A 72,089-nucleotide genomic window follows, 5' to 3' on the forward strand; every position below is an offset into this window, starting at 1 on the left:
TTAGGAAAGAGAAAAGTGATATGCAAAGTCACCTGCCTCCTGAAAGAATTATCTTTAAGGTACCTTCTAAAGAAAGAGCAAGCAATGTGGAAGGACATGCAGTACAAGCAACCTCCTTAATTGTGCCCAAACCATTGGTCCTTGTTTTATATACTCAATAAGATGCTGCCCATGCAAAAGAAAAATCCTAGTTAGACAGAAACAATAAGATCTGGTAACTGATAGTATAACATTGTGTACGTGATAGCCAAAATGATTTATTTTGTAAGGCAAATGTTATCATATAAATTCTCTTATTAAAACTCTACCAGTGTTTTGTTTTGCTGTAATGCATAGCAATTATTTCTACCAACATTAGACTAATAGCAAGAGAAGGGGGAGAGATTTTTCACATAAAAGATTGCTGCTGCTCTTAGAATAAAAGAAATAGCTTGTAAACAGAATACCGAGACTTATGTGGTCTGCCAGGTCTCTCTAGACTCAGGCTACCATGCTGTCCACACTGGCTAATTGTAGTCCTTCCCAACATTGACGGAAAGATCTATAGTTGTTTTGGATAACTGAATTTTATATATCTATTTAGTATCCATGTAAAGACACCAATAAAACCAGCTTGAATATATAAGTCAGAGTTTCAAAAGAGAGGTCACTATATGGAGCCAGAATTTGGCAGTAGTTGACAGAAACATAATATTTAAAGCCATGAAACCAAATGAGATAACCAAGGAAGAGAATATAGAAAAAGAGAAGAGGACCAAGGATCAAGCTCTGAGGTTTTATTATGAGAAGAGATTGGAAAGAAGAGGAGTTGGCAAAGGAAACTGAAAGTGAGTCAGTAGCTGAACCAAGAGAGTGGTGCTCTGTGTATTAATGGAACAAACTGTAACTAGGAGGAGAGACCAAGAGTGGTAGCTCAGTTCTGCTGAAAAGTCATAAGTGAAATGAGGTCTGAGAATAGGTTATACTATTTAACAATGGAGAATGAGGATTCATGAATGGCATTATAAAAAGTGGAATGTTGGAGCAAAAATTGGAGTGGAATGTTTTTAAGAAATAATATATTTAACAAACAATGAGATAGTGAATAGAAACCCATAATTTTAACATTAAGCTATCATCAAAAATTAGATTTTGTTGCAATTTATTACTAAGAGCAATAAACAGATAAATCAAAGGGCAATAAATGGATATGTTTTTATAATTGCCTGATTATTTTCTGAAAATGATTATTTCCAGAGGCGAAGTTACTGCGTGAAAAAGTCAAAATATTTTTTTAAAAAATGTTTCTTATTGCCCATTCTTATGGTGCTGGAAAAAAAATTGTTACCTCATCTTTTTGACTGTTAGATTATTCCTATTTTCTGTATTATTTGGATAGAACTTACCCAATATTTTAATTAATAATAGTAACAAGTCATATTTTATATATAAAAATGTGTCTTCTGTTTTACTATTAGATATGGAACTAGCTACTAGATTGCCCATGATTTTTATCATGAAATCAATAACGTGTTCATCATAAACAATGTGACAATTGTAAAAAAAAAAGGGCAAAAAATAAAAGTCCCCATTTACTGAGGCTCTTTTATATATTTTTATAAATTGTTGCAGTTTTCATCATAACAATTGTAGATTCCAGATAGTTCTTTTGAAGAACGTGTGCTCTAAATGTGTGGTGTTTTGTTGCTTAGTGTTTTGTTAGTACTTATTTTGTCCATGGCCTATCTAGTGAGAGAGCCATTATTTGATTTTCATTTTATAATTAGCACTTTTCCATATGCTGCCTCACAAAATGAGTGGGTCAGACACAGGACAAGATTTCAAGCAGTTCTTCACACATATCTGCTGAAAACTAACTAAATCAGAATGAAATACCTCTGTCTTTTATCATTTGTCAGGATTTCTTCAACCTAATTTTATCAGTAAGTCTTTCTTATTGTTCTATAGAGCATAATAACTTCCTGGGTTTTTTTAAAGAACAGTTTTAATTATCCCTATATTTATTATGAAGTCCTATTATTCAGAGCAAGAATTGGCAAACTATGGCCTGTTGGTCAATTCTGCAGTCACTTGTTTACAAAAAGTTTGCGGAAAGGGTTTTATTGGAATTAAGCCATGCTTATGCAATTAAATATTGTCTGTGGCTGCTTTTGCACAACAGTAGAACTGCAACGTTGCAACAGTTTTTATGGCCGAGGAAGCCTAAAATATGTACTATCTGTCACTTTACATGAAAAAAAAAATAGTTACAATCTCATTTAGAGCAGTAGTTCTCAATTATTTTCCTTTGCTGTCTTAAAAATAATTGAAGATATCAAAGATCTCTTTTTTATGAGTTGTGCCTACAAATATTTGCTGTATTCGAAATTAAATTTGAGAAATTTAAAATAACATATTAATTTCTTTAAAATAACGCATTTACTCATGACATGTTAACATAAATTATACTTCCTCTGAATCATAATTATATCTTCCAAAATGAATTGATGTAGTGACATGAGTGTTTTACATTCTTTACAAATCTCCTTAATGACTGGCATAATAAAATACAATATTCTCATATCTGCTTCTGCATTCAATTTGTTGTTATTTGATGTTTTGTTTGAAGCAGATAAAGAGAATACAGCCTCACATGGATATGTATTTGGAAAATGAGGAGTATCATAATGGCATTTCAGCTAACTGAGGATACTAAACAAGTTGTAGTTTCATAAACGTTAGTTGCACTGAAGGCTCTGAGACACTATCAATCAACTTTTCTCAAACTCTGTTACATTCCACTTACACTTTGAATAGATACTCTACTTATGCACGATTTTGTAATATCTTTTCAGTATATAATGCCAAAAATACACAGTTTTTAAAACCACCAATCTCATCAGAAAGACTACATGCATTGAAACACCAGTTAACTCAAAATAAAGAATATAAGATTTCCATTATTCTAATACTTAAAAGCTCATGTTGTGTTATTGTCAGAAATGCTGTGAGATGTTTTTTGTTGTTGTTGTTGCTGGGTTTTTGTTGTTGTTGTTGTTTTGTTTTGTTTTGTTTTTCCAATGACTGACTTCACTGATTTGGGGAAAAAATGTCTACTTATTACCCAAGTCACAATAACCATGGTTTAGCTATCAATTGTTCTTTCAAGTAAAAATGTTGCTCCATTTATAAATGCCGTTAGTTCAGCCAACAACAGGAACAATTGCACAACTGTTTTTTCCTAGTGTCAACCACATACTTTCATATGCAAGAAAAGTCCTTGCATTTTGTTACACAGGACATTAAAAAGACACTCAGGAGTTTGTGAACCACACTATGAGAATTGATCATCTAGTTAATTGTTTATTTTGTTCCTTGTCACTTTCGCCATTTATGAGTTCTAAGGATGACTTTGGCACCTTTTAAATTCAGGTAGAAAAAACTCATCACATACACGAGATATCACAGAGAAATTTTTCTCATTCTTGGTGCACAGGTGCCTTGTGTGTCATGGTCCTGCAAGTTCTGACTCCCAGCAATCTGGAAACCTCTCTATAAAATCTATATTTCTTCCAGATATTTTGGTAGATTTCTCTGGTCACTTGTTTGGAAGTAAGAAGAAAGGTTAGCTAGTACATAACATTGGAGCAACCCAGACAAACTGCTTGAAGCTTCATTGCCTCCTCGGTAAACTAGAGGTATGATTGTGCTGTGCTTGTCTCACAAAATACTGAGATAACAGTTTAGATTATCTATCTCCTCCTCCCCAGCTTTATTTGTGTTTAATTGACAAATAAACTCTTTATTATTATTGTTCATTTTTGTAGAAACAGGGTCTTTCTATGTTGTCTCAGCCTCCCAAAGTGCTAGGATTACAAGCGTGAGCCACCGCACTCAGCCAATACTGTACTTTTGGTCCACGGTTTGTTGAATCCACAGATACGGAACCTGAGGACATGAAGGGTCGAGGGTACTGACTGATCTCACATATAAGTTCCTGATGTCAGTGAGAAAACTTCACTTTTCTCATCATTAAGTGGATGTTTGTTGTAGGTTTTAGTAAATATTATTGATCACATTGTGGATGTCCCCTCTCTTCCTAGGTAACTGAGAGTTTTTATACTGAATGGATCTTGATGTTGTCAAATGCTTTTTCTACATTTAATAATACAATCATATGACTATTCTTTTCTAGCTTATTGATATAACTTAATTAGTTAATTGATATTTATTTACAGTATTTTAATTGACAAATCATAAAGGTATAAACTGATGGGGGATAGTGTTTTTTTGTTTTTATACAATTTGGCTTTTCATTATTAGAAATAAACATCACCCATTTTAATATATATATATATATATATATATATCTCCTTACAGTCTTCTTGATAAGCTGACAACAGAGTCAAATGAGGCACAAATGTATATTAACTTCAGTGAAATGCTTACAAACAATAGCCTAAAACTTTTTATCTTGTCTCATTATTTTATAGTTAAATATAAAATTTATTGCAGGTTGATTATTTTTGTCCAAAATGCAAGATACTCAAATGTTAGTTAATACAAATAACTTTTATCTATTTTGATATCATGACTTATTAATTGTAGCTTGCAACTTCTATAAGTTGTCCCCAAATGAAGTCTGTACCAATTTGCTATTTCACAAATTTCTGCACGTCATATATTTTATTACATAATAAATTTAAGGTAAATTAAACAGCACATTATTAACTAAATAGAAAAAGAAGTCAAAATGACATTATTCAAGTTTGTATTTAAATGAAATCAATAATTTTTCATGATTTACCTAAAATCAAGCAATTTAACTTTCCATTCCTTATATACTATAAAATTTTTAAATAACTAAATACCATGATAGTTTGCAAAAATTTTACTATACAAGTCAAAACAGGTGAAACCTTTAAAGAACCAGGAAAAAAAAAAATGTGTCAGTCATCATTTGTATCCATTTTAAAGGGAATGTTGCCATTCTTGAATGGATGACTGGTAAACTGGATAATATGAGGTCTTCTCAGTCGCAGAACGGAGATTAAAGGCCAATGGGATAGTATGTTGATTAGAATAAAATCTTTTTTTTTTTTTTTTTTTTTTTTTTTGAGGCGGAGTCTCGCTCTGTCGCCCAGGCTGGAGTGCAGTGGCGCGATCTCGGCTCACTGCAAGCTCCGCCTCCCGGGTTCCCGCCATTCTCCTGCCTCAGCCTCCCGAGTAGCTGGGACTACAGGCGCCGCCACCACGCCCGGCTAATTTTTTTGTATTTTTAGTGGAGACGGGGTTTCATTGTGTTAGCCAGGATGGTCTCGATCTCCTGACCTCGTGATCCGCCCGTCTCGGCCTCCCAAAGTGCTGGGATTACAGGCTTGAGCCACCGCGCCCGGCCTAGAATAAAATCTTATGAAACCATTCTTGCCATGCCTTGTCCTGTCTACATCATAGAAGCATCTTTTATAATTTCCTGTTCTAGTTCTCAGTGAAAATCAGTGATCCCCTCAAATAAATGCAAACTTAAATATGCTACATAAATCCCTATATTACTTATGTTTTCTTTGCTCTTTGAAGATATACATAGATATTTATATTATTTTGAAATACTAATCATAAATCAGTAGCTGTTGCCCAATAATATATGGGCATTATTTGAATCATCTTGTTTGGTGTGTTTATTCATGTTAAAGTTCTAACTTTATTATTAATTTATTTTGATTACAGTAAATATATTTTATATCTACTATTACATCCAAATGCAGCTAACAAGATTCAAAATGACTTAGATCAGCACCATTATTTTCCAACAATATTGATGTTGCTTGACTATTCCAACTGTTAATTACTTAATTCAATTATTATTGTAAATTTATGTTTGTTACATGGATACTTAGTGTAATGAAGTTTGGGCTTCTAGTGTACCCATCACCCAAATAGTGAACATTGTACCCAGTAGATAATTTATAAATATCTATTAATAGATAATAGATAATTTTTCAACCCTCATCCCCTTTCCCAACGTCTCCTCTTTTGTAGCCCTCAGTATCTATTATTTCCATCATGATGTCCATATGTACCCGTTGTTTAGCTCCCAACTCTAAGTGAGAATATGTAGTATTTTATTTTCAGTTTCTGAGTTATTTCACTTAGGACAATAGCCTCTAGCTCCATCCATGTTTCTGCAAAGGACAGGAATTCATTATTTGTATGGCTGCATTGCATTCTATAATGTACATGTATTGCATTTTCTTTATCCAGTCAACCACTGATGGATGGTTAGGTTGATTCCATGACTTTGCTATTATGAATAGTGCTGTGATAAACATTGTAATGGAGGTCTCTCTTTTATATAATGATTCCCTTTCAATTGGGTAGATATTTAGTAGTGTGATTGCTGGATTGACTGGTACTTCTATTTTTAGTTCTTAAAGAAATCTCCATACTTTTTTCCATATATGATATATTAATTTACAATCCCAACAACACTGTATAAGTATTTCATTTTCTCTGCATCCAGAGTGATATTTTGATACATGTGTACAGTGTAGGATGATTAAATGAAACTAAATATCAACTAGTTATCATTAATAGGTTTTTCAAGTCAGTCAAATTTAGCATTTGGGGGTTGTTCTTAATTAATTTTTTAATGTGGAACCAGCTTTGCCTACTGCAATTTATAATTCTTTTTACATGTTGTTGGATTCAATTTGCTAAGATTTCATTGACAATTTTTGCACCTATATTTATGGATGATATTGGTCTTTAGTTTTATTTTCTTGTGTCTTTGTCTGGTTTTGGTTTTAGGGTTACGTTGGTCCTATAAAATGGGTTGGCAAGTATTCCTTCTGCCTCAATTTTCTGCAAGAGGTTATAGAGAACTGGCATAATTTCTTCCCAGATTGTTTGGTAGAATCCATCAGTGAATGCCTGTGGGTCTGGTGCTTTCTATTTTGTAACACTATTAATTATTGATATAATTCCTGTAATAGATATAGAGCTATTCAGATTATCTATTTATTTTGTGTGAGTTTTGGAAGGTTGTGCTTTTCCAGGAGTTAGTCAATCCAGGTTATCAAACTTGTGGGCATAAAGTTGTACATAATAGTCTTTTATTACACTTCTAATGTCTCTGAGGTTTGAAGTGATATCTATCTTTTATCTCTGACATGAGGAATTTATGTCCTCTCCACTTTTTTTCATAGTTAGCCTGGACAGAGGCTAACTTTAGTGAGCTCAGAAATCCAGGTTTGGGGTCTGTTTTCTCTATTGATTTCCTGGTTTCAGTTTCGGTGATTTCTTCTAAGGCAGATCTACTGGCAATGCATTTTCTCAATATTTGTTTGTCTGAGAAAATCTTTATTTTTCCTTCTCTTTGCAAGGATAATTTTGCAGGGTACAGAATTCTAGGTTGGTGAGGTTTTTCCCTTGATGTTTTAAATATTTCATTCCACTCTTTTCTTAATGCAAAGTTTTTGGGAGAAGTTGAATAGAATTCTTAATTTTGCTCCTCTTTAGGAAAGGTGTTTCTTTCCTCTGGCTTTTTCAGAATTGAAAAAAAATTATTTATTTTATTATTTATTTATTTATTTATTTATTTATTGTAGTTTGAAAATGATATGTATAGGTGTAGTTTTATTGACATTTATCCTGTTTTGCGTTCTCTGAGCTTCCTGGGTCTGTGGTTTGGCATTTGACATTAAATTGGAAAAATTCTCAGTCATTATTGTTTGAAGTATTTCTTCTGTTTATTTCTTACTTTCTTCTTCTCCTGCTATTTCCTTTAGAGTTAGGTTATACCTTATGCGACTATCCCACAGTTCTTAGATATTGTGGTCTGTTTTATTCTGTTTTATTTTTCCTGCCTTTTTGTTTTCCTGTTTCCTTTTAAACTTTTGGATGTTTCTACTGAGGTATCCTCAGGTTCAGAGATTCCTCATCCCTGTGTCATCTACTTACAAGCCTGTCAAAGGCATCTCTGTTTCTGTTATAACATTTTTTATCTCCAGCCTTTTTGTTGTTCTTTCTTAAAAGGTTCATCTCTTTACTTTTTTTCCTGTTTGTGAAAGCTGCCTACTTTATCCGTTAGAGCTCTTTTCTTATAAATTTGTATGATATATTTGCTGCCTTACCATCCATTTTTAAGCCTGACATTAATTTTTCTGAAACCCAGTCATAGTTTTTCACCTTTGAATTAGTTAAAACTTCCCCTCACTTAGTGGTTGTGGATAATATAGTCCACTTGTTTCTTATCTAACAGATCCAAAACTCAACACACTTCATAGCTGCTGACCATGGTCAAACATAATGGTTGACACCAGAGTCTTGTAAATAGGTCCATTCCTTCACATGTGTTTCTTTAAACTAAGCAATCTACAAATCCCATGACGAAGCCTAAGGGATGTCCATAAACCCACATGCCTATAAATAAAGGCATAGACTTACAGGTTCTATTTCTTTCTCACTTCCCACCTGCTGGTTGAACTCCTTGTCACCTCCAGCGTTCCTTTTCCCTTTGGATGGAACTTCTAACCTCTCAGGAATCTGTAATCTTTTTTTTTCTGTTGCAAGCATTTCTGTTTCACTTCTACATTGTGTCTCACCTCACCAACACATCCAAAACTTACTTTCCTCTGGAAAGTGAATATTTTGCCTTATGAGCACTCTCAAGAGTGAGATTTTAAGATCAAATTAGAAAGAAACCATAACAATAACCTCAGCATATTAATCAAAATTGTTTTAAATTGCCAGTCTGATAATTCCAACATCCCTGCCATATATGAGTCTGGTTCTGATGCTTGGTCTATCTCTTCAAACTGTCTTTTAGTATGCCTTGTAATTTTTTTCCCTGATGGTCAGAAATGATGTACTGGGTAAAAATTAAGTTTATTAGTAGGTCTTTAGTAATGTGGTGGTAAGGTGTAGGTGGCAGGAATGGGTTCTATAGTCTTTGACTAGGTCTCAGTTTTATAGTGAGCCTGTGCTTCTCAGCTGTGAAATTCACATGTGCTGCTTTATTCCCCTTTTCTCCCCTTCTTGGGACAGGATAGTTCGACTTGGCTGAAGTTGGTCTTTCCCTTCCTCCACATGGAAGACTAGAGCTTGATGAAGTTGGGTCTCCTCATTTCTCCGGGTAAGTTAGGCTCTGAGAAAACTCCAGCAGGTTAAGCTCTTATTAAATAGTCCCTCCTTGTGCAAGCTTTATTACAGAAAACAGAATGCTCTGGAGTATTTCAAAATGGTTCCTTTTCCCCTCTTCCTGCTGGGAAAAAAGAGCTGATTTTTTTTCAATATTCACCATGAGGACCTGGTAGAATTCTTGGAGGTAAAATTTATGAGTGTGTGGACAGCATGAGGTGATTGTTTTTTTCCGTATTCACTATGAGGATCTGGTAGAATTCTTGGAGGTAAAATTTATGAGTATGTGAACTCAATCTCCATGACTGTGTTACTATGGAATTTTTAACTTTCAAACTTGTGCTTACTGGACCTCTAGCAGTTCATCAATTACAGTTCAGGTTTCTCCACCCTTGCACTGGTTTCCACAGAGGTTTCAGCTGGTGAGTGTCTACTCATGTAAATTTTATTTCTCTGTATTTATCTGTCAGTCTCTCCAATTTGGGGGGACAGTGGTTTGCCTCCAAACCACTTGTGTCCTTTGAAAATAAGAAGAGTTGTTGATTTTTCAGTTTCCTCAGCTTTTTACTTTAGATAGAGTGACAATTTGCAAGCTTCTTACATCACAGACCAGAAATCCGAACAAATTACTATTATCGTATTCTTCTAAAATTTTAAGATGAACCTCCAAAATATCTCATTATCACTTTAGTTTTCTCAAAGATATTTAAGACTCACTTCCACAAACAAAAATCATGAATATTGTGACTATGGTCTTAGATAAATTGAAATCCTATTTGCCGATACAACCTACTTATCTAAGCCTGTATTAATGATTAAAAATTGTAAGTTAATAAAGACTTCCTGAGGTTCTATAAAGATAAGTTAGGCAGGTTATTTTTCCAAAGAGAAATGACACTCTTTTCCCCATAGGCAATCTGTACATTCCAACACATCAGATGATCACACTAATAATAAGAAACTGACAAAACTACTGATTAGCTTTCCCTAGTCCATCTTTTTGAGGACTCATGGGAAATAATAGCTCAATAATCACAGACCATTTCCTTTTGCTAAAAATGATCATGATGTTACTGTGTAAAGAGCCTGCCTAATACCACAGGGTATTAGTTATTCCTTGGGAGAAAGTAAGACTTTCTAGAATCTGTGTTAAGCATCTGAAATCAACAGGGAATAATTTAAAGCAACTTTTCTCCCCTCAAATAACCTACTTTAAGTTCCTATAAAAAGTTTGGGCTTTGGAAAAACAATGGGAGGAATGGAAAAAATCTAGGAGATATCCAAATATGTAAAGTAAACCTTCGAACTCAGAGGTATTCCATACTCTATCTTTCTTCCAAAAATAAAATAAATGAGAATTTCCTTATTTTTTACCTCCACACCATAAAGCAAAGGTGAAAACAGTCTTCATTGTTCATCTTAAAATGTGTTAGGAAAAGATCTACCTCATTATCTATTTCTAAAGTCTTGGAGCAAATAATATTTTAGAGTTTGTTACTAATATATATGTGATATTCAGGAAAAAATTTATTTAACAGTGATAGAATGCAGAATCAAATAATAAAGAAAAACAGACAAACAATTGGCTCATGCATGCACAAATCTGAGTTTAGTTTGACTTCTGGTACAACTCTATCTAGGGAGACAATTAGCATTACCAGGACTCTGTTTTCCATCTCTTGGCAAGGACCTCTCCATGAGATAGTTATACGGGTGGCCAGAAGCCAAGGATTCCAAAGTTCCTGCTTTGAAACGCTATCAAGAAGAAACCACGTTTTCCCAAAACCTTGGCAAAAATCTAAAATAAAAAGAAATATTGCAATAAGTTCTCTGATATGTTCATCTTAGGCTCTCAGTTCACATCTCATCCATAAACAAGTTATTACAGTAAGATATATAGAACACTTTGCTTGGCTAAACATAAGTCTGATGCAGAGGGGTGCTAGTAAAGTTTGACAGCCAGCTTTCTGGGGTTGGGAGTGGGAGGTAGACTTTAATTTGTGACATTTTAAATTTTCTGTGATGTAAATACTCCCACTATGACCAATTCCAAACTGCTGATATAAAGTAACGAGTGCATAATCAGGAAGAACTGCACAGTGGCTTAAAATTCCCACCAATTATAGACAAGTGTATAGAAAACTCTGGCTAAAACTAAGTCTAATGCAATATTGTGCTGGTTAAGTTTAAAAATCAGCTCTATTGTAGCCTTATACAAAATTATCTTATCTACCCAAAAAAGTGTTCATTTGCGTTCAATGATTTCATATTTTCACCACTAATTTATTTAGCTTGTCTAATTCCATTATTTTGAATAATCTAAAATAATATTAGACTGAAGTCATGAGAGTGGTAATACTTATAATGTTCCTTATATTAATAAGAATTTTTCTAACACTTCATCATTAGGAGTTTTGGTGGACTTCATTTTAATTATAAAATTGATAAGGGAGTCCTAGGAAGGGAAGAGCGTGGTCCCTTTAAATGAAGAGGGGAAGGGAAGTGCTGGGGAGAGGAGAGCCTGGTCACTGGCTAGGGTTCCAACCCCCAGGGACCTAGGTGAGGACAGGCACAAATGCTTTCCCGCCCAAATGTCGCATTTTCCAAGACCACCCTGGCTCTCCACGCTCCCATTCTGGGCCTATAAAAACCTGGGACCCTTGCAGGCAGATACACAAGTGGCTGGATGTCCTGATGAGCAACACATCAGGGGAAGAAGACAAAGGACTGGTCGTCCATAGGAGCAGGCCAGTAGAAGAACACGTTGGCAGAAGCCGGAAGCCAGAAGGCAGTGGACCAGCGGGAGGAGGCGGAGGTTGGCCTGGGCAGTCAGAGGACAGTCCGGCCTGCAGAGCATCCCAACTCCGGGGGAAAACCATCTCCCTTCTGGCTGCCCCACAGGCGGAGAGCTACTTCCACTGAATAAAACTTTGCACTCATTCTCCAAGCCCATGTGTGATCCGATTCTTCAGGTACACCAAGGCAAGAGCCCCGAATACAGAAAGCCCTCTGTTCTTGCCAGAAGGTCGAGGGCCTAACTGAGCTAGTTAACACGAGCTGCCTGTAGATGGCAGACTAGCGAGTATCCTGTAACACATGCCCAGTGGGGCTTCAGGAGCTGTAAACATTCACCCCTAGACCCTGCCCTGGGGTAGGAGCTCCATAGCCTGCCTATCTGTGTGCTCCCTAGAGGTCTCAGCAGCGGGGCACTGAAGAAAACAGTCACTCCCCCATCACGTGCCCTGAGAGGGGACGAGGGAGCCTTTCCCTTTTCAGCTGGGGACCTCGACCGGGATCCTGGAAGGTGAGTGTGTATGAATTGCGAAACTGTCCGGTCTTCCTCTCTTCTGAAACCCTGCCACCTCTCTCTTTCCTGTGAGTAAGAGGCTCTGTTTCCCTTCAGGGAGTTTTAAACTGCCCTAACCGGCCGTCAAAACCCCCAGACTTTAATTATAAAATAAGTAATGAACAATTCTTATCAGTTACAATAACAATTATAAATTATGTGTTATTTATATATTAAGTTACAAATATAGGCTACAAACAATGAGTGCGTATTTCTGTAAGCAAATATGCTATAAGATTTTAAAATAAATTACCTAATTTAATTATTGGATAAACTTTATTAACTATTATTATAACTATTTCTTAGATGAAAGCATAGAGGCTCTGAAAGTTTAAATTATTTGCTCTACTAACCATCATACATTTTCAATTATGAATTGGAAAATTCTAAGGAACTCAGTACTAAATTTTTTTTTCATGTATCAAGTGAATTTTTAGTATATAAGGAGAATATGCAGTATATGTTGGCAGGAAAATGTTGGAATAAATCAGGAATTATTTTTTATGGCTCCTGATCTAGATATACTTTATATGTATTGCTACTTTTTTTTATCCTGACAATAAAGCCTGTGAATATGAAAACCATTAACCATCAGAGAAAAATGCCATTCACAGGTATATAGTAATCTATTTTAATTAAGCATATTATATTTAATTAAATATAGCCAATAGAGTTAGTTTTCTAAATTGCACCTTTTGTTTTCAATTTAGAGACCACCAAGGAAACAATGAAATAAAATTTACAGATTTTTGCCAATTATTTGTTAGAAATGCCACATTGGAAATGAAAGCCGCGAATATCAGTAATAACATGTATGCATGTCAATGTCTAAGAAGCATCTGAACTCTCTTTTTCATATTTTACTTGAAGTGTCTGTGAGAATACCTTTAACAAAGTTGATGGAAAAAGTTCTCTTGCGTATTGATTAGACATACATAAATAGGAATCTCATGATTGGAGAATAGAGGATACTAATGTGTAAGCTATTTCCCATCTTTCTGCTCAAGTTAATCACAACTTTTTTTCTTTATTTAACTCCTCCTTTGGATTCAGAACTCAGTTCAGTCATCTCCTAAATCTTTTCTCTTGACTCCTTGACTTGTTCAACTACCTTTATGCCGTCATAGGAATATTCACTTCTCCTTCAAGGCTTTTTCTTAGTTATAATATTACATGCATTTTTTTGAGTCTTTATGTTTGTCTCATCTACTACATGGTGAATTTGAGGAGAACAAAGATCATGCATCTTTTTTGTGGTTGATATTTTAACATACTCTAGCTCCAGGACAGTGCCTGGCACATAGTACATATGTAATAAATATCCAGGAAATGAATGACAAGATCTATTTCCTTAAACAGAAAAGTATTTGTGAAATATTACTCTTTACTTGGCAAATAAGAGCCATGAAAACACAACATTTTCTCTCAATTGGGCAAGGATCTGTGATGGATTGATGGAAGGAGTAAAGAAAGGAATAAAAATAATTGAGGCCAAAAATCTATTTACCATATATTACAAATTCTATACTTTGAACTTCTCTTACTTTTTTTTCAAATATGTGTAAGTAGCTATGGAATGAATAAACCTTTTCACTTTGAATTATCTAGTGATTCTAAACACAAAGGACCCTGTTAGGATTCAGAAAATGTAAGTTGCATTCAGAATTAGTCATTGAACATATGTTATTGTGGTAAGTAGTGAGCAGTAGAATTAGAGTTTTGATTGAAAGTATTTTTTCAAAACTCCTATAAGACTCTTAAAGCCTTTTAGTTTCTGTGTGGGTCTTAAACTGCAAAATCTACCAGAAAGTTTTACTTTTTTAGTTTGCTATGCCTGGGAAATGGTTTAAATAATTTAAAATTTTGGAATACAACATGTATTTTCAACACATCAATAAGTCACGCACACACATAAATATGATTTATAATTAGCACTAGCAGATTATAAAGTTGAATTGTTAATAATCTATTTGGTAAGAGATTGTCACAAAATATACTGAAATAGAGAAATAATAAATAAAAATCGTATATCAATTTGACTGTTAATTTATGCTGAGGTATATAAATGATGCTACCCCTTCCACATCTGGGTCACTCTTGTTGAGAAATGCATAAAGGAGGAAACAAAGCATATAGAACACATGCTAGAAGAAAATGCTTTTTCAACAGAAAAGAGGTTTGCTTGTTAAAAGACAATTTAAAAAAAAATTGGATCAGCAGTTGCCACCTTACACAAGTCAGATGGATATTTATAGCTGAATATTCAGCCTGTAGCTTTCCATAAAAGTTTTAAATATACATTGAAAATCTGAAGGATCATCTTCGAAATGAACCCTATCCATTAGTAATTTACAATCTATTTTACTCTTATTCAATTCTAAGTATGTCTGTGGGATTTTAAAATATATTCAGTGTTTCCCATTATACTTGGAGCTTTAGGGTATTTTTTCACTCTCTATTTGTGTATGTGAGTGGCTGTAGGAGTCTTTCCTTGGAAGTTGTAGGTGGGTTTTTAGGACTGTTATCTATGAACACGCATGGCTATAAACACATTAGGTAAAGGGTATTCATGATAACAGGACAGCTCTGACATTGTTTTTGTCTTGTAGGATTTGCTCTTTATTTGGTGATATAAAATTTATCTTGCTTGCATTTTGTTAATGTTAATATATTCTTCAAGCATTCACTTTACTAAGATTGATCAGAATAACTGTAACTACTAAAGAAATGATATCATGAGGAAAAATTATTTAAATACCAAACTATCATTAGTATTAAATAAATAAACCTTCAAATGCTACAGCATGTTATGGCTTCCACATTTTTTTATATTCTACCTCAGTGCAACTATAAAACAGAACATATTATACAGTTTAACATGCTTAGATCAAAGGACTGGGGTTATTCAAGCACTTTAACTACGAATACTGCCACATTTTGTTTAGTCCAATTTAGCCTTCTATGTCATGGTTACATCATTTTAAAAATGAAGATGATTTTTAGAAGAAGATGGTTTATGTGATTACAAGTTTTTAATTAATTTTGAAATTTTACAAGTCTCTGAGGAGCAGAGCAAAGCTCAGAGAATAAATGATTCACTGAATGAACTAGCTAAGTAGTGGAATCTGGAGTATTCCTAAGTCATCTGACTAGTTTTTTGTAAAAATCAGCAGAACACTGACAATCGAAGGACTAAAGTGTATATATATATATACACACACATATGTATATATGAATATACATGTATTTATTTGTGATCCTTTGATATAAATAATAATAAAGTTATTTCCCAAGTACAAATCTTACTAAATCTAATTCACGTCCAGATGCCAGATAAGATAACCAGAATAATAATGTCTAACATTTGTATGGTCCATTTATAGTTTATAAAATATATATATATTTTTTAATTTATTTATTATTATTATACTTTAAGTTGTAGGGTACATGTGCATAACGTGCAGGTTTGTTACATATGTATACTTGTGCCATGTTGCTGTGCTGCACCCATCAACTCGTCATTTACATCAGGTATAACTCCCAATGCAATCCCTCCCCCCTCCCCCCTCCCCATGATAGGCCCCAGTGTGTGATGTTCCCCTTCCTGAGTCCGAGTGATCTCATTGTTCAGTTCCCACCTATGAGTGAGAACATGCGGTGTTTGGTTTTCTGTTCTTGTGATAGTTTGCTAAGAATGATGGATTCCAGCTGCATCCAAGTCCCTACAAAGGACTCAAACTCATCCTTTTTTATGGCTGCATAGTATTCCATGGTGTATATGTGCCACATTTTCTTAATCCAATCTGTCACTGATGGACATTTGGGTTGATTCCAAGTCTTTGCTATTGTGAATAGTGCCGCAATAAACATACGTGTGCATGTGTCTTTATAGCAGCATAATTTATAATCCTTTGGGTATATACCCAGTAATGGGATGGCTGGCTCATATGGTACATCTAGTTCTAGATCCTTGAGGAATCGCCATACTGTTTTCCATAATGGTTGAACTAGTTTACAATCCCACCAACAGTGTAAAAGTGTTCCTATTTCTCCACATCCTCTCCAGCACCTGTTGTTTCCTGACTTTTTAATGATTGCCATTCTAACTGGTGTGAGATGGTATCTCATTGTGGTTTTGATTTGCATTTCTCTGATGGCCAGTGATGATGAGCATTTTTTCATGTGTCTGTTGGCTGTATGAATGTCTTCTTTTGAGAAATGTCTGTTCATATCCTTTGCCCACTTTTTGATGGGGTTGTTTGTTTTTTTCTTGTAAATTTGTTTGAGTTCTTTGTAGGTTCTGGATATTAGCCCTTTGTCAGAGGAGTAGATTGCAAAAATTTTCTCCCATTCTGTAGGTTGCCTGTTCACTCTGATGGTAGTTTCTTTTGCTGTGCAGAAGCTCTTTAGTTTAATGAGATCCCATTTGTCAATTTTGGCTTTTGCTGCCGTTGCTTTTGGTGTTTTAGACATGAAGTCTTTGCCCATGCCTATGTCCTGAATGGTACTACCTAGGTTTTCCTCTAGGATTTTTATGGTATTAGGTCTAACATTTAAGTCTCTAATCCATCTTGAATTAATTTTCGTATAAGGAGTAAGGAAAGGATCCAGTTTCAGCTTTCTACATATGGCTAGCCAATTTTCCCAGCACCATTTATTAAATAGGGAATCCTTTCCCCATTTCTGGTTTCTCTCAGGTTTGTCAAAGATCAGATGGCTGTAGATGTGTGGTATTATTTCTGAGGACTCTGTTCTGTTCCATTGGTCTATATCTCTGTTTTGGTACCCGTACCATGCTGTTTTGGTTACTGTAGCCTTGTAGTATAGTTTGAAGTCAGGTAGCGTGATGCCTCCAGCTTTGTTCTTTTGACTTAGGATTATCTTGGAGATGCGGGCTCTTTTTTGGTTCCATATGAACTTTAAAGCAGTTTTTTCCAATTCTGTGAAGAAACTCATTGGTAGCTTGATGGGGATGGCATTGAATCTATAAATTACCTTGGGCAGTATGGCCATTTTCACGATATTGATTCTTCCTATCCATGAGCATGGTATGTTCTTCCATTTGTTTGTGTCCTCTTTTATTTCACTGAGCAGTGGTTTGTAGTTCTCCTTGAAGAGGTCCTTTACATCCCTTGTCAGTTGGATTCCTAGGTATTTGATTCTCTTTGAAGCAATTGTGAATGGAAGTTCATTCCTGATTTGGCTCTCTGTTTGTCTGTTACTGGTGTATAAGAATGCTTGTGATTTTTGCACATTAATTTTGTATCCTGAGACTTTGCTGAAGTTGCTTATCAGCTTAAGGAGATTTTGGGCTGAGATGATGGGGTTTTCTAAATATACAATCATGTCATCTGCAAACAGGGACAATTTGACTTCTTCTTTTCCTAACTGAATACCCTTGATTTCTTTCTCTTGCCTAATTGCCCTAGCCAGAACTTCCAACACTATGTTGAATAGGAGTGGTGAGAGAGGGCATCCCTGTCTTGTGCCAGTTTTCAAAGGGAATTTTTCCAGTTTTTGCCCATTCAGTATGATATTGGCTGTGGGTTTGTCATAAATAGCTCTTATTATTTTGAGGTACGTTCCATCAATACCGAATTTATTGAGCGTTTTTAGCATGAAGGGCTGTTGAATTTTGTCAAAAGCCTTTTCTGCATCTATTGAGATAATCATGTGGTTCTTGTCTTTGGTTCTGTTTATATGCTGGATTATGTTTATTGATTTGCGAATGTTGAACCAGCCTTGCATCCCAGGGATGAAGCCCACTTGATCATGGTGGATAAGCTTTTTGATGTGTTGCTGAATCCGGTTTGCCAGTATTTTATTGAGGATTTTTGCATCGATGTTCATCAGGGATATTGGTCTAAAATTCTCTTTTTTTGTTGTGTCTCTGCCAGGCTTTGGTATCAGGATGATGTTGGCCTCATAAAATGAGTTAGGGAGGATTTCCTCTTTTTCTATTGATTGGAATAGTTTCAGAAGGAATGGTACCAACTCCTCCTTGTACCTCTGGTACAATTCAGCTGTGAATCCATCTGGTCCTGGACATTTTTTGGTTGGTAGGCTATTAATTGTTGCCTCAATTTCAGAGCCTGCTATTGGTCTATTCAGGGATTCAACTTCTTCCTGGTTTAGTCTTGGAAGAGTGTAAGTGTCCAGGAAATTATCCATTTCTTCTAGATTTTCCAGTTTATTTGCGTAGAGGTGTTTATAGTATTCTCTGATGGTAGTGTGTATTTCTGTGGGGTCGGTGGTGATATCCCCTTTATCATTTTTAATTGCGTCGATTTGATTCTTCTCTCTTTTCTTCTTTATTAGTCTGGCTAGTGGTCTGTCAATTTTGTTGATCTTTTCAAAAAACCAACTCCTGGATTCATTGATTTTTTGGAGGGTTTTTTGTGTCTCTATCTCCTTCAGTTCTGCTCTGATCTTAGTTATTTCTTGCCTTCTGCTAGCTTTCGAATGTGTTTGCTCTTGCTTCTCTAGTTCTTTTAATTGCGATGTTAGAGTGTCAATTTTAGATCTTTCCTGCTTTCTCTTGTGGGCATTTAGTGCTATAAATTTCCCTCTACACACTGCTTTAAATGTGTCCCAGAGATTCTGGTATGTTGTATCTTTGTTCTCATTGGTTTCAAAGAACATCTTTATTTCTGCCTTCATTTCGTTATGTACCCAGTAGTCTTTCAGGAGCAGGTTGTTCAGTTTCCATGTAGTTGAGCGGTTTTGATTGAGTTTCTTAGTCCTGAGTTCTAGTTTGATTGCACTGTGGTCTGAGAGACAGTTTGTTATAATTTCTGTTCTTGTACATTTGCTGAGGAGTGCTTTACTTCCAATTACGTGGTCAATTTTGGAGTAAGTATGATGTGGTGCTGAGAAGAATGTATATTCTGTTGATTTGGGGTGGAGAGTTCTATAGATGTCTATTAGGTCTGCTTGCTGCAGAGATGAGTTCAATTCCTGGATATCCTTGTTAACTTTCTGTCTTGTTGATCTGTCTAATGTTGACAGTGGAGTGTTGAAGTCTCCCATTATTATTGTATGGGAGTCTAAGTCTCTTTGTAAGTCTCTAAGGACTTGCTTGATGAATCTGGGTGCTCCTGTATTGGGTGCATATATATTTAGGATAGTTAGCTCTTCCTGTTGAATTGATCCCTTTACCATTATGTAATGGCCTTCTTTGTCTCTTTTGATCTTTGATGGTTTAAAGTCTGTTTTATCAGAGACTAGTATTGCAACCCCTGCTTTTTTTTTGTTCTCCATTTGCTTGGTAAATCTTCCTCCATCCCTTTATTTTGAGCCTATGTATGTCTCTGCGTGTGAGATGGGTCTCCTGAATACAGCAGACTGATGGGTCTTGACTCTTGATCCAGTTTGCCAGTCTGTGTCTTTTAATTGGAGCATTTAGTCCATTTACATTTAAGGTTAAGATTGTTATGTGTGAACTTGATCCTGCCATTATGATATTAACTGGTTATTTTGCTCGTTAGTTGATGCAGTTTCTTCCTAGCCTCGATGGTCTTTACATTTTGGCATGTTTTTGCAATGGCTGGTACCGGTTGTTCCTTTCCATGTTTAGTGCTTCCTTCAGGGTCTCTTGTAAGGCAGGCCTAGTGGTGACAAAATCTCTAAGCATTTGCTTATCTGTAAAGGATTGTATTTCTCCTTCACTTATGAAACTTAGTTTGGCTGGATATGAAATTCTGGGTTGAAAATTCTTTTCTTTAAGAATGTTGAATATTGGCCCCCACTCTCTTCTGGCTTGGAGAGTTTCTGCCGAGAGATCTGCTGTTAGTCTGATGGGCTTCCCTTTGTGGGTAACCCGACCTTTCTCTCTGGCTGCCCTTAAGATTTTTTCCTTCATTTCAACTTTGGTGAATCTGGCAATTATGTGTCTTGGAGTTGCTCTTCTCGAGGAATATCTTTGTGGCGTTCTCTGTATTTCCTGGATTTGAATGTTGGCCTGCCCTACTAGGTTGGGGAAGTTCTCCTGGATGATATCCTGAAGAGTGTTTTCCAACTTGGTTCCATTTTCCCCCTCACTTTCAGGCACCCCAATCAGACGTAGATTTGGTCTTTTTACATAATCCCATACTTCTTGCAGGCTTTGTTCATTTCTTTTTCTTCTTTTTTCTTTTGGTTTCTCTTCTCGCTTCATTTCATTCATTTGATCCTCAATCGCTGATACTCTTTCTTCCAGTTGATCGAGTCGGTTACTGAAGCTTGTGCATTTGTCACGTATTTCTCGTGTCATGGTTTTCATCTCTTTCATTTTGTTTAGGACCTTCTCTGCATTAATTACTCTAGCCATCAATTCTTCCACTTTTTTTTCAAGATTTTTAGTTTATTTGCGCTGGGTACGTAATTCCTCCTTTAGCTCTGAGAAATTTGATGGACTGAAGCCTTCTTCTCTCATCTCGTCAAAGTCATTCTCCGTCCAGCTTTGATCCGTTGCTGGCGATGAGCTGCGCTCCTTTGCCGGGGGAGATACGCTCTTATTTTTTGAATTTCCAGCTTTTCTGCCCTGCTTTTTCCCCATCTTTGTGGTTTTATCTGCCTCTGGTCTTTGATGATGGTGATGTACTGATGGGGTTTTGGTGTAGGTGTCCTTCCTGTTTGATAGTTTTCCTTCTAACAGTCAGGACCCTCAGCTGTAGGTCTGTTGGAGATTGCTTGAGGTCCACTCCAGACCCTGTTTGCCTGGGTATCAGCAGCAGAGGCTGCAGAAGATAGAATATTTCTGAACAGCGAGTGTACCTGTCTGGTTCTTGCTTTGGAAGCTTCCTCTCAGGGGTGTACTCCTCCCTGTGAGGTGTGGGGTGTCAGACTGCCCCTAGTGGGGGATGTCTCCCAGTTAGGCTACTCAGGGGTCAGGGACCCACTTGAGCAGGGAGTCTGTCCCTTCTCAGATCTCAACCTCCGTGTTGGGAGATCCACTGCTCTCTTCAAAGCTGTCAGACAGAGTCGTTTGCGTCTGCAGAGGTGTCTGCTGCGTTTGTTTAGTTTACTGTGCCCGGTCCCCAGAGGTGGAGTCTACAGAGACAGGCAGGTTTCCTTGAGCTGCTGTGAGCTCCACCCAGTTCGAGCTTCCCAGCAGCTTTGTTTACCTACTTAAGCCTCAGCAATGGCGGGAGCCCCTCCCCCAGCCTCGCTGCTGCCTTGCCGGTAGATCACAGACTGCTGCGCTAGCAATGAGGGAGTCTCCGTGGGTGTGGGACCCTCCCGGCCAGGTGTGGGATATGATCTCCTGGTGTGCCTGTTTGCTTAAAGCGCAGTATTGGGGTGGGAGTTACCTGATTTTCCAGGTGTTGTGTGTCTCAGTTCCCCTGGCTAGGAAAAGGGACTCCCTTCTCCCTTGCGCTTCCCAGGTGAGGCAATGCCTCGCCCTGCTTCAGCTCTCGCTGGTCGGGCTGCAGCAGCTGACCAGCACCGATCGTCCGGCACTCCCCAGTGAGATGAACCCAGTACCTCAGTTGAAAATGCAGAAATCACCGGTCTTCTGTGTCGCTTGCGCTGGGAGTTGGAGACTGGAGCTTCTCCTATTCGGCCATCTTGCTCCGCCCCCCTCAGTTTATAAAATATTTTATCAAATATATGCTCATATGTAGAAGGTGATTTGAATCATGACTACATAGGCAATGAAAGAGTAAATTTTGTTCACTTAAATGCTCTGATTAGACCATTTACTCTGAATTGGCTTTGAAAGCATTAAAATGTGAAATTTATGTAATTCTATGAACTAACACTTCATTATTTAGAGTATTGATTATAGCGTGTTCAGTACTGATCTGTGACAGGGGGATACATAAAATAGTACATATAGATAACGATACTTATAACACGAAAACTTAATTTCAGGCAAAAGATTCTCAGTCACAAAATTCCCTAAAAAGAAAATGTAATCAATAACAATGTTGGACAATTATAATTTCCATATTCACTAACTAGAGGTTTTATCTAGAGAACTCATCCTCAAATGTTACTAGTTTTGCATGTCCTCCCACATAGTATTGTGATAAAAATTTTCTTTGTTTTCTACCCCTAAATATAGCTAAATTTGGTAGAGAAATTAATAGACAAATACACACCCCAGGTCCTAACAGAAGCTGTGTAACAAGATAGAAAAAGAGGTTAGTAAGATTCCAAATTTTTAGTAAGTTTTATATCCACATTAAAAACAGAAGAGAACAGAATTTAGGTTTTGTTCTATTACCTAGTAATACTGTGATATTATTTTTTTAAATGCTGTCTTGATTCAGTTATGAGGTTAGAGGTTAGAAATTATTTGGTTAGAGGTTAATCAGCTCACCTTCTTGCCCAGCTAATGAAATTCACACCCCAACCACTTCCCTTACTGGGCTCTCATACACCCGCCACAATGCCACAATGCACCCACCCTCACAGCCCTACTGTTAGCCAATAGCATCAATCTGAAGTCACTAGTTTTATTTTTAAAGCATGATCCCCAATAGAGGGAAATTAAAGTGTGATAACTTTATTTAAATTAAGAGGGCTTCAACAATTCTACTTATTTTCTGATTTTCCAAGTACCAGAGAATAGGACAGGCTCTATGCCCCAGAACCTGGACAATTTTTTAAGTGAGACATACAAAGGGATTCATTGAAATGTAGCTAACCTTATTTCACTTGCCATATACAAGCTACTCCTGGGGATTCCAGCTTGATATTGCCCTGTCCCTGGTATAATTCCCTGTGTGACCCGGTCTGACAGCCTTTTCTCATTTGGAGGCAAAAATAACAAAGAAAAATTGCCTTTCATCTGTCTAAGTGTCATTGTGTTGTGTCCACCGTCAAAAGAATCTGTAACTCTTATAAAACACATGTGAAGGCTCAACTTCCTTAGAATGCAAATATGAAAAATAGAATTTACAACTATGAGAACGATGTGTTGGGTATGTGTCAGAGAAAATGAATTTTCCACCTAGAAATAATCCATGTTTCTTAAAAAGAAGTGAAAGAAACATTGAAAATTAAATTATCAGAAATTGAGAAAGAATGATTTCTGAGGAAAGAAACTACACCTATCACAGCAAATACTTGCACTTCCAAAATTAAAGAAATACAAAACCTCATAAATATAGAATAAAACAAAATTTTACCGAGAAGAATACATTCAACTTGAATTTACATAGTAAATAATATTTCTACAGAGTTGAATAACAATATGGTGTGACATTTTCATATTCAGTGAAAGGTTACTTTCTTATGTATTAAAAATTAAAAATTCTCAAAGAAGTGGCAGAAATTATACAACTTATATAAACTTTTTAGTATATATGCTACCAAAGTGAGCACAACTTATTTAAACTTTTTAAACGTTTCATATGTATCTGTTTGATGTAGTATTCAGTGTGGCCTTGAATATTCACCAAAAATACAATAAAAATAAGAGATAGAAAGTTTTTAGCATAAATATAGAATAAATAAAACAAAAGAATTGCCTTAAGAAGTACACAAAAATTGAAAAGATTCTTTTTAGATGAAAGTTAAAGAACTATTAAATAAGCATCTAAAAATATCAATTTAAAGTCACTATTTTTATTTAAAAAGTATGATCACCTACAGAGAGAAGTCAAAGAGTGATAACGTTAGCTAAATTTAGAGGGCAGCAGCAATACTACCTAATTTCTGATTTTAAAATTTGAGATGTAAATAATAGTGTATTTTTAAAATATGGAAAACAGTCTATAACTATAGTAAAACCAAGCTGTGTAGTTAGTAAATCTTGCTGAAAACAAATGGTAATAAAATGCATAAGCTGAAGTTATAATATTTAGTAAAGATCAAAACAAATGTAGAAAAATGATGCAAGAAAAAAAGAACAGAAGTTATAGCAGATATGAATAAAAACTCTAAAAGAAGGGAAATGATTTAAGCTTTAAAAGATGATTCTTTAATATCGTGAAAATGGCCAAACTGCCCAAGGTAATTTATAGATTCAATGCCATCCCCGTTAAGCTACCAATGACTTTCTTCACAGAATTGGAAAAATACTGATTTAAAGTTCATATGGAACCAAAAAAAAGCCCATATTGCCAAGACAATCCTAAGCCAAAAGAACAAAGCTGGAGGCATCATGCTACCTGCCTTCAAACTATACTACAAGGCTATAGTAACCAAAACAGCGTGGTACTGGTACCAAAACAGAGATATAGACCAATGGAACAGAACAGAACAAAACGTCAGAAATAATACCACACATCTACAGCCGTCTGATCTTTGACAAACCTGACAAAAACAAGAAATGGGGAAAGGATTCCCTATTTAATAGATGGTGCTGGGAAAATTGGCTAGCCCTAAGTAGAAAGCTGAAACTGGATCCTTTCCTTACTCCTTATACAAAAATTAGTTCAAGATGGATTAGAGACTTAAATGTTAGACCTAATACCATAAAAACCCTAGAAGAAAACCTAGGTAATACCATTCAGGACATAGGCATGGGCAATGACTTCATGTCTAAAACACCAAAAGCAATGGCAACAAAAGCCAAAATTGACAAATGGGATCTCATTAAACTAAAGAGCTTCTGCACAGCAAAAGAAACTACCATCAGAGTGAACAGGCAACCTACAGAATGGGAGAACATTTTTGCCATCTACTCATCTGACAAAGGGCTAATATCCAGAACCTACAGAGAACTCAAACAAATTTACAAGAAAAAATACAAACAACCTCATCAAAAAGTGGGCAAAGGATATGAACAGACACTTCTCAAATGAAGACATTTATGCAGCCAACAGACACATGAAAAAATGCTAATCATCACTCGCTATCAGAGAAATGCAAATCAAAACCACAATGAGATACCATCTCACACCAGTTAGAATGGCAATCATTAAAAAGTCAGGAAACAACAGGTACTGGAAAGGATGTGGAGAAATAGGAACACTTTTACACTGTTGGTGGGATTGTAAACTAGTTCAACCATTATGGAAAACAGTATGGCGATTCCTCAAGGATCTAGAACTAGGTGTACCATATGAGCCAGCCATCCCATTACTGGGTATATACCCAAAGGAGTATAAATTATGCTGCTATAAAGACACGTGCACATGTATGTTTATTGCAGCACTATTCACAATAGCAAAGACTTGGAATCAACCCAAATGTCCATCAGTGACAGATTGGATTAAGAGAATGTGGCACATATACACCATGGAATACTGTGCAGCCATCAAAAAGGATGAGTTTGCGTCCTTTGTAGGGACATGGATGCAGCTGGAAACCATCATTCTCAGCAAACTATCACAAGAACAGAAAACCAAACACCGCATGTTCTCACTCATAGGTGGGAATTGAACAATGCGATCACTTGGACACAGGAAGGGGAACATCACACACCGGGGCCTATCATGGGGAGGGAGTAGGGGGGAGGGATAGCATTAGGAGATATACCTAATGTAAATGACGAGTTAATGGGTGCAGTACACCAACAAGGCACATGTATACATATGTAACAAACCTGCACATTGTGCACATGTACCCTAGAACTTAAAGTATAATAAAAAATTTTAAAAAAGGATGATTCTTTAAAAAGAAAATTTTTAGTTGTTAAAAACTTACAAAACTACACAGAATCAAGAACAAGGATATGGATGTGGAAGAAGACATTAAACAGTTTAGAGAATAACGTGCATGGGTTTATGAAAATAAAATCTAGATTAAAAATTATAGCAATTGAATGAACATTTTTCTGTTCATTGTTTGCTAGTTTGGGAATAGGAAGAATTGCTTAGCCTTTATTAGTGGCAAAGTTATGCTATTACCTCACCCTGTTCTCCATTCCAGACAACTTTTATTCTTAGGATTTGCTAATACCCTTAATGTAAATATTTTGATAAATCCAGATTGTATTTTGAACTATAATCAATCTAGTTCTTAACAAATATCTATTGCTAGAATCAATATTCATGGAAGATTCTAAAATAATGCATAGTCCTTCCATCTGCTGTCAAATTTTAATTTCATTTTTGTTTTAAGTCAAAGCAGTAGAGAACAGAGCTGCTTATTTAGGCTTTTTGCAGGTGTGTACTTAGCCAACTCTTTTGGTATTATGCCATCATCCTATTTGGAGAGACTTTTTAAAGCAAAGAATTCTGAAACTTCATAATGTCTTTATTTCAAGCATGCCAAGGAGCATATTTTCCTCTATATAGTAGCATGCAACGTATATGAGAAACTATTTAGACAAAAAAACCTGTGATGTTGAGTAATTCATATGTGTAATTAAGCATGTCAAATGCTACCTATGCAACAAAAGTGACATATGCTAAATAAGCCTACAAAATACTAGTAAAACTATGCCAAACACATTTCCTAGAAGAAAATTGAATATGACTAGAATTTTAAGTGGTGTTATGCTTAATAAAATCTTAATGTCATAAGTTATTATAAGTTCTTTAATTTGCATTTTTCACTTGGAATTTTATAGGACTGAGTATTTTTATTATGAATAACAATTCCCTTTCTGCTTTGTCTTCTGGGAATCTGATAACCAGAAGTTCCACTCACCTCAATAATGATGGTTGTCTTTGCAGCTTTCAGTTTGTATTCGGACACTATGACTCTCCTTATATATTTCCTTGCCCTCATTTTTCTACTCTCTTATTTCCTCATTTAATTTTGTGTGGTATGCTTTACTGTAAGGCACAGCACATTTTTCAGCATGTCAAAATAGCAATGAAATGGGCTTAAAACAATCAATTAGCAGTATAATTTCACCACCAACCAGTTAGAGAAAAGAAGCTATATCCCCCCCAAGCCAATTCTAAATAATTTTTATAGTTTTATCTCCTATTTTTGTAGTTTTATCTGCTACAATACAAAATATAGTCTAATCGATTTTTAATGTCTAAAATGATATCCCATTATAAAATTCACTGATTTAAGATTGTTCCCCTCTTCTGCTGTTTTCTTTGAAATATACATGGGAGTCCCTACTGAACAAGGGGTGCTTTAAAAAAATCTGTGTAATTTATATGCCATATACTTATATTTTATATTTCTATGTTAGTTAATAATACAGATATGGGTATTTTAAAAATCCAAGTCCATGGCCCTCATGGAACTTATTTTCTAAGAAATGAAACAAGAAGTACAGTTGACCCTTGAACCACTAGGCTTGGAACTGTGTGGGTTCACTTACAGTCAAAATGTCCTCTGCCTCTGCCACTCCTGAGACAGAAGGAGCAACTCCTCTTATTCCTCCTCCTCCTCCTCAGCCTAATCAATGTGGAGATGATGAAAATGAAAACCCTTCTGATGATCCACTTCCATTTAATGAATAGTAAATATGTTTTCTCTTCTTTATGATTTTTAATAACATTTTTCTCTAGCTTACCTTATAATAAGAATAGAGCATAACAAACATATCGCATACAAAATATGTGTTGATCAACTGTTATCTGTAAGGCTTCCAGTCAACAGTAGGCTACTACTAGCTAAGATTTTTTGTTTTATTGTTTTGTTTTGTTTTGTTTTTTTTCTTTCTTTCTTTTTGAGACAAAGTCTCGCCCTGTCGCCCAGGCTGGAGTGCAATGGCGCGATCTTGGCTCACTGCAACCTCCACCTCCTGGGTTCAAACGATTCTCCTGCCTCAGCCTCCTGAGTAGCTGGGATTACAGGTGTGCACCACCACGCCCAGCTAACTTTTTGTATCTTTAATAGAGACGGGGTTTCACCACGTTGGACAGGTTGGTCTCAAACTCCTGACCTCATGATCCGCCCGCCTTGGCCTCCTAAAGTGCTGGGATTACAGGCGTGAGCCACCGCACCCAGCCAGTAGTTAAGATTTTAATGAGTCAAAAGTTATTTGCTGATTTTTGACTGCATAAGAGTCAGCACTCCTAACCCGTGAGTCAACTGTATAAAATACAAGGAGGTGTGAGAACGTCTATGTGGGAAGCCTGCTTAGGACTTGGAAAGATTAGGGAAGACTTTTGTAAAAAGTGGTATGTGTGCTGAATTGTGAAGGATAAAAAACAAAGAAGAGGAAGAGAATTATTAAAGGCCTAGAGAAGGACGTACACTGGCCCAGAGACAGGAAAGAGCAGTGAAAGTTCATGTTTTTTCCTATGGATTCATATTCTAGGAGCAAGAGATCAAACATGGACAGAGAAAATGAGGCCAGCTGAGAACTTGGTAAACTATCATTAGAAATGTGAACTACATCTTTTAAAGCACTGGGGCTGTGTCTCTGATTTTATTCCCAGTGTGGCATGATTTGAAGTACACTTGAGAAAGATTTCTTTAACTACACAGAGGGGCCGCCTTGCAGAAATGCAAGAGGAAAAGAGTAAAACACTTTAGTGGGCTGCTTCAGTCATCTAAGACAAATATACTAACAAGTCATTCATAAAATATCCTCATAAAAATTAGTTACCATAGCCAATTTATTAGTAGTAATGACTTAGGAATATTAAGTCTTGAATCTAAGCTAGCTAGGTTTGTCTTAATATTTAGCACAGCTTTGAATTGCACGTAATTTTCTATAATCGTGATGGCAATACTTAGGGGTAATGCCGTAAAACACATATAATCACATATGTAAGAAAAACATTGTTTTCCACCCAGATTAGAAATCCTAAAGGCATATCTTAGAGTAGGTGTTTTTAAAAACTTATCAGTAATACAGGGATACCATATAGATGAATTCTTTAGAAATTTACCAAAATTGTCCAAGTGTTCACTTAATGGAATTGGGCCTTCTTCATTGTAGGTTCAAAGTGTTGTAATGTGGGCAAAATAAGAGAAGTGTCCGTGCCTTTCTTTGAAAGTAAATGTTTGTAGAATCTCAAAGTTTGGAACAAATATTACCTATGCAACAAAAATGACATCTGCTAAGTAAGCCTATAAAATACTACTAAACAATGCCAAATATATTTCTTTAAAATTAAATTAAATTGACTAGAATTGTAAGTGGTGTTTTGGTTAATAAAATCTCAATGTCATAAGTTATTATTACAAGCTTGTCTTTTGTGTTTTTCACTTGGAATTATACAGGACATATTTGAGTCATCCTGGTGTTTTCCTTGAATTGTCTTATTTTTTATTAAAATACTAAAATAAAAAGAAATAGATATTTCATATTAAGTGTTATTATATGGCTGTTTTTAGATTGGGATAGATGAAATTTTTTCATATTAAAAGGAAAGCGTGTGTAATTTATTTTTGTTAGGGAAAATGAGTAAGATTTTGGAAAAATAAAGCTCACAAAGCTTAATTAGCTGCTTCTTTTTATAATCTTTTTGTTGATCAAACTGTCTTTCAATATATGAGTGCTTCTGATGAAAATAGACATATAGATTTAAAATCATTTTTAAAGATGCTAAAGTATAGGTTGTATACCTTCTAAAATACTGTTTGTGCTTCCTGAAATAAATTAGATTAATGTACCTTTAATTCTGAGAATACAAGTATTAACAGAGCACTTCAGCATGCTATATCTGGTCTACATAAGGAGCAAAATGATTTTCACTGACATCCAACTGGTTATTCAACACATACAAATCTGCTGCCTCTAGACTCTGGTAAAGTTTCAGTTCTATAAATGGTCATTAGGGTGTTAAGTGAATACAGGCTTTTTAAAAAATGGTGGCCTGAAATTGTTTTTGTAAATAAAGATTATTTCTCAACAGAGAAATCCACTATAGTTGAAATAGGTCATCTCTCTATTATTGGTGAAATTTGATCAGGTATTTTAATGTGAAAAGAAAAACAAAATAATAGAATGCTAATTTTATTTGTTCGTGTAATAGTACCTGCTTTTGGAATCTGGTCAACAAGATAAGAATGCCCTAATCATAAACAATTGTATGGAGAAGCTGATGTGCATTTGTAAGATTGCTGCTTCTCTTCACCAGCATTTTAAAAATTGTGAGAAAATATTGGTGGTAATATGTTATAATCAAGACTTTGAGCAATTTTGAATATAACTTGAATATCCAAGACAATGTCACCATAATTTTGTAATAAGTACAGATGCACAATATTAAACATATAGTTATGCATGTATATGAATATGCATATACTTTTAAATTTTAAATTTGTAAGTTTAACATTAGTACTAAACCTATCATTTATATGGCTTTTCTACCAATTGGACAATGAGCTTCTCAAAGACAGATTGTGTTTTATTTACCTTTATGTTTACTGGACCTGCCTTCTCTTTCTTACAGCAGTTACTCAATGAGTGATTTTTAGAAAACTGCATATTCACAAAATGGTAGTATTTATTTTTTTAATATTTTGGGACACAGATTTAAATGGTTTGGAACCTCATACAGGTTAGATAATATCTGAATGAAAGTGTAATACATTTCAAATAAAACTAGAGAAGTGTCTTATGATTTCCTCCTCCCTACTTTGCCGCGCTCTGCCTTCTTTCCCTGAAACATTCTTATCAAATAATCTGCCATATCCTGGTCTCTAAGATACTTTAGCAACTGGGAAAAAAAGTTTTCAGCATACTACCCTGCTCTTGTTCATGTTTTGTTTAGTAATTACTATCCTATTGTATCATGTCTGCGTGTTTGTCTCCAAAAATAAAAAGGCAATTTCTTCGAGTATTTCATTAAATTTTGCTCCCCAAAATACTGTACGTATTCTAATATTAGATACATATCAACTATTCCTCAATTTATTGAATCTATGCATATGGAGGTGAAACCTTGAAAATAATGATAAGCTATTTAAAATTTGCAAAGCTAGTATGCATTTGCCAATGTACTGCTCCCATTCAATGATAATATATGTATTTGTTGAGAAAATACTGTGCAGGTGTGTTATAATCAAGACTCACAGCCAAATAGTTACATCGGGAGAGAATCTGAGGCAACGCCTCCCTTCTCAATGAGACTCTAAGGCAATAAAACTGTGTCCAGTCAAACACAGAGAGGGTCCCAGAACTTTCAAGGCTGAGAGGAATCTAAACGGGCATCTGTCATCTCTTCAAAAGTATTGACAGGGAGCTCAATTTAATATCACAGCACTGCATAAATGTTTTCTAAAATGTGTATGCAACAGGATTGGGTGTTTATTTAAAATATACTCATTATTAATATTAAATGAAAATAAAACCCTAATCATTTCAATTAAGAAATACCATGATTTGGAGTGTGTTTTCATCATGTTGTCAACATTTAAAACCTAATTTTCTGTAATAATTTATAATTACTTCATCTTTCATTCCATCTGGAGGGTAATCAATATAGAAGCATATGAACCAGCTGCTGCCCCAGTCATGGGGCAGCTGCCAAGAGTGACCTGGGCTTCTGTCCAATAGCAGAATCCCCAGAAAACCCTCTAGCTAAAGTAAATTGGTACAAGTGCAAATACAGCTTCCTTTTACCTAGCATTTTCATTTGTTGGGATCTATCAATCTTTGGCTTTCTTGCCTCACTTTTCATACACCCATGATTTTACAACCAAACAACTGTTTATTTAAAGTTTTAAAGTTATATGGTGCTAATACATATAATTACTTCGAGGTTGTAGATATAATGATTTTTGCAAACCCCCTTTGTTGGCTGTCAAAGGCATGCCTAAGAATATAAAAACTCTAATATAAATACAAAATAGAAAGAAAAACAAAACAGCATCTATCAGGGAAAATCCAGTCATGTAAGGCATATTGATCATAGGTGGAAATAATAAAGTGAAGTCTAATAATTTAATTAAAATAGAAGATTACGGCCTTTTATCTACTCATATAATAATCACCCCCAAAAGAAAATTATATATATGATTCTATAACTTTGTTGTATTTGTTATAAAAATGGCAAGCAGAGACTATTTTTCAGGTAAAAGTTTTAAAATCTAACAAATGTTGACTTTATAATAACAAGCACTTAATACCCATCATGTCAGATACTCTTTGTAGCAATACTGTAGGCAGATTTCTAGTATTTTCTTTTTATAAAGCTATCCATTAGCTTACATTAAATTAGGCAACTTAGTATTTCTGTAGCCTGTTACTCTCATGTTTTCCCACTAAATTACTTTTTATTTTTATTTTTTAAAAATACTAGCTCTTTTTAATGCCTTAATACCGTATTTTCTGTGACAAAATTCCAAATAGATTTGCTTAGAAATAAAACAAAACCCACAGGCTTATTAATATCTTTAAGGAATGCTTTGGAAGACGAGTTGTAAAAGCTAATTACTTCCAAAGATGGGCATTTGAGCAACTGTCATTTGTTTCTCACTTTGATTTCTTTTTAATTAATTCGTTATTTTTTAAAGTATTTCCAGGATTTAAAATTATTTTTTATAGTTTGGCTTCAAATCCCTTGTTCTTATTTCCCTTGAGTAATCTACTTCCCAGTGATAGAACAGTAATGAAAATGGTGTTTGAAAGATTCAGAAAAGTGTTACCTCCTTTCAACATTTTTTCTTTTCCTTAAAACTATGATAAAATATGTTTCTTTTTAACTTGAATCTTCGACTCCAGTTCCAATGGATACTTTACTAAAACTAGGCAGTTCAAGGGAGTATTTACGAACTTTCAAAATCGGCCATATGTTCTATAAAGTAGAATTCTATAATCAGCATAAGTTAGCTTGGCTTTCCTTAGCCCTGGTCCTTCATGATTCTTCCTAGAAAAGCTGATAAATTTTATTTATAAAAATTTTAGTTGAAACTCTGTTCAAATTATATTAAGTACTGTTGTATTTATTAATAAAATATTCCTTCGTTTGGAAGTAATAAGGATAGAGACTTTTTAAATTTTAGATTCCTTTATAAATTTAGTAATATTATTAAGATTATACTAGGCTTAAGTATTACAAAGTCCATCCCGAACAAGCTATAATGTTTGGTGTGTTTCAGGTATCGTACTTGGTTCTTGACTAAGTAAAACACTTTCTTCTTAATTTTATGATTATACATATTTTTATACCTCTTCCTGCCTCTCTCTCTTCCCAAAAATTCCTCTTGAATTGTGTGCCTACTCTTTCCTCTTGGTCTTTAGATTTATCACCCAATCTACCATTAAAAAGGTTTGTCCTGGCATATGTTTCATAGTTTTCTCTCTAGTCCCACCTGTGTCTCTAAACTAATCTTACATTTCTAAATGTTTTCTGGGTTTCCAAGTCTGTGGATATTATTCTGAAAGCTTCAATTCAGACTTCTTTGACTCAACCTCATCTTTTCTTCATACCTTCCCCAAATCCTTGTTTTTCTTATCCACGACTTCTTTCTATTAATGACCCTGTTGTTATACGTTGAATTGTATATTTAAGTCTTAACTTCCAGTACTTTAGAAAAAAGTACTAAAAAAAAGAGGAGGGGGGAAGCTGTGGCAGATATAATTAGTCAAGATTAAACTGTATTGGAGTAGGGTGGGCCCTTAATTAAATATAACTGGTGTCCTTATGATAAGAGAGAAACTGGGGGCCAGACACAGAGGAAACCCCATCTAAAGAGAGAAAGATACACAGTGAAATAACGGCCCTATGACAAGAGGGACAGAATTTGTAGTAATGCACCTACAAGCCAAGGAATGCCAAGGACTGTCAGCACATGCCAAAGGCTGGAAAAGGCAAGGAAGAATTTTCTCCTACAGGTGTCAGAGGGGCATGGCTCTACTAACCCTGATTTTGGATTTCCAGCCTCCAGGAATTGGGGAGAACATTTTTTTCTTGTTTGTGGACTTTGTTATGGAAGCTAGGGAACTAATACAGCTATCATATCCTGTAACTGAAATCTCAGTCATATTTTACTTAATAGTCGTCCTGACCCTTCACTGTCGATAAAATTCTGAAATCTTTCAATTCTCTTTTGATAATAATGGCAGCAGACTTCACCTATACACGTACTTTGCCCCATCTAATTGAAATAGTAGTAAGTTCTAACATCCTATAATAGGTCCTAAAGTCTAATAATAGGCTTTTTGCTAAGTTAAAAGCTTAGAAGACTGTGGTATATTGATAGTCTCAGTACTCTCCATTTTTCAGTGGTCCCTGATTCCACACTCTTTGCTGTGTAACTTTGTAGTTCCCTTCCATCATGACTTTGGGCTCCACCATCAGGTGTATTTAAAGCCAATAGAATGCTGGCCGCTGTCATTCAAACAGAGTCTTAAATGAACTTTAATATTGGGACATTACTTTCTAAACTCTCCCTCCACTATCTCTGTGAAAATATGCCTGGTAGCTCATTGGAGAATAAAAAGCATGTGACTCAGTCACCGCCCATTCTAATTTCTGCAGCTAACTTTCAGCATGCGAATGAGTCTAGTAGAAAACAGATAAACTACTCAGCTAAACCAGCCTAAAGTGCTGATCTACATAGTCTTATGTTAAATAAATGCCTATTGTTTTAAGTCACTAAATGTTTGGCTTGTTTACACACACACACACACACACACACACACACTTTGTTATATTATTACTGTGACAATAAATATCAGGATCTACATATTATGCTACGGGAGCTATATCTAGCCTCCTCTTTCCTTTTGAAACTTATTATCCATTGCATCAGTTCATTCTTCATATCCTATAGCAACCTCAATTGTTACTAGAAATATGGGTTACGGGCATGTATATGATTAATAACAGAGCATTTATAATAATAAAATTAGATGATATGTGATTTTCCTACTTGGGGCTGGAAGAACCTCTAATTTTATGAAATCCTTAAAAAACAAATATGAATTATAAATTACTAACATATAAATTTGTATTGTTTTAGAAATCTGTTCTTTAGGATAGACATGCATTCTTGGGACAATAATTTATCAACAAAACTATTATCTCATAAATAAGCCAAGAATATTATAAAAGTATGTCTTTTTCTGGGAACCAAATTAGAAAACTTGACATCAAGGATAGTGCCAAAAAATACATTTACATTCCATAGTGTGCAAACAACTCTGCCACTATAAGACTAAAAAACTAAATTATTTATGAAAGTGTCAATTTCTGTATACAGAAATACCAATTTGGATTACAAATTTATGAGTGTATGATATCTTATTGCAGAGTAAGCACACACTCTAGGGATTAAGAATTCTCAAAGTAACCTATATATACACACACACACACACACATGTCATCAGGTTTTGTCCTTGTTTTTCCAATTTTATAAATAAATGACACCTTCCAATTAAAAATTTCCATTTTTTATGATATACTATTAATAAAAGTTATTTATATAATTTAAAAATGAATATACATGTATATAAAATTCTCAGTTAAACTTCGGATTTTAGCATTTGCACAAAAGACATTTATGTGAAATTTTTGGCTTAGAAATTTATTTTACATGGAATTTATATTTAATTTCTATACTTAGAAATTTTCTTTTATTTTGAACCATTTGATCACTGATTTGGTTGTCTTAATAAGGTATATTTTTGAAGTAGGTTAGCCTTGGGGACTGCCTTTCATAAAAAATATTTTATGAAAATTGACTTTGATAAAGCAATAGAAAATCACACACACATTTTCTTTTAAAAATGTATTTAGCGCCGGGCGCGGTGGCTCAAGCCTGTAATCCCAGCACTTTGGGAGGCCGAGACGGGCGGATCACGAGGTCAGGAGATCGAGACCATCCTGGCTAACACGGTGAAACCCCGTCTCTACTAAAAAATACAAAAAACTAGCCGGGCGAGGTGGCGGGCGCCTGTAGTCCCAGCTACTCGGGAGGCTGAGGCAGGAGAATGGCGTGAACCCGGGAGGCGGAGCTTGCAGTGAGCTGAGATCCGGCCACTGCACTCCAGCCTGGGAGAGAGAGCATGACTCCGTCTCAAAAAAAAAAAAAAAAAAAAAAAAAAAAATGTATTTAGCATTTGTAGTTATGCTGACTTTCTACAATTATACATGCATTTATTCATTCTTTAAACAAATATTTTATGAAAATTTACTATAACTTAGTTCCATTGTTTTGTATGGATCAAGAATACCATTGATATATCAAAGTTGATTTATTCAACTTTAATTTTAATAAATCATTGGGGTAATATGCAACTAAATTTCACTAATTTAGTTAATGATGTCACTGTAACTATGTAAACCTGGCTCAGGTACATTTCAATAATGCAAGGAAGAAATGACCTGATCTGTTTGCTTTAATTTGTTTCATTTTATTTTCAAGAGTTAATAAAAAATTTAAATAGCGTTCTTCTTTGAAAAAGAGTTCATAGAAGATAAAAAGATGAAGAAACAAAAAATAGATGTATAATTATATACTAGTTACTTACAAATGGTTATAACTTACAATTTCTTTTTAACTATAAGTTTTAGTTATGAATTATAACTAAGTTATAAATCAGTTACAAATGAGTTTGTACTGATTTATATTATTTTTAAAGAGTTCTTAATTGATCCAACACATTTAATTTTTCTTTAGTTATTAAAACAACAAAAATCCCAGATATGCATAAAATATGTTATTGAATTTATTACAAATTTATGTATCAAAATATGCACTATCTAAAACTAGTAACAGGATGACTTATTGATATAGGAGGGGAACAGGGAAGTGCTGAGTAGAGAAGAGGTGGGCACCTGGCAAGGGCTCCACCCTGGGGCCTGTGCCCACAGGTCCAAGTGAGAACAGGCACTCCTATTTTCACACCCAAATGCTGCATTTTCTGAGACCACTCTGGCCTGCAACATACCCCATCCTACGCCCATATAAACCCAAGATTTTAGCAGGCACAGACACAAGTGGCTGGATGTTGGAATCAGCAGAACAGTGATGATGGAACAATGCAGTAAAGAAAGTGAGAAGAGGATGGACATCTGGATGCTGAGGGGAGTTCGTCCAAGGGCAGTCAAAGAAGAGTCTAGTCACTGGGCAGCCTGACTCCAGGGGCGACCACCTTTCCACTCCATCCCCTCTCTTCTGACTCCCCATTCATCCCACTGACAGCCACCTCCACCACTCAATAAAACCTTGCACTCATTCTTCCAGCCCAAGTATGATCTGATGCTTTTGGGACACTGGGCAAAAACTCAGGATACAGAAAAGGCTGTTACACTGGCCCCCTGCCCTTGTGATAAGGCAGAGGATCTATTGAGCTGATTAACACAAGCCATCTGCACATGGCAAAGTTGAAAGAGCATACTCTAACACACACCCACTTGGTTTTCAGGAGTTGTAGACACCCTTCCCTAAACACTGCGGGAGGCAGGAACCCAAGAGTAGTTCCCAGAGCCTCTGCACCTGCCTGTCTGCATGCTCGCCCTAGGGATCTGAGCAGTGGGGGCAACAAAGGAGCTAGCCACACCTCCGCTGCATATTCTTCCAGTTGGTTAAGGGAACTCTCCCATTTCATTATGAATGTTTTTCTGTGGAAAAGCTGGATATGGTTATTTTATTCTCATTTTATTTATGTTCAACACAGTGCAATGTTTGTTAAAAATATGATATTTTGGCAGTTTCATCAAATAACAATTACTATATTCAATCATTTATTTACTCTCTTATTTACCTTTTTAAAAATAAATTTTCTTGTGTATATTTTAGGTTAAAGACATGATGTAATGAGATACATACAATTAGCAAAATGGTTACTTTAGTGAAACAAATTGACTTATCTATCATCTCATATAATACAGTTACTTTTTTGTGTGTGACAACAGCAACTAAGATCTACTTATTTAACAAAAATTCCCAATATAATGCAATTCAATTAATTAATTCATCCTCATGCTACATTACAAATCTAGACTAAATGCATTTTAGATATCTGCTACTTTTTACCTTTTTGCCTATGTCTAGTCTCCCATTTTCTCCACACCCTTCTTCCCACTGCTCATGGTTACAACTGTTTAATTCTCTATCTGTATACTTGACTTTTTGTGGACTCCACATATAAGTGAGATCATGCAATATTTTTATTTCTATTCTGGCTTATTTCATTTAGCATACTGTCCCCCAGTTCTACACATGTTGTGGTAAATGGCAGGATCTGAATTTTTATGGCTGGATAGCATTCCATTAAGTATAGATACACCACACTTTATTTATCCATTGATTAGTCAACAAATGCTTAGGTTGTTTCTATAAAATGGCTAGTGTGAATAATTCTGCAATAAACATTTGAGCACCAGCATCTTTACAGGATGGTGGTTTAATCTCCTTTCATTGCATATACAGAAGAGGGATTGGTGAGTTCATGGTAGTTCTATTTTTAATTTTAGGAACCTTCATATTGTTTTCCATAATGATTGTACAATCTACAGTCCCACCAACAGTTACTAGAGTTCCTTTTCTTTCTCTGCACCTTTGCCAATATTTGTTAGCTCTTGTGTTTTTGTTAATAGCCATTCTAAGAGGTGTGAGGTGGTATATCTCAGAGATTTCAATTTGCATTTCCCTGATGATTAGTGATGTTGCGCACGTTTTCATATTTCTGTTGGCCATGTATATGAATTGCTTGAAAAAAATGTCTGTTCAGGTCTTTTGTCCCTATTTTTAAACACATTATTTGTTTTTCTGCTATCGAGTTGTGTGATTTACTTTTGATGGCACACTTTTATATTTCAAGTAAGTGTGCAGATATAAATTCTGAATTGAATTCTTTAATTTTTGTTTATCATTTAATGAAAATGTAACATTTTGTTTCATAGAATATCATTTTACCTAGGCAATACCATTCAGGACATAGGCATGGGCAAAGACTTCATGATAAAAACAACAAAAGCAATTGCAACAAAAGCCAAAATTGACAAATGGGATCCAATTAAACTAAAGAGCTTCTGCATAGCAAAAGAAGCTAGCATCAGAGTGAAGAGGCAACCTAGAGGATGGGAGAAAATTTTTGCAATCTATCCATCTGACAAAGGGCTAATATCCAGAATCTATAAGGAACTTAAACAAATTTACAAGAAAAACAACAACTCCATCAGGGCAAAGGATGTGAACAAACATTTCTCAAAAGAAGACATTTATGTGGCCAAGAAAAATGCTCATCATCACCGGTCATTAGAGAAATGCAAATCAAAACCACAATGAGATACCATCTCACACCAGTTAGAATGGCGATCATTAAAAAGTCAGGAAACAACAGGTGCTGGAGAGGATGTGGAGAAATAGGAACACTTTTACACTGTTGGTGGGATTGTAAACTAGTTCAACCATTATGGAAAACAGTATGGCGATTCCTCAAGGATCTAGAACTAGATGTACCATATGACCCAGCCATCCCATTACTGGGTATATACCCAAAGGATTATAAATTATTCTACTATAAAGATACATGCACACTTACGTTTATTGCAACACTAGTTCCAATGGCAAAGACTTGGAACCAACCCAAATGCCCATGAATGATAGATTGAATAAAGAAAATGTGGCACATATACACCATGGAATACTATGCAGCCATAAAAAAGGATGAGATCATGTCCTTTGCAGGGACATGGATGAAACTGGAAGCCGTCATCCTCAGCAAACTAACACAGGAACAGAAAACCAAATAGCACATGTTATCACTTGTAAGTGGGAGTTGAACAATGAGCACACATGGACACAGGGAAGGGAACGTTGCCCACTGGGGCCTGTCAGGCAGTTGGGAGGTGGGGCAAAGGGGAGGGAGAGCATTACAACAAATACCTAATGCATGCAGGGCTTAAAATCTAGATGATAGGTTGATAGGTGAAGTAAACCACCATGGCACATGTTACGTATACCTATGTAACAAACCTGCACATTCTGCACATGTATCCCAGAAGTAAAATAAAATAAAATAAAAATTGAAAAAAAAAAGTATCATTTTATTTATTTATTTATTTTATTTTTGAGACAGAGTCTCACTCTGTCACCCAGGCTGGAGTGCAGTTGCATTATCTCGGCTCACTACAACCTCCACCTCCTGGGTTCAAGGAATTCTCCTTCCTCAGCCTCCCGAGTAGCTGGGACTACAGGTGCACACCACCACACCTGGATAATTTTAGTAGAGACGGGGTTTCACCATGTTGGCCAGGCTGGCTTTGAACTCCTGACATCAAGTGATCCGCTTACCTTGGCCTCCCAAAGTGCTGTTATTACAGGCGTGAGTCACCACACTCAGCCTATTTTGAATTATCTAAAAACGTAATTCCTTTACAATGTAGGTATTTTGTTTGTAAGTCTTGGTTAAGCCAGGCAGTATACATATTTAATGGGGCTTATCATATATTTCATTCTATGATGATACATACTGCCTTTGTCAAATGAAGCAAGTCAGTAGAATGCAAAGATTCCTTGGATTTCAGATTCAGAAATCTTATTAGAATTTGAATTTTACCTGTGTTGACGTACATCAAACGAGAGAGCCTCTATTCCCTCATGTTTTAAAAAGGGATAAATAATGCGTACCCATATGAATTCATTATGGAGCTTAATTGAGATAATACATATGAAAATATGTGTGTAATATTTGCTGTGTAATCCAAGTTTTAATCACCTCCCACACTTTTCATGGCAAAAGAAGCATGCACAGTCTATTCTAATGAAAACCTAAGATGCCTACCTGAAATCTGCTAAAGGAGTGATACGAGCTGCCTGGACTCCATAGAACTATGTGGAAATTTAGCTTTCAGTCAGGGCCCTGCATCAGTGACATAGACCACCATCCTCTTTTTCTTCATATACGCTTCTTGAATTCTCACAATGCATTACTCAATACATCTTTTTACCTTAGATATTTCAGTTATTTAGGGTTATTTTGAGTGGTTTTATGTACTACTTTATTGAAATAAAATCTCTGCAACTCTCTGCAGAAGGAATTTAACATATGATTTGGGAGCTGCCTATCAACAATCTGAACCCCCGATCAAATAGTATTTACATTTAACTTAGGAGAGTTCCTGAGTTATATATATATGTGTGTGTATATATATATATATTTAATTATTGGGATGAACGAATGATATTGTTAATGTAATTATTCAAATTTGATCATTTAAACCATGCTCCATTTTTATTGTTAGTCTCTTATTTGCCTGGACATTTTCTCATTAATTCTGGAATAAAGTTGTATTAGGTCACACAGTATCTATATTTTTCAGACACAGTATTCTTAGCAATATAGACAAATAGCTGATTATATTTCTGGGCCTTTTAAATCCAAAAGATTCTAATCAAGCAACAGAAAAATCAAACTTACCAGTTTGTATTAGAATGGGGCTAGCAATCAATCTGATAATTTTAATCACATGCAATTATTCTACCTTTATCTGAATATTAATCATTATAACATTTATTTTCTTGAGATATGTTATTAAAGATACCAATCAAATAGTAGCTATGCTCTCGGTATATGCTTGAAATGCAAATCAGCATTTATGCACTGAAGTTGATGAAGAAAGGAATTTATCTCTCTTCATTTAGTTATTCACACTGAAGAAAAATGCTTATATGTTAACCTAAAATTGACATATGTATTAACATTAAATTGGTATATATGCTAAGGTTAAATTTTCCCCACACAGGCCATTTTACCCGTATACCATCAATGATCAATATTCTTCATATGAAATATATTTCCTTATTACATATGCATATGTGTATACAGTATATCCTAGATCTTTCGTCATTATATTCATAAAGAAAACTACTTAGTTATATTCAAAAGATACAGAGTATGACGATGTAAAATTTGTGTAAACTACTTAGTTATATTCAAAAGATGCAGAGTACGACGATGTAAAATTTGTGTAAATTACTTAGTTATATTCAAAAGATACAGAGTACGACGATGTAAAATTTGTGTATTATTTATGATGAGTATACAATTGTTCTGCATAAGTAAAGATAATATTATCAGGATGTGCACTCTAAGTACTTTTTCCAAAATTGGGAACTTTTTTTGCTGATCCATTCATATTTTATGGTCTCCCCCAGTGTCATTAAAGGATACATTATTGGTAACTTCTGGAATGGAGCAAACACCGCTATGGCCTGTGCAAGATCAGAATGTGGTTTCATTCATTCATATCAGAATCGTATTAACCAGGCTAACCAAACTAAGGACAGCATTATCAGGTGAGAAGTCGGAAATAGTAGAGAAGAGGAAAATAGAAAGCCACTGATGTTGAGATCTATTTAATGATAATACAAAATTTAGAGGTGGAATAAGCCTTCAAGATCACCTATTTAAACTGTTTATTTTAATATATTAGAAAAACAGATTTCTCCCACTCAATAAAATATGTAACTTTCTCAAATGTACCCATCTCATAAGGATTAAAGGCAGAGGAAGGGGAAACTAGAACTCAATTGCCTTTATTCATACATTTTTAAAAATTTGCCTTTTTAATATTATTTACTCCTACAGAATGGGGAACAACACAAACATTATTTATTCTACAATAGACTCATTTAAGCCACTCAGATTTTCTAGTTTTAACATCCTTTCTTGGTGATTAAAGAAGAAATGAAATAAAGCAGAGGGGAAGGAATTCTTGATTATGAACCAAAAACAGGCAAAAAGGGGAAGGAGCAGGAATATGACACAGGGGGAGAACATGCTTTTGGGGCTAGATATGTTTACATATGTTGCTTTACCTAATCCTCACGGCATCAAATAAGGCGGTATCAATTTCTGACTTTTCAGATTGAGATGCTGGCAGCTTTTCTCAGGTCACACAATCACAAAACAATGGATGAGGATTACAACAAATCAGCAGCTGGCTTTGTAGAAGACCTGAAAAGTCGTATCTGCATATGTTATATGTAAATTTCATGTCAGCTCCAAAAGAGAATTTCAATAACTTGCCTAAGGCACCAGAAAAAGTAAGCAAACGATCTTGAATTTAAACTTAGAAGAGCCTAACTACAACTTGTGTCAATGTTCTTCTTCCTGGACCACAACAGTTTTTCTGTTATTTGATACTTTGCTGCTCTCAACATAAATGTCTTTGGATGGTGGCAAAGTTATTGCCCTTATGAGAGGTGTTTTATGAATAATTTTGAAAATACACATAAAAATGTATTTTGAAAACATGTATTAATGCTTTCTCTTTGGGTTTATATAAAAACAAAATAAATGAAAAGAAGTTTCATGGAGGTGGCAGTATGTTTTTTAGTCCCCAATATACTGTTGCTCTCAGGACAAGGTAAGGTTTTAAAAATATGTCCTTGATAGTTTTAAATATTTTAAAAATTAAAATACATTTTAAAATCTTAACTGCATATTGTACTTTGAAGGTTTCTGCTATTTGAAAGATAATGCAGCCTTGTCCTTCAGGAATGTCCTACAAAATGCATTTTCAAAAATTTTCTCTTTTTTCCAAGAACATTGTTCACAATTACCTGGCAAACATTGAAGTCTGTCCTTCAGTTGCCTTTTAAAACATTAATTTTCATCTTATGAATAAGTCTTTAATGTACTTCACAATTAATTCTGATCTTTACTGCTGTATAGCTTTACATTTATTTCACCGAATAAATCTTTCATGTATTTTAATTCCAAATTATGGATAAGTATACTGTTGCTTCATTACATTCCACAACATTCCCATTTAAATCCCATATTATTAATCAAGACATCAATTTCCTTACAAGTTCTTAGTAAGTAGAGCATTTCTGTACTGAATGAAGGTATTTACTTCCTGTATATTGTTTTCAAAGATCAATTGTTATTAAATTTGTATTGTAACTGACATGCTGAAATATACAAATATTCATATGAAAAATAATTTATAACAGTAAAATAATGTGCTAAAACAATGGACAAAATATGAGTATATATAGTATCTCACGAATAATAAAAAATAGTGCTAATACTGTTTCTCCTGAAAACTTTTTAAAATGCTAAGTGAAATGTAACTTTTCAAAATAACTCTAGTCATTTATAGCTGTGGGATTGAATTGTTATATAATTCTATTTTCAGGTACAAAATCATAAAACTATTTTTTTCTGTCTTTTATTTTCATATTTTTAGGTTATTTTGAGCAGGATATTAAGACTGCCACTGTGATTTATTATTGTTTTTATTTTTACTGTGACTAGAGAATTATGTCCTTAAGGTTTTAAGATTCCATATAGTTTTTTAAAAAAATTCATCTTTTCTGTGATTAACAATCATAGGTTATTACATCTAACACTTCTTTTTCTTTTCAACTTTCTGAGGTTAAATATTTCAACAACGATTATCAAACAAGAGATATTTCATTTTGATATTTTTGCAAGTTTTCTTCCATTTGCTTTCAAGATTGCATTGTCACATATTATGACATTTGTCATCTTTCTGTATAAGGGTCTTCATGAGGAAAAGTGAAAGTCTGTGTTTTGAAGCAGGGATAAAGAAGATAGTCCTACATTTATTGAACTATAGGCCATTGACTTGAAGCTCATAGAAATTCCTGAGAAGGACCTGTAGGGAGAGAGAATCAACTCTCTGATGAACATATAACTGTAAATGTTAGAGTTGGATAGTTAACTGCAGATATTTTGCCTATCATATTTTGCTCCATATCAGCGTTTAAATTCTGGGATCTCAAGTAGGTTCTCTTGTCCTTGATTTTTTTTTTTTTAATTCAGCCAGCAGAGACCCTTTCCCTTGGTTGCTAGAGCTTATTTGTATACTCAGAATGTTTTCGTATACCAGTTCAACTACAACTCATTCAGTGAACCAAACCCTATGGGACAGTATTTGAAGTATTGTAAAAATAGTTTTCCACCCAGAATGATTAGAGGCCAGATAGGGGCTTCCATCTTGCCGTGGGTAATACTGTGAGAACTATGCTGGGATGACCTGGGTGTTCTGGGTGATCAGAGCGGCCAACCTGGCTTCCCTGCCTGAAACCACTTGAGAGTCCAGAACTAAGCAGTCTCCGCCTTCATTGACATGGGCACAGAGACACCTCGGCATTCCCCAGTTTTTAATTAAGTATGGTTAACTTTAACCTAAAATTCGACCAGTTTTAAGAATGCAGAGAATTTATAACTTGCACAAAATAGATAATTGGTTGATACCAAGTACATAAATAAACTAACAAATAATTGATGTAAATTGCCATCCCACTGTGTCTAACCAATGTATTAAAATAAATGCTAAGAATGTCACATGTAAATTCACTCACTGCAGATACCTTTCTCCATTGTGCCCTTATTTATTGATACAGAATCTTAAGAAATAAATCAGCAGTAGAGATTTCACTTTGCTTTACTACCAAAACATTCTGCTAGAATATAAAATAAAAATACATTGACTAGGGCCAGGCAGAGTGGCTCACACCTGTAATACCAGAAATTTGGCTGTGCAAGGAGTGTGGATCACCTGAGGTCAGGAGTTTGAAACCAGCCTGGCCAATATGGTGAAACCCCATCTCTACTAAAAATAATAAAAATTAGTCAGGTGTGGTGGTGGATGCCTGTAATCCCAGCTACTCAGGAGGCTGAGGCAGGAGAATCGCTTGAACTCGGAAGGCAGAGTTTGCAGTGAACCAAGACCACACCACTGCACTCCAGCCTGGTCTACAAAAGTGAAACTCCATATCAAATAATAATAATAATAATAATAATAATATATTGACTAAAGCATACATTATTCCATATGTCACAGGTTAAAATTGTTTTGCAAACTATGAGCTGTTTTCTTTCCTATATGATTTTTAATACTTTTGAATGATACTTCTATGATGTTTTATAAAAATAATTAACAGTCTAGGTTTCTGCTCTATTTTTCTGTACCCAGAGCAAGTGCTTTTTTTGATGACTTGTTTGCTTAGCATAATAACTACCACTAAAAGGCAATGCTATCAACGTGCTTTGTTATTTGCATCTGAGTATTTGATACCTAATTCTAAACAAAATTAGGTAAGTCTTGGAACTATAAACTTTGCCTAACACCAAGTCAAGAATTACACTGCTTAATATGTAGCCAAATAATGACAAAAATAGTATATTCTTTCAGTAAAAGGGCAACCTCAGAAAGGTGTGCATTAAGAAGCATTCTCATTACAATACAATAATTTCATTGTGTTCCATCTCAATACCTAGCTTTTCAAGGATACTTGACAGAAGATTACATTTTCCTAATGAAATTCTGTAAGAATACTAGATTATGGTAATTGGATTCAGGTCTCTTAAAACACAGTATCTGCATAAACTGAATATTTTTCTACACATGTATGCAAGGCTTTGCATTCTGCATTTTGTGTTTTGGATTTGAAAAATAACACTAACATAACTTTTGTTGGGTCACTGTCATTCTCATCATAAAGTATTATTGGCAGATACGATGAGAGGGAAGCCACATTATCTACTTAAATTAGGTAATGCACATATTCCCAAGGTTATGGTCCTAGCAATCATAACAGAAATCTCTGAAATAGTTCTTCTATTTTTTGACTAACATGTATTTGTTTGAGTAGAACCATGAGTGCCTGAAGCAGTGTTAAAGGTATCTACCTGTTCATTACTAAGTACAACACCTTTGACTGGACCAGAGGCTCAAAATGATCACAGAAGTCATTGACTCACAATTTTCTAGAACTAATATTTTGTTAGGGATATCTAGGCCTTAGGCAGTGACAAAGATCATCTTGTCTTGTAATCCTGTATATCTGGAAGAAGTTTTGTAAAACTCTGACCCTAAAACTTCCACTTCATTTGCCACCTTATGTCCCTAGGTAAATGTACCCAAAATAAGGTCATCTAGTATTAGTTTATCTAATTGGCAGTCCAGTAAATAACTTTCCGAAATTTTACTTCTGGTTTCCACAGGGAAACTAGGAAATAGAAAGGTTTCATCCTCTGGTTATCCCTTTAAAGGAGTTTACTTCTGATTTTTATGACTGAATTGTGCACTTTCCTGTGCCCTGTTCACATCACCACAGTTACTACTGCCTCCTCAAGGAGATGCACACACTTCTTCACAGCGCCATTTATTCCTGAGTACACAGCTGCTCATATGGGTGTAGGAATTTCACATGACATTAATAGGCAGCAATATCTTAGAAGACATGTTTTAACTACTATCATTTGGCTGCCTAGAGAGATAAATTTAGGGAGAAATTTTCTCACTAGAGAACAGATTAGTGATGAATAGCCATAATATGCTGTACAGGTGGAAAACAATGACAGAGAGAAAATTAATCTCCTCAATAACTATCAGTTTTTCTGTACATAATATATGTAAAGATCGTTTATAGATGAGATCACAAAGTAACCTTTTGCCTTTAGTGATGCTGATAATTATTAATAGAGTGCTAAATTTACTTCAGTAATATGTCAAGCAGTATATTAAGCAATTCTCATATATTTTTTCATTTAATCATAACAATAGCCTTGTGAAGTTCTTATTGTTCCTTTCAAAGAAGTGAAATAAAAGCACACAGAAATCATCAATTGCCTAAAGTCACATAGTGGAGCTGGAACTGGAACCTGTATCTCTTTGATTTCATTAAAAAGAATCCACTTCTCAACCTCATTGAGATGAACACAAATTTTCTCAGAGATATACTGGCCCTGTTAAAAAAAATCACTAACCCGTTTACTCAATCAGCACCAAATAAAAACAACATTCAAATTGTATTTATTAGAAAACTTTATTTTAAAGCTAAGTCAGGCATGCTTTCTAAAGAGATGAAGGTTTGGAAAATGTGTTAGAATCTAATCGCTAAAATAAGAACAATTAATGTTTGCTTGCTTTGGGGAGGACAATATTTACTTCTTTCAAATATTTCCCAAAATAACTGGCTAAAAGTAGATGAAAAAGATCAACCAACTGAGTATAGAAACCATAGCCTTTGTCCACATTAAAATTATACAGCGAGAATGTTTATTTCTCATTTCTCTTGCTTTCTTAGAAAGGACTGACTTTATGTTCCATGCCCCAGGAAAGAAATGTGTGGGAGAGACACATCTGACTAATGCACTCAAGAAAAAAAAAAAATGGAGTGTGGTTGACTTAGTGTCTCCTAGGTCTTCTTTTGCATTCAACTGCTTTGGAAGACATATGCACCCTCTGCTGCTCCCTAGGGTAAGTTGAGAGTCTGGCTTTCGCCCTGCAGGGGAGCTGGGCAGATGTCCAATGGCACTAGTGACTGCAGGACTAAGTCTACTTAATGCAAGGATGAAAGATTAGCAGGTCAATTTTGCCACATTAACTAAAGTTCTGATCTCTACTCACTATTATTTGTAATACACCCATCATTGTACCTTTCATTTTCCTGCCATTCTGTCCTGAGAAAAGTGAAAAGGGTTGTACGGTTTCACAGTTTTTCTTCCATTTCTTTTCCTTTCTTTTTTTAATCTCTTTTCTCCAGGAAAGCTCAGTATCTTCTTGTTAAAAGAAAAACTTTACACAAGTTTAACAGAGTTTATTTGGCCAAAGAACAATTCATGTGTTGAATGGGGCAATGCTCAGAACCAGAAGAGGTGGACAGTGAGCTTTTATAGGCTGAACACAGAATCAAAGTAGACGCATCACCTGATTGGATGCATCTAAGTGTTGGCTCTATTGGGGCATGGTCTGAGCAATGTGTGGCCTGTGCTTGGCTGATTCTCAGCTGCTCATGATTGGCAAAAACTTCGCTGTTTGTTACAAAATATTTTCCTAAATTATGTTTCAATTGTATACTTAGTAACTTCTGCTTATTTAATTTAACACTACTGTATTAACATGAAGCCTTGTGAATATGCAAGACTGGTATTGAGGGACTAAATAAGATCGAAGTTTCTGGTATAGTACTAGTGAAAGGTCTTAGAAAATGAAGGTCATGTTGCATTTGAATTTAGCTTTTCACAATGGCTTATCCATGGGAGATTAGCTGTTTTTAGAGGTTCAGTGCTGTTTTTAATGAGCCCTTGAATTATTAAGTGTGGGTTGTACAAACCTTAATAAGCAAGAATAGTGTTCTCCGCAGTTGACATTGATCTGACCTAAGGCATGCGATGGTCCCTCATGACTGAACATGACCCCACCGAAGCTGAACAAATTTTACCTAGCATATAAATTATATTGAATAAAAGGAGACTTTGATACCTGCTTTATGCTCACTTAAGCCAAGCAAAAATTCATTAGACAAGCATTTATGTCATTGAAGTATGGATTAACTTTCCCTGATTTTCCTGTGCTTCTCAGCCATTACCTCACATTAGAATTTATAATTGCAAAGGGAGCTAAGTTCCAAGTGAGAACTCCACAGTGTGACCAATGTCAGCTAGACGGTGCCGGCTCAGATGTTGCACATTCTGCTAATCTTTATGTAGTTTGTAACCGCATTAAGGGTTAACAGGAAAACATCTAAAGGTAATAATCTTTAGCAACATACACATTGTCTTTAGTCAGACTCCCTCACTTCGTCTCAAATGGGACCTGGTTTGAGCCACTTCCAAAACTCTGGTTAAAGTTTTAGATTTCAGAGATGCAGGTTGTAGTTCCATCCACATAAGCTAAGTAGATCATATCATTGAAAAAAATAATAGAAAAAGAGACTACTAAATTATAAATCATTATCCATCAACTTTGATTGAGGCAAAACAGCATGTCAATAAAATTATTTTAAGTGCAAACATTTAGGAAAGCAATTTTAAAAGCCTGAGCAGGAATATTCTGTCTCTAGGAATTTCTTTTCTCAGAAAATCTAAGACTTACTGGATTGATTTTAAAATATGCTTTGCTCTTGGAATCAGGAGTAGTGAAGAGTGCAAACATAATAAATATAAGCTAATTAAACTGGAGGAGGAAATAATTTCCATATGAGAAATGTGATTTTGAAGAAAAGAGGAAAAATAGATTTTGGAGGTTAAGCCAGACAGACATGAAAGCAGACAATACACACCTGGGCGTAATTAATTTAAAAAAATTAAATAAGATAATCCTGTTTTGGTTCCTGCTAGAGCAGAAAGAGTGGCTTGGTTCAAAAAAGCACATAACAGCAGAAAGCAAGCAAGATTTTGTTCACTGGGAGCTTCATCTTCAAAATAGACCAAAAAATGTTGAGAGGTATCTTCTTAAAGATATGATGAAATAAAGAGTTCATTTTTTCAAAATGGCGAATCACAGTTTGAAGATAAGGACTATGTAGTTAGAGAAGTGCTTAGAAAGATTAAGTAGTTAGAGAAATATTGGACACATTTGATAAGGGAAGACTTGTAAGATCATGGTGTCATATAATTGTATGATTATGGAGTGATTTTGAAGGTGACCCAGTGAATGTGGGTGGGAAAGTATTACTTTTGCTCTGAGGAAACAAGCACAGAGGAAATGAGACACCTTGAAAATGAGCCAGCAAGAACAATAATACATTATGGCCATTCATGGTCTGATGGTAAAACAACCCCTTAGTGGAAAGATTCAGACTAGGGATATGAAGGTGCATGATATTCTTTTGAATATTCATTGACTCTTGCAAAGCCAAAACTTGCTTATTTGTTCTATCTCACCAAGATGGCCTCATAAAATGAACACCAGAAAAGTTGATAGGAAATACAAACGTTTACTATCACCACAGAAAGGGAAAAATGTATTTATATCTGACAACATTGCTAGCTCTAAGTGTGGTCGAGTCAAAAAAAAAAAAGTGAACTTAGATTAAACTGCTAAAAGCTCAGTTGAGCTTTCCACAATGTATAGGGGGTGAAAATAAAAAAAATAAATTAAGGCATAACTTACTATTGCAGAAAAAAAAAGAGAATAGAAATAAATGCTACTTGAGGCTGGAAATATTTAAAAACTGAAGAAAGACAGCCAGGGCTTCGAGGTGTTTTACAGAGATACTGGTCACACACACACACACACACACACACCTATTTTTGCTACTATGCCCAATAGCACAGTCAGAAAAAAGAAATCTTAAGATCTGGGAACTGGTCCACAATCAGTGCAAATGAATATATGCCTCAAATACCACTTTTTGAGTGAGGAGACAGCGTGAGTAAGTGGATGACAGTCCTGGCTCTAGCTATTGAAGAGGTATGTGCTGAACAGCCATCAATGTGGGTATCTACTCAGGTATCTCAGGAAGCATCTGGAGCTTCCAATGTCAAGGAGTTTATAAATTAATTTTATGTTTGATATTTGATATTTTACATTTATATGTGAGTAAGAGTATTCAATTTTTTGACTGTAATTTTTTAATAAACCCCATAAAGGGAAAGAGCTTAAATTCAAATGTGAAGAATGTGTGGCTAACTATTTTCAGGGTATTACAACAGTAATTATTTAATCTCATCTATTATTTCATCCACTACTACTTAATTTCATCCCATAATTTCTAGTGAAGTACATTGAAGATAGTGGTCATGCATAATTTGTGTTGAAAAACTGGGAAGAAATATTCAGCTTAGGGCTTAGCAAAGCCTTTAAGTTACTTTAATGAATGACTTGTTCTAACCCAGTGCTTCTCCAGCTTTAATGTACATAAGAATTACCTAGGGATCCTGTTAAACTGTACAATAATTAGATCTGGACTTACTGTGAAATTCTGCATTTCTAACAAGCTCTCAGGTTATGCTGATGCTTCTGTTCTGCAATAGTAAGGTTCTAATCCATTCCGAAACTCTCTGAGTCAAAAGCTATCATCTTGCCACTGAATTCAGAACTATCACAGAAGAAATGCTGGCATTAGGGCAGTGGCCTTATGACACTTGGAACAGGGCTTTTCTAATAAATCACCCCCATCCTCTACTAAAGAGAGCTACTACAACTAGGGCTGATTATGGGATTAATTGTTTGTGCCTACAAGTAAAAAAATAATCTGAGGAGTGTTAGAGAAGAGTTAGTTTCCATTCCTCATATTTCAATAAAAGAGGAATATATGTAAAGACATACCTACTTCCTAACACAAGAAATAAAGGCATGGAAAGATTATACTCTGCTTTCTCCCCAAACAGAGAAGTGACACATTTGCTTCAGGTTCAGGATCTTCCAAGTTCTGCAGAGCCACCTAGCCTGCAAGATGCCTGCTTTCTCAGGTCTGTAGAGCAAGCTTTCGCTGGCCAAGAAGGCCATCATTGTTCAGTCTGACAAACATCAGGTAGACCATTCTGTTTAACACTGAGGTGAAACATTTCAAGCCCAGGTGGCTATATTCTTTTTTTAAAAAAAAAAAAATTATTACATTTTAAGTTCTAGGGTACAAGTACACAACGTGCAGGTTTGTTACGTATGTATACATGTGCCATGTTGGTGTGCTGCACCCATTAACTCGTCATTTACATTAGATATATCTCCTCATGCTATCCCTCCCCCTCCCCCACCTCGCAAGAGGCCCTGGTGTGTAATGTTCCCCACTCTGTGTCCAAGTGTTCTCATTGTTCAGTTCCCACCTATGAGTGAGAACATGTGGTGTTTGGTTTTTTGTCCTTGTGATAGTTTGCTGAGAATGATGGTTTCCAGCTGCATCCATGTCCCTACAAAGGACATGAACTCATCTTTTTTTATGGCTGCATAGTATTCCATGGTGTATATGTGCCACACTTTCTTTATCCACTCTATCATTGATGGGCATTTGGGTTGGTTCCAAGTCTGCTATTGTGAATAATGCCGCAATAAACATATGTGTGCATGTGTCTTTATAGCAGCATGATTTATAATCCTTTGGGTATATACCCAGTAATGGGATGGCTGGGTCAAATGGTATTTCTAGTTCCAGATCCTTGAGGAATCGCCACATTGTCTTCCACAATGGTTGAACTAGTTTACAGTCCCACCAACACTGTAAAAGTGTTCCTAATTCTCCACATCCTCTCCAGCATCTGTTGTTTCCTGACTTTTTAATGATCGCCATTCTAACTGGTGCGAGATGATATCTCATTGTGGTTTTGATTTGCATTTATCTGATGGCTAGTGATGATGAGCATTTTTTCATGTGTCTGCTGGCTGCATAAATGTCTTCTTTTGAGAAGTGTCTGTTCATATCCCCATCCTTTTTGATGGGGTTGTTTGTTTTTTTCTTCTAAATTTGTTTGAGTTCTTTGTAGATTCTAGATATTAGCCCTTTGTCAGTTGGATAGATTGTAAAAATTTTCTCCCATTCTGTAGGTTGCCTGTTCACTCTGATGGTAGTTTCCTTTGCTGTGCAGAAGCTCTTTAGTATAATTAGATCACATTTGTCAATTTTGGCTTTTGTTGCCATTGCTTTTGGTGTTTTAGACATGAAGTCTTTGCCCATGCCTATGTCCTGAAGGGTATTGCCTAGTTTTTCTTCTAGGGTTTTTATGGTTTTAGGTCTAACATTTAAGTCTCTAGTCCATCTTGAATTAATTTTTGTATAAGGTGTAAGGAAAGGATTCAGTTTCAGCTTTCTACATATGGCTAGCCAGACTTTGCAATGCGGGCTCTTTTTTGGTTCCATATGAACTTTAAAGTAGTTTTTTTTCCAATTCTGTGAATAAAGTTACTGGTAGCTTGATGGGGATGGCATTGTATCTATAAATTACCTTGGGCAGTATGGCCAGGTGGCTATATTCTTAAAACCATACTCATCGAATAGCTTTATCAGCAATAAAGATGCCATTTTCCCCCATCTATCCAATTCTAGTGTGTTATGTCTCAAAAAGTTTCAAATTCAGGAGGGAAAAATAGAAGTGTTCATTAGTTACCACCTAAAGACCAATGGTAAATATAATAGGTGTGAAATGCCTCCTGATCAGTTCTTTATCGGAAGAATGGTTTTCTCCTGACTCTAACTGCCACTGGGCTGAGTCCAGAGACCAGATTTTGAAAGAAAGAAGTAAAAATTAGGTTGCTTCTTTCTTCCTCTGTCTGGATTTTTAGTGAAAGAGGACAATTGTGGTAAAGTGATGAAGCTCCCCTACTTAATTGTTGCTTTGTCTATTAGTCCCCAATCTTAGCAACGGGAAAGTTTTAAATGTAACGAAATATGCACTGAGAACCTGAGCACATGGAGCAAATGTTCTGTTTCCCTTGAACCAGCACAGAGAAAGAGTCAAGGTTCATTGAAGAACTTTGGCTTCTACATCAGTGCCACGCCCACCAAGGTATTAGAAAGATTACATAGACAAGAAATGAGAACCTTTGGGGGAAGCAACTAGTTACAATACAGATGCAATTCTATGCCCCCAGTCTCAACCTGTGTATAGGGAGCAGGCAGCCTAGAAATCATCACTTACTTCACAAAGTCAATAGGAAGTGCTGACTAAATGAGCAAAAGGTTACAGCCCTGGGATGGGAAAAAAAAAAAAAAAAGCTTATGAATATGAAGACTTTAAGATCAAAGGCAAATGGAGAAGAACCACAGATCCTAGCAGTAGGTGTCAGTATGTCCTGCAAAATACAAACAAGACCTGTCCAGAGTCAGTGGACAGGTCTGGCCCCTCATAGCAGAAAATAACTCAGATACAAAGGACGTTCACCAATGTGAGGTCCTTTTTAACCACAACAAAGGCACAGTAAGACCCCTGATATACACGGTTGCCATTTTGGGGAAGAGAAGGCGGGACACAATCTGAAAGAGACTCATGTACATAAAAGGAACTATTTAAACCAACACTGGTGGGGAGTTGAACTATGAATAGACGAACTATGTTAACAGGAAAAGACTGATACAGTTAACCAAAATATGTATCTTTAGAAGTGGCATGAGGTTCAGAAGAAATATCAGATCTGTTATGGGATAAATAGAAGCTACATTTTCCATATTGACCAAATATGAAATAAACTGAGAGTGAAAATATATTAGGGATAAAATATGGAGAACAATCTAATATAGAGAATCTAATCTCATACTGAAGGTATTTTAGAAATGGACAATGATGAAAATGAAAGGCAGGAAATTTTAAAAAATAAGAATAAAAGTTAAAGAAAAATGTGGATCTTAAAAGTGTTTTTGCCAACCACACACACCCACAAAATTTATGTATTTAATTATTGTTGTGAAATTCAGCATGTCAGTGATATAGGAATTATTACAAGAGAATTTATAAACAAAAAGCAGATTATCCATAATATGAACAAAAGCATATGGGTCTCAGAATCCTTATCGGCAAGAATGTATGTTGGATGACAATGGAGCAAGGCACTACAAATCCTGAGAAAAGTTTTTTTCTACTAGAATTGAAAACTTTTACAAATTGTCAACAATATCTAAGCCAGAACAATGGCATTGCAAATTTCCAAAAATCAGAAATTTATTTCTGGCACATCTTTTCCTAGTAAATTAATTATATCTCTCAGAAAATTTTAAAAAGAGGAATAAGTCAAGAAAAGGTTTTGAAATTCAATCAATAATAATTCTGAACCTGGAGATCATTGGAAGAAAATTCCAGGATAATAATCGAAGCAGGAAAACAGAGTTCGCTGGAAGGGATGTCATGGGCATTTTTAAAAAGTCATAATATGCATCAGAACAATTATATAATTCATAACTAGAAAAAAGTAGTAAAGCAGATTAGAAGGAATTCAGTGAATTAATCATTTTAATAAATGTATTAAGTATTAATTGATACATAGTTAATGTTATATATCTAATATTTAATGAATAATATAATTGAAACTGATATGATATTAATAAGGATAATCCACAAAACTAAAGGTTAAAATATAAAGCAAATTAAAATGTTGCATTATTTGGAGGAATGAATGGCATCTATGTTAGTCCAGGTAGCCAGAGAAGTGGATTCCATGACAACATTAAACCTGTATTTTATTAGGATGAATGATTGTAAGAGGAAATGAGGAGGACGCTGGGATGACTGGAAGAGCATTCAGAGGGGAATGCAAGTCTGACTCTGAGTGAAGAAGAGGGAAGTAAGACTGGTGGGAGCATCTTTGCCTGCTGAACAGTAGAAGAAAGATACAACAAGTGCTCTAAGAAGACCTTGAGCCAAAGCAGTGATCAGAAGAGTCTCATGTGTCCCAGAAATGAGCCTACCTTAGTGAGCATCCCACACTCAGTCATTACCCAAGAGCAGCCCCTGCAAGCCTGGCACCATAGCTGGAATCCTTGGTTAATAATATATTCCCTACAGTTGAAGGTTTACAAGGGTCATTCTCATGGTTACCATAGCATGGAAGAAAAACAATTTGGTCCTAAGAATATTCAATGTTGACCGGTCTAGTGATGAAGACATGGTAGTCAAAGAAAACATGTAATCCAAGCACACCTCTTGGCTTTGCAGTAGAAAATCTCATGTAGTCATAATCAACTTAATCCTCTTCAATTGCTTTAAAATATAAAAACAAACCACACAGATTTAAAAAGTTAGTATGTTACAGAATAGCTGTTTTCTTACAAATGTAAAAATAATACTACAGATATCAGAAATAGCATGGCAGAAGAGGAGCAAAGAAGGAAATGAGGAATAGGACAATTACAGTCTCATCTAACAAATGAGATGTCAAGAGATCATTTCTGTTGTAGACATAGAAAGATATGTGGCTTAAATGTTTTACTTACTTTAATAATTTAACAAACAGAAAAATCACACTGCATGATAAAGAATGTTTTAGTAAGAAAGAAAAAGTGTAGAGTGGGTGATATAAATAAAATCTTAATCGACTAGAGAGATAAATAGTGATTTAAGAATATTACTTAGTGTTATGGCTGTATTTACCATAACTGAAAACAAAAATAATTATTTTAAATTTATTACCTCTGTCAAGTAAGCCTGGAGGTTGGGAAGGTTCAGTTTAGAATATTTTTGCTCTTGATTATATAACTTCCTATATAATAGATCTACCTATAAGAATATGATTTTTTTTTAAGTTAAGGAAGAAAATAATAATTTTGTCATCCGGACATAACTATATTTTATACTTAGTGTTGAATTTTTGTATGTCAAAATTACATAATTGGCCTTCTAAAGTAGATATTGTTTTACAAACTGAATTTGCAAACTGAATTATTAAACATATTTAAACTCTAACATGGTATCTTCATTTCCATTAACACAACTACATACTGTAATAAAACCCCTTACATGTCATTTTTAATTGTAATTGTCTCTTTGTGATGAATTCTAAGAAGTATTATTATATTAAAATCATAGGCATTTTAAGAGACATTTTTCCTCCAAATGTGTGCATCATGTATTTCCTCCATTCTCAATCATGATATATCAGAGTACCTGATTCCCACTTGTTACTAGATTTTTTTTGGTCTTTTCCAATGGGTTTCTTATTGTTATTTTTATTGCATTCCCTTTTCTTTGATAATTAGTAAAGTTCCATATCTTTCATAGGTTTATTGGCTGTATTTTATGTTTTGAGTATTGTTGGATATATATACACACACACACACACACACACACACACACAATGTATATATACATATATGTATGTACATATGTAGAGTGAGATATATCTATATCTATATAGATATAAAACCTATTTTTCTATTACAATGCCCCTTTCAATTAGTTTTAACATGTATACAATTATATTTATAAGTGCCCAAATCTTAAGCTTTCCATTTGTATTTCCTTCATTTCTTCTGTCCCTTGAAAGACAGTCTCTACTCAGTGTATCTGCAAGCTAAGTTGTCTGTATCTTATAGATGTGTTTTGTCATTAAAGGCAAGTCATCACCTTGTTCCATGCTCAGACCAACACAGTGCTGCTATGTCTCACAAATCCCATGTATGAGTCTGCCAGAACATTCTCTCTCCCATAACAACACCGAAGATAGCTCCTTGGGACTCTCTGTGTGCTTCCTGGGAAATAAGCTTAGAACTATCAAGCTGAAGGTATTATTATTCTAAACACGCTAATCAAAATTTCATAACTGGTTTCTAAAATGTTAGCCATATATTTTTCTTTTCTTTTCTTCTTTTCTTTCTTTCTTTCTTTTTTTTTTTTTTCTTAGAGTCTTGCTCTGTCGCCCAGGCTGCAGTGCAGTGGCGCGATCTCGGCTCACTCTGCAACCTCCGCTTCTCAGGTTCAAGTTATTCTCCTGCCTCCAGGCCCCCACTGAGATTACAGGCACCTGCCACCACGCCCAGCTAACTTTTTTGTATTTTTAGTAGAGACGGGATTTCACCAGGTTGGCCAGGCTAGTCCGGAACTCCTGACCTCAGGTGATTCACCCGCCTCAGCCTCCCAAAGTGCTGAGATTACAGGCGTGAGCCACCATGCCCGGCCAATATATCTTTTCCTATCTCCTTTTGCAAGCATCTCCTACCTTCAAAAATCATGTGCTTTACACTGTGGATATTGTCCATAATGGTAATATATTCTGTTTTCTTTGGTGTTCAAAGTCACTTGAATTCATTAGGAATCTTTTTCCTAATGTGGATTTTGAATTTTTAAAAATGCAGGAATAATGTGATTTAAAATAAAATATTAAAAGGGAAAACTATTGGTGAGAAAAGTCACAAAGTACTGAGTACTGAGAGCAGATAGAAAATAGTTTGTATGAAAACTATCTGTACATTTAGGAAGATAGCTGCCCTGAACTTTTTCTTAGCAAGAAGTTAAAAACAATCATATTTAATCTTTCTGATGAAAATGGTAATTTGGTTGCTTACATCTGACAAATTCAAGAGTATATTCAAGCATAATGGATTTAGCCTTCCCTTTTTATCTGGAAGAGAACAAAAATTGTGATACAGTCTAAGATTCAGGGGAAATATAAATCCTCCTTTCTTCCACTTACCTTTATTTATTTTGAGAAAGGAAGATCCCCTTCTCAGTAGCCCTGTGTGCCTCTAAGGAAAGAAAATGTATAAGGTCATTTTATTTTAATGATTAGCAATGCATATCAAGCACCAATATTTATATGCCATGGAGACAGAGTTTTTAGAAAACAAACATGGAAGATCATCACATCATCTCAGATGTGTAGAGACAATAAATGTTGTTAGAAATATTCTTGCCCTATTGTATAGGTAATGCTAAGAGAAATAGGAATTTTATTTTTTCTAGGAAATGGTTTTCTAACAAGTGAGAATGTCTACAGTGGTTATTGTGTACATGGTGAATTGCAGGAGAAGAAGTTTTTAAAGTGTGGCGACTTTACAGAAACACTTACGTACCTGGGTTGAATACTCACTTACACTATGAACAGTGCAGCAAAGGCTCTGGGTGTTAATATATGACAGTGCAGCAGCATCGTTTGGGGAAAAGCAGAAATGTTACTCGTAAAGGAGAAGTTTATTTGGCCTGGCTTAAGGCAAGATGATGATGTAAACTAATGAGAATGACCAGTGTTGTGATCTTTTAATACCACTCTATCTGTATACTGGAGCAAGTTACAAAACATCTCAGAACATTCTCAACATTATATTCCTGATCTTTAGAAAAGAAGTAGTACTACCTGATATTAATAGTACTTATCTTGTAGTTCGCTGTTAGCCTTAGAAGTAATACATGAAGTCATTTGTTCGTTACAAAAGCCAAATCTAAAAATAGCATTAGTTTCTAATGGGATCATTATAATTATTATTGTTCATTTTGGATTTGTATACAGTCTTGTATATTTCATAAATTATGTCATTAACTTCTGTCACTTTACACATGGCAAATGTATGATGTTTCCTCATTTTCAAAAAAGTCATTTTAGTTGTGTCTTTTTTCTGTTTCATTTTCTTTTAAAGAAAAAAGTAATGTTACACTGATTCATTTTAATTCTCTGTGAAACATGATCTGAAATTGCCTTTTCAGTGAAGGTTCAGTCTGTACTTTTATTTCCGGTATTACACTTAAGCAAGGAATACACTTTTCCTAAAATCATCGTGCTTCTAGAAATTTGATCCTAAGCAATCTTCTGGAAAAAAAAAATCCTAAGTAAAAACATACTATTTTAAAAATCAAGAGATGTGCCAATACTCAGAGAGGCTGAAATACTAAGTGAAATTCATACCCTCTGGCCAGATTTTTTTTTAATACATCATTATCTCTGTAAATTCTTTTTAGACGAGAGAGAGAGAGACAAGAGAGAGACCCTTGAGAAAGTTCTGATTCTTTCATGTTTTATCTTGGATGCCACTAGTCCCCTTTCTGGAAGGGTGCTAGACCTCGTTGATGAAGATGCTGTAAAATAGTGCTGATTGTGGATGCTGCTACCAATGCCTTCTGCTGCCCTGGCTGAACTTGGCTGAGCTATGCCAGCCTCAGGAGCAGCAGGTACATTTCTCTCAAGCCTATGATCATAGACTTCTTATAACCTGCAATGACCAGAGATGCTCAGTTGGCCTGGCCTTACTTTGTTTTGCTCGCCCAAGAAAGAAGGAGTATTATAAAGAATCGAGGTCAAAAAAAGGACCAATGTGCTCCACTGCATTTATATACTAACACCCATTCACTCACATACATTGGTTCCATCCTTCCTGTCCATTGTTCTGAAGAATAAAAACCATATCTCTGTACCTAATATAAAAAAAATACTAAGAGTAAAGAATTAATGAGTGCCTACAATGTATCTGACACTTAAGTATTTTACAGCCAGGCACAGTAACTCACTTATGCAGTCCCAACACTTGGGAGGCTGAGGTGAGTGAATCACATGAGCCCAGGAGTTCAAAACCAGCCTGAGCAAAGTGGTGAATCCCTGTCTCTAAAGGGGAAAAAGAAACAAACAAGCAAACAAACAAATAAAAATAGCTGAGCACAGTGGCATGCACCTGTGGTCTCAACTATTCCAGAGGCTGAGATGGAAGAACCCTTTGACCCCAGTAAGTCAAGTCACTGTGGGATGAGCCCTATTCGAGTCACTTCACTCTAGCCTGGGTGACAGAGTGAGACCCTGTCTCAATATAAAAAATAAAAATAAAAAATTTTAAAAAGGATTTTACATGTATACTTCCTGTAATTCTCACAACAACCGTGCGATGGAAGTATCACTGTTGTTCCCATATTACAGATGAGAAAAATAAGTAGCTTATTTAACACCAAATAACTATTAAAGTGATTTTTACATAATAGGTATATAAAAATAAGGGATTTGTTATACACTTGTAGGAAATGCCTAGGTTTGCAAGGTTCATGCTGATGGCATGATAAATTCTATATATTTTTGACATGGTTTGGCTGTGTCCCCACCCAAATCTCAAATTGTAACTCCCATAATTCCCACATGTCATGGGAGGGACCCAGTGAAAGATTATTGAATCATGAGAATGGATATTTCCCATGCTGTTCTCATGATAGTGAATAAGTCTAATGAGATCTGATGGTTTCATAAAGAGGAGTGTTCCTGCACATTCTCTCTGTCTTGCCTGCTGCCATGTAAGATGTGACTTTTGCTTTCTGCCATGGTTGTGAGGCCTCCCCATCCATGTGGAACTGTAAGTCCATTAAGCCTCTTTCTGTTTATAAATTACGCAGTCTCGGGTATGTCTTTATTAGCAGTGTGAGAACAGACTAACGCAGTAAATTGGTACCAGGAGTAGGGCATTGCTGTAACAGTACCCAAAAATGTGGAATCGACTTTGGAACTGGGTAACAGGCAGCGCGGTTGGAACTGTTGGGAGGGCTTGGAAGAAGATAGGCAAGTGTAGGAATGTTTGGAACTTCCTAGAGACTTGGAGGGCTCAGAAGGCAGGAAGATGTGGGAAAGTTTGGATCTTCCTAGAGACTTGTTGAATGACTTTGACCAAAATGCTGATAGTGATATGAACAATAAAGGTCCAGGCTGAGGTGGTTTCAGATGCAGATGAGGAACTTGTTGGGAATTGGAGTAAAAGTCACTCTTGCTATGTAAAGAGACTGGCAGCATTTTGTCCCTGCCCTAGAGATTTGTGGAACTTTGAAAGTGAGAGAGATGAGTTAGAGGAAGAAATTTCTAAGCGACAAAGCATTCAAAAGGAAGCAGAGCATAAAAGTTTGGAAAATTTGCAGCCTGACGATGGAATAGAAAATAAAAACTCATTTTCTGGGGAGAAATTCAAGCTGGCTTCAGAAATTTGCATAAGTAACAAGGAGATGGATGTTAATCACTAAGACAATGGGGAAAATGTCTCCACAGCATGTTAGAGACTTTCACGGCAACCCCTCCCATCTCAGGACTAGAGCCCTAGGAGGGAAAAATCATTCAGCAGGCTGAATCCAGGGACACCCTGCTGTGTGCAGCATCCCAGGCGCTCCAGCCTGGGCTAAAAGGGACAAAAGTACAGCTTGAGCCATTGCTTTAGAGGCACAAGCCCCAAGCCTTGGCAGCTTCCACGTGGTGTTGAGCCTGCCAGTGTGCAAAAGTCAAGAATTGAGGTTTAGGAACCTCAGAGGTGTGCTGCGGGGATGGAATCCTCATGAAGAAGCTCTGCTGTGGCAGTACGGAAGGGAAATGTGGGGTCAGAGCCCCACATAGAGTCCCTACTGGGGCACTGCATAGTGGAACAGTGAGAAGTGGGCCACTGTCCTCCAGACCCCAGAATGGTAGATCCACCGACAGTTTCCACTATGCACCTGGAAAAGCTGAAGACACTCAGTGCCAGCTTGTGAAAGCAGCCAGGAGGGAGGTTGTACACTGCAAAGACACAGGGATGGAGCTGCCCAAGCCTCTGGGAACCCACATCTTGCATCAGCGTGACCTGGACTTGAGACATGGAGTAAAAGGAGATCATTTTGGAGCTTTAAGATTTAACTGCCCCACCATATTTCGGACTTTAGCCCCTTCATTTTGGCCAGTTTCTCCCATTTGGAATGGGTGTTTTTATCCAATGCCTGTTCCCCCGTTGCATCTAGGAAGTAATAACTTGCTTTTGATTTTATAGGCCTATAGGTAGAAAGGACTTGCCTTGTCTCAGATGAGACTTTGGACTGTGGACTTTTGAGTTAATGCTGAAATGAGTTAATATTTTGGGAGACTGTTGGGAAAGCATGATTGGTTTTGAAATGTGAGGCCATGAGATTGGAGAGGGGCCAGAGAAAAATATGGTTTGGCTGTGTCCCCACCTGAATCTCAAATTGTAGCTTCCATAATTCCCACGTGTCATAGGAGAGACTTGATAGGAGGTAATTGAATCAGAGTGCGGTTCTTTCTCATGCTGTTCTTGTGAAAGTTAATAGGTCTCAGGAGATCTGATGGTTTTATAAAAGGGAGTTCCCCTGCGTTTGCGCTGTCTCTTGCCTGCTGCCAAGTGTGAGAGGTGCCTTTTATCTTCCACCAAGACTGTGATGGCCTGCCCAGCCACGTGGAACTGTGAGTCCATTAAACCTCTTTTTCTTTATAAATTACCCTGGCTTAGGTATGTCTTGATTAGCAGCGTGAGAAAATGCAAATATAATTTTAATCCCCAAAATGACTCCTGTAATAGTATATCGAAGTGCGTGTTCATTTTTGATGACAAAGAACAATATGCTAAATAAACCAAAAATTGTTTAATTTCCTTCCCTGTCAGGATGGTGCATTTCAAATTCTGATAGGCATTCTATTCCAATTTATTAAATTGGAATCTTGTTAAAATACAGATTCTACATCAGCTGTTCTGCTGTAGTTCCTGAGATTATGCATTTCTGATAATCTCACAGATGATGCTGCTCTGCAGACTACAAGCCTTAGTATATCTTTGGGTACAACTTTAATACTTGGTTCTATATTTCCATGAAATCCTTGTGCTATAATATGAAAATATATTTAGTTATTGCATAAGCCCATTAGCATTTAATAGGGCTACATTGTTCACAAAAAATTATAATTATAACCCCAGTTGGCTATCTCATGTATTCACAACATCTACTTTTTAATTAAATTATGAGACCAAAAATGGAGCAAAGCAACATTTTGTCACTGAAAATACCAGTGAGATGCCCAAAGGAAACAGAAAAGTATGTACCATTAAAAAAAAAAAAAGAAACTTGGGATTATACGTTTTATGAGTGCAAAAATATGCATGCAAAAAATTACAGTTTTACCCCACAAAATCACAAGTATTCACTTAAATCAATAAATACCATCACTGCCTATCTAAGTCTTAAAGGATAATTTGAAAGCCTATGTATGATATAGGAAAATAGTTATTTTTTCATGTATGGTTCTCAAATCCTATTCTAGTTCTGTTACATAAGTTCTATTAAAGTAATACTAGCACAAAAACTGTTTTTGCATTCCCAACATTTGCCCGAAATTGCCCACTCCCAAATTAGACTTTAAAGCAATTTCATGGATATTTTAGTTCAAATGTTGCATTTCCTTCCAGTCATCCAGATTCCCCATGTCGAATTCCCACCAGCAGTACTGGTACTCATATGATCACAAGGATGAAAGCGAGGCAAAAGCACAAAGGGTATCAATTTTGTCAGAGTATTCATAATTAGCCACTTTGTGGGAAAAAAAAAATCACTGCCTCACAAAGATACCTGAAATTAGTTTTGCACAATGACCCTTTTCTGCACCTGTATTGTCAGCATCTCGGGCTCAGCTGGAGAGAGGAGGGCACTCTGTATTGGAGTGCAGTCAGAAACCAGTCACACCTGCAGCCTCATGAGTGATGAGCGTTGAAATAGGAATTCCCAGTGTCACAATTAACCTTGATAAACTATGATCATTGAACACTCAGTTTAAGTGTATATACAAATACATAGTAAGCTTCATGGAACTCTTATCAAAGCTACAAATTGAGCTACTGAAATTTGAGAACAAAGACTAAATTCGGTAAGACTAAATTAGCCCAGGTACACTTCAAAATGTACTTGGGCTAAAAAAGGAAATGTCTGCTATATAGTTGGTGCAGTTTATCTTTATTTTCTTTTTCTCTTCAGTTAAGAATACTTAGCACTGATGAAACAGTTGTGAATGGTTTACCCTATTTTACTCTATAATGTTTAGTAGTGATTCTCCACCTGTATCATATATCGCCTAGATGGGTCTTTAAAACACAGGTTGGTGGGCCTCCCTCTGCTGCATTCAGTCGGCCTGCAGTGGGCCTGAGAATTTGCATTTCTAAAAGTCTCTTTTGTCTTGATGATACCACTGGACCCTAGATTACACCTGGAGAATTGTTACCTTAAAGTGTACTGTCAAATTGTGCTCTCTAGATCAGTTAGCCTAATTTGTTTTTAGTGTGCAAACTCTTGTGGGGTTTTCTTGTTGTTGTTGCAGTTTTTTTTGTTGTTGTTGTTTGTTTTTGATGGAATCTTGCTCTGTCACGAGGCTGGAGTGCAGTGGAGTGATCTTGGCTCACTGTGTTGTTGCAGTTTTAATGAGATTTATGTTTTCTATAGATTCAATTAGAAATCTTTCATGTAAAACTTTGTGACTATGTTATTCCAGCAAATTTTCATGTGTCCTATTATTCTTCTAAAGTAATCTACATTGTTAAAAATTGAGAAGAAAGTTAAAATGTATCCTCTTTTTTTGGTACCTGACAGGCTTTAGAAATTTATAAATAATTTGCTAATTTTATAGATAATTATTCAAATGGATGATATAATATAAAGCAGTTGCAAACTTAAGAAAATGAGAAAAGGGCTTCCATGTTAACTGTGGACAATGGCTGCAGAGGGCGGTATGGATAGCCTATATCCAGTGTCCTCCCTACCCACAGGAACATAATTATCAATCAGCATTTGCTGTGGAGTCAATCATGTTGGCCATGAGTGCATCCGACATCTCAAGCTCTCTAGACTATACCATCAGTCTGTAAGCTCTACCTATTGTATGATTCCCCTTCTAAGGTACCTCTTTGTGAAAAGTACAGCTCTAATGCTGTCAGGTTTCTGTACATGAAGAAGGAACTTGGTAAGATTGAAAATAGGATGAATGAAAAAGTAATTCCAGTTGTACAAGAGAACTGGTTGTACCATATGTTAGTGGTTAACCTGGAATAACTTCTTCAAATTATCGGTAAACTCATTCCAGGAGAAGATAAATTTTTAGGACTCAGTGTTAGCCTGAGACTTCTGGCTGGAGTTCTGGGTCCCAGGGATTTGGGGACATCTTAGTATTTATGGATTCCAGTGAATAATTCAAAGCCTTCAAGATAAAGTAGTTTCTGATTCAACCTCAAGAAATGGGTATATTTACATATTCTACAAATGAGAAATAAAGCATTGTAGTTGCACATTGTGTGAATTGTATTAAAAACCTCTAGAGTCTGGACCCATAACTTAGCTTCTTTGAAATTTTGAGCAGGTTCTACTTTATTTACAACTAAATGTCAACAATATTGAAGAATAAAAAGTCATTACTGTAAGCACATGCTATGAGAACAGATTTGGAATACAAATCACTACTTTTTCTTCTGGTTTTATCTACCTTCTTAATCCCCAGATTGCCTCATTATTTTACAATGTTTAATGTTATAAACTGGATATGCAGAACTATATAGTGGTATAAACCAGTATGATAACGTTTAATTCACTTTGGTTATACCCACATTTTGGGGAACCACATTAAACAAAGTAGACCCCCCAAAAATGACAAACGGCAAGTCTTGAGGCTAATTTTGGCTACACAAACTTAAACGTATGAATGAAGTATGTGGAGGGAATCTAGAAGAAAAATTTGTCTTTGAGTCAACACAGCAGCTTGAAATCTTTTAAAGACACTGGAGTTGTTGTTTAATGGGTATAGTTTTGGATCTACAAGATGAAGACGTTCTAAAAATATGTTTCACAAAATTGTGGGCATACTTAACACTACTGAGCTATACATTGAAAAGGGTGAAGATGGTCAATTTTAGGTAATGTAATTTTTCTTCACAATAAGAAAATCACTGGGGATCTAAAAATTCACATGCTAACTTCTTGATAGAATCCTGTCCTTAAAAGCCCATGAATACTATTAATGTTTTTTACTCAATAGTATATCATAGAAGTTATATATCCATTAACACAGCAAAAATTATTGTTTTAAGCCCCTGCTTTGTAAAAGGCATGGTTCAATTGTATGTATGTTATAGACATGAACAAAACTGTTCCTACCTTCACTAGGCTTACAAAACAAGTAGACATTTCTTTTTCTTTTCTTTTTTTTTGGGGGGGGGGCTTGTTTTGCTGTTGTTGTTGTTGTTGATGTTGTTGTTGTTGTTGTTGTTGTTGAGACAGAGTCTCACTCTGTCGCCCAGGCTAGAGTGCAATAACATGACTCGGTTCACTACAACCTCCACCTACCAGGTTCAAATGATTCTCCTGCCTCAGCCTCCCAAGTAGCTAGAATTACAGGCACCTGCCACCATGCCTGGTTAAGTTTTGGATTTTTAGTAGAGACAAGGTTTTGCCATGTTGGTCAGGCTGGTGTCGAACCCCTGGCCTTAGGTGATCCACCTGCCTCAGCCTCCCAAAGTTCTAGGATTACAGGTGTGAGCCACCGGCCCTGTCTGGAGATTTTTTTCCACATGTCATTTTGGTATATGCCATCTTTTTAAATGCTGTCCAGTGTTTCACTGGATGAACTTTGTTTTATTTTCTCTTACTGTTGAATACTTTGAAGCATTCCACTTTTTGGCTATTATGAATAATACTGAAATCAATACTTTTAACATATATATATATATATTTGAGCCCATGTGAGAATCTAATTCTTTAAAATAGGTGTAGACATGCAACTGGATACAAAGGATTTTTGCATTTCAAATTATCCAAATCTTTGCTATATTGTTTTAAAAGTGCTTATACCAATTTAATCTCTTATTATCTTATATGTAATTCCTTATTACAACCTTACCAACAAACATCCACAAACTCATAATTGTACATACATCAACACCACAAATTACCTCTCTTTTTTATAATTAATTCAATTGATATCCATATATGAGGTAGTATATTTTAGTTGTAAAAGGTAATGTTCTATACTCTTTCTAATCACAGTGTAGCTATTGAACAGGCAACATCAACATCACCTGGGAGCTTGTTAGAAATACAGAATCCTGAGCCCCAACCCAGATACAATGAATGATAATCTGCATTTTAACAAGATCCCTGGTTGATGCAAATGCAAATGAAATTTTGAGAAGTGCTGATTTAAGATACGCAGACCTAGGTTGTGGTCTTGTTATACTGCATAAATACTTTACATCTGTGTGAACATGGGCACCTCAATATATGTAAGTTTCCACATCTACATGGTGTGAGCAATAATATTACTTATCTCATTTGGTCATTAAGTGATTTCAATGAAATGATATTTATAAAGTAGGTAGCAGAGAGTTTGGCATGTAATAATTATCAAGTAAATATTGGCTTGTATTAATTATAGTGAATCCTATATCTAGCATATTATTATTATTATCTGATTAGTATCTATTTCTTGCTGACTGCTTGTTTTTGACATTAACTACTAAGATTTTTTTAATTGAATTTAGTAAGGTTTCCTATATTTAGGACTTACAGGTTTTGTGTACTAGTATAAATAGAACTTTCCTTTTCTAATATTATATATTTCATTGGCAGAACATATAAATAAACTCAAAATTTATTACATTTATATGGTCTTAATTCTTTAATCCTAATAAGTTATTTTCCAAATATACTTGCCATGACATTTATTTGTTATCACTGCTTTCAAACATATTAAAGATAGGTAAACATTTAGCCTGTTCAGTGTGTGCTGCTACTCTTACCCTGTCTCTTTACAAGGTGTGTGTGTGTGTGTGTGTGTGTGTTTCCCTGGGCCCTTTTTAAATGATTCAGAAGGTCAGGCCTTTAACCCTTTCCTAGAAGGGTTACTTTAGTATACTTTAATAAATCTGTCTGCTGTTTTTCCCACTTTATGTGGAGCTTATATTTTTCCAGGTTCAGTTTTATTTCATTACTTTTAGCTCAACAAAGTTTTTGTTTTATCAACCTATTGAGAGTAAAAAAATGGATATACACTTATTTTTTTCATTTACTAAACACTTTTATCACCTCTGGGGACATGTGCACAATAACGCTGACCTCCCACAGTTAAGCATTCTGTTCACTCATTGCATGAGGTATTTCATCTCTGATCCGCATGGAGGCCTCCCGGGTACTTTATTCATAAATGATAGGCATCTTCACTTTTTAGCTCCAGGAAAGTTTTCTGTAAATCTCCATAAGCATTTCAGTGTTGCTTCCTTCTTAAAATGAACGTGTTCATGTTAATGATTTAGAATTCCCTATGGAGAATAAAGAGATGGCAAATTTTATTCCATGATCAAGACAGGGGGAAAAGAGGGGCAAGCTACTAGTAGGTTCTTTCTGATTAAAAACTTCTTTATATATACTTTGGAAATACTCATAATTTAAGATGTGGACATATATATATATATAAAATTCATATTGCTCTTCTTTTATTAGAGGAGAATATCTGTGATTTCCAATTTTATTTTCAAATTTACTTCCCCCACTTTCTTTTTATTTGAAACACAGATAGTCTATAAAGTTATATTCCAGATGATGACAAGTTCCTCATAGGAAAGGAAGGACACAGAAATAGGTTTTGCCTTTGGGAGAGTAGGGGAGGAAAAGGTGGTAGCCATAGGGTGGGTAAGAAGAAAATTAGAATAAGTAAATAAATAACAAAAACCTGATGGTCAGGGACTTGTGTGGTGGTTGAGAATTCTAGGTAGCCACAAAGACCAAGAGTGCCTTCAGCCTCTTGTCAGCTCTTCCCTGGGCTTCTACCAGACATTCATGAAAAAGTTTGGGTTCATGTTAGGGGACCTGAGAGAACTCTCAATGGGGCAAGTGCATAAATGATGGTTTCTGCTTCAGCATAGGTGCCAACTACTGAGGCCTTCTTCCATACATAGAAAAAACATCCACCACCAAGGGAAGAGCAGAAATTATTTCACTGCCAATCACCACCACCCACCATCTGTTCCTGGCAAGTTTTGCCAGTGTGCTAGGGGTAAAGATAAAAGTTATCTGCATCTGGGTGATGAGCAAAGAATTGCCACAGCAGAAGTCCCAGGCAAAAGCCAGGATCAACTAAGTGAAGGGAAGAAAACCTATGTACAGCCTTCCATCAATGATGCTACGCAACACCCTTTGCTCCTGGGCCAGGGGCAGTGACCTGCGACCACTAGAAAGGAGGCAGGAAATAGACTTGAACATAGGTTTCTGGTGACACAAGACAGTATTCAGCTTCCATAGTGGATGTGTAAGGATGCTGAGAAAAACTCATCCCTGAAGTTCACATGGCAATGCCCTCCTGTAAGTGACAAGTTCCAGCAGTTCACACATAGGCAGAAGAAAAGCAAGTCTGCTTAGAAAGACCACCATCTCTGATATGGGCATTCAGTCTTGCTGAAATTAGAACATAGCACTGAGGAAAAGTGGTATTGTACTTCAAATCTCACTCTTTTTTAAAGTAGCAGTAGTCTATCACTGGAGAAATTTGAGGTCTGTGGTGCACTTAAGGTAACTCAAGCAATAGTAAACTGAAACATAGCTCAACTACAAAATAGAAAGACTCAGCTCCCCTTATCAACAGGACGAAGCTCTACATTTTCTTGGCATAAATATTGTTTACCTCAGTTTCTAGTGTAATTTTATCAACCAATGTCCAGCACCTGGTCATACGTGCATATACTATGCACATACACTATTTTTCCACAGAAAAATCAGTCAATACAACCAGAAACAGTGATCATACAGATTTCAGTATTAAATACTATAAGAAGGGGATTAAAGTAACTATAGTTAATATGTTACAGCCAAACTGGAAAGGTAGATAACATTCATTCATGAGCAGATGGGAATTACCACAGACAAATGAAAATTGTAAAAAGTACATTGAAAATGGGGTAGATACAAAGTACATACACAGGTACACAATCAGAAAATGAAACAAATTCCAAATTCATACACATACACTCACATACACACATGCTTAGCTGTGTTCTAATAAAATCGATGAAAGTCATTAATAAACAAGATATCCTGATGTAACTCAGTAGGGAAAACATTATATAAAAAGGAAGAGAAATAAAAATGATAGCAGGATTCTTATCTCAAACTCTACAGGCCAGAACACAATGGAATGAGATCTTTGAAACACTAAAAATAAAAATCTATCAATCTAGAATTCTAGAGCCAGAAAATAATATATTTTAAAAGTGAAGATGAAATATATAGTTTTTCAACAAAAAAATACTAATAAATTCATTTCCAGGAGAATTACATTGCAATAAATGTTAAAAAATAAAAGAGCTTTTCAGACAGAGAAATCATGGGAAAATAAAGAATGTAGAACCAGTAATGTGTACAGAAATACTGAATAATTGTATGACTATTCATCTTAAAAGATATTTGTTTGTTTGTTTGAGATGGCGCCTCGTTCTATATCCCAAGCTGGAGTGCAGTGGTGTGATCTCAGCTCACTGCAACCTCCGCCTCCTGGGTTCAAGCAATTCTCCTACCCAGTCTCCCGAGTAGCTGGGATTACAGGTGTGCACCACTGCATCCAGCTGATTTTTAAATTTTTTATTAGAGACGAGGTTTCGCCATTTTGCCCAGGCTGGACTCGAACTCCTGACCTCAGGTGATCCGCACACCTCGGTCTCCCAAGGTGCTCGGATTACTGGCATAAGCCACGACATCCAGCCCATCTTAGAAGATATTTGACTCTAAAACAAATATAGAAACCCTACACAAATAAATAAACCAATACTCTAAACAAATATGGAAACAATGTTTTCTGTGGATAATAACATTTTTAGAATTAGCTTGCACAACAGCAATAACACAAAAATGGGAGTGTTAAAAAGCAGGATTTTGTTGTAATCTTTTCATATTTCATATGAGGTAGCATAAAATTATTGGAAAACAGCCAGGTAAGTTACAGTTATATTGTAAGTCATAGAGCAATATTTTAAATTAAAGCAGTTGAAAACTATTAAACCAATAGTGAGAATAAAA

The 72,089-nt window shown here is 35.6% G+C and overlaps 1 long non-coding RNA gene across 1 annotated transcript; it reads left to right on the plus strand.

The window, feature by feature from the left end:
* The first annotated feature begins 11,940 nt into the window (after positions 1–11,940).
* LOC105481662 (uncharacterized) lies at positions 11,941–44,199 on the plus strand. The gene is made up of 3 exons (XR_987065.3): positions 11,941–12,421; positions 42,317–42,457; positions 43,029–44,199. It is a non-coding gene; the product is annotated as an uncharacterized lncRNA (long non-coding RNA).
* The last annotated feature ends 27,890 nt before the right edge of the window (positions 44,200–72,089 follow it).

This window comes from Macaca nemestrina, chromosome 16 (genome assembly GCF_043159975.1).
Source record: "Macaca nemestrina isolate mMacNem1 chromosome 16, mMacNem.hap1, whole genome shotgun sequence".
NCBI lineage: Eukaryota > Metazoa > Chordata > Mammalia > Primates > Cercopithecidae > Macaca > Macaca nemestrina.